This window comes from Macrotis lagotis, chromosome 5 (assembly GCF_037893015.1).
Source record: "Macrotis lagotis isolate mMagLag1 chromosome 5, bilby.v1.9.chrom.fasta, whole genome shotgun sequence".
NCBI lineage: Eukaryota > Metazoa > Chordata > Mammalia > Peramelemorphia > Peramelidae > Macrotis > Macrotis lagotis.
The window spans coordinates 143,602,748-143,674,836 of NC_133662.1; the positions used below are offsets into that span (position 1 = coordinate 143,602,748).

A 72,089-nucleotide genomic window follows, 5' to 3' on the forward strand; every position below is an offset into this window, starting at 1 on the left:
TGTAAGAACACTACCTTTTTAAATTAAACATCCCCAAACCCCACCCCCACAGAAAATTAACAAGAATGTATGAAGATAAACATGAATTCAGGAATTGGAATTGTCATTGCTGGAATGACTACCCTTATCCAAAGGATTGCTGATAAATAAAATCTGTAAGGGGAAAAGTAGATATGCAGCACGTTTTTAGTTTAATATGAATTATTGACATTTTCTTCATCATTGTCTTCAGTCCAGAAAATCATAGGTCCATATCTATGTGCATCATAGATCCACTGGGAAAATACAGTGTAGATGTATTTAATATAAAATGCACATTTTCTTACAAAATGGGTTGGACAAATAAGTCTCAGCTATGATTTCTCTTAAACTTACTATCTTACAAAAACAAACAGAAGTATAGATTGAATGAGGCAGTTTATTATTCTAAGGCAGCATCATAGATCATCTTACTAGGGCAGTGGTGGCTATTTCAACTAGCTAAAAGCTATTTCCACCCTCACAAATAATCAAAAAGTAGAAGAGCTTTTGGCATATGACTAAGGAAGTTGTGTGTTTCCCTGCTGACTTAACAGTCAGATAACATTTTTGAACTGTAAAAATATACATGTAATTATGTCTATTATCTGACATATTTATGGGATTGGACCAGGAAAAAGGGAAGAGCAGGTAGGCTTATTTTGGGAAAGGACTATGAGGGAGGCTCCCATACTTTCTCTCCCTGTTTCTCAAGGGAAATGGAAAACATATAAAAAGAGCAAGGAATAGGAAGATGAGATAAAGCAAAGAGGAAAAAGAAATCCTTTTCAATAATCAAATGTAAAGCCATTGCTTTGTGTTTCCTCATTTGTTATTACTATATATTCTAGTCTTCCATGACTTAACAAGTAAATCAATACAACCAGGGATAGGTGTGCTAAAGTTGGCCCCAACTTTATTATTAATTTTCACACCTCAGAAATCCACAAAAACTATAATTCTGTACTGGATATATTCTTTTGTTAACTTTATATGAATTTTAAAAAGTGATTACATTTAAAAGTGTGTCATTCAGTCTGTTGTATATTTAGCAGCACACTTCTGAAGATAGTCCATAGGTCCTTCCTCTGATCATCTTGAGGTACAGAGAGCAGGATAAGCAAGATTTTCTTGCATGGTACAGTAGGATAATGACATATAGTAGTTTAAAAATTTATAAAATACTTTACATACATCATCACACTGAGCACGTGAAAAATATGTTAAGTATTTTGCATGTTTTTCATATAAGGAAATTGATGATCAGTGAGATTAATGGGTCTGCCCATGGTCATTTATTGTTGTTAAATCTTTTTCATCCATATCTGATTCTTTGTGACCCCACTTGGGGTTTTCTTAGCAAAGATACTGAAATGGTTTATCATTTCCTTCTCCAATTCATTAGGATGACACAGATATAAAGTGTCTGAGGTCATATTTGACCTCAGGTCTGCCTGACTCCAGAACTGACATTCTATCCACTGTACCACCTAGATGATCCTTGGTCAGAGAGGCAGTAAATTTTAGACAGGACTTGATTCTAGATTATTGTAGTCTTCTCTCTATTGTTTATCCTTCATTGCGAAGAAGACCACAACATCAGGGAGGTGATGCCATGACAAGCACATAAATTGGATTTGAGTGGGGGGGGGTGTTATGCTAAGTCACCAGACTCACTTTCTCCTCCAGAGTCACCTGAGTCCAGTGGGAAAATAAAGATCAGGATGACTAGAGATGGTCCTGGATGAGAGGAAATCAAGGTTAAGTGATTTCCCCAAGGTCACACAGCTAGTAAGTGGCAAAGTGTGTCTGTGTGTGTGTGTGTGTGTGTGTGTGTGTGTGTGACTGATTTGAACTCCCATATTCCTGAATGGGGTCAGGGCTCAATCCACTATCTGCCTAGCAGAAATTTCAGAGACCATTTTGCCAAACTCATACTTGTACAAGAAGTGGCAACTTCAAGTTTCTGCTTAAAAATATGTAGGGAAAGGGAACTACTAACATCTCAAGGAAATTTGCCACATTTTGAGAGTCCTAATTGAAAGAAAGTTTCTCCTTCAAGCTTTAATTTACCTCTTTCCAACTATTCCACATCACTTCTACTTGTTCCAGTGAATATGTTTCCTCTTCCTTTCCCTCAATGTGGATAAGAATCTCCATCTGAATAAGTACTTTCTACATCTCCGGTTCCTTCGAATGATCTTCATATGACATGACTATAAGACCCTTACCATTCTTACTACTGTCCTCTGGACATCTTCCTCCAAATTTGAGATCCAGAACTGAACAATATTTCTAAGTAGAGTGACACTATTAATTTGATATTCCTGAATGAAATACTACTTTTGAAATCTAAAATGATATCAACTTTGAAATAAACAACTATATTATACTGTTAGCACATATTGAGTTTTCTGTCTTCTAAAATTCCCAGGACTTTTCTAGAGGACTGCTCTTCTCTATCCTGTGCTAGCTTGATGTATTCTTTTGAAATCAAATTTTATATTTAACTCTATAAAATTCTATTTTATTTAATTCAGCTATTGCTCTACTCTCTGAGGATTTGTGTCAGCTGCAAACTTGATGCATTTTCCATTTATGCCCTTATCTGAGTCAATGACACAACTATTAAATAGCACAATTCCAAACATAGATCTCTGGGGTGCTCCACCAGTGGCTTCTTTCCAAATAAATATAAATTTATTTAGGTGAGACCATTCAAACAAATCTGAATCTGCCTAATTCTACTACTGTCAAAACCACATCTTTTCCACAAAAACAGCAGCTGTTCCACAAAAGAAAGAATGACTCAGTCAAATACTTTGTTTATATATAAATAAATAATATCTATAGAATTCCTTTGCTTCATCTGGCTAATAAATCTATCATCATCAACAAGTTAATAAATAACAAAAATTAAAACAATAGCTAATATTTATATAGTGTTTTAAGTTTTGAAAATTGCTTTATACACATCTGGATATGCATACATATAACATTTAATCAAAACATTTTCTCTGTTAACTTATTCTGGCCACGAGTTGAGATACCATCTTTCCTCTTTACCTCATTCAAAATACATTTAATATTTATTGGTGGTAAAGTATTAACAACATTAATAATATTTAATGAAAGGCCATAGGATAGCTGGTACTTCATTAAACAAGATGAAGTCTTCTAAAATTTAAGGGTAGGCATAATGCTTTTGTCTATCATACTTATTCCTTCTTAAAATTATTTTGCATTGGGGGTGGAGCCAAGATGGCGATAAGAAGGGATCCAGTCTTAAGAGCTCTCTGATAAAATTCATCAGCTAAGGACTCTAACTAAACTTTCGAGAGACAGAACCCACAAAGGGACCCAATGAGGCAGTTCTCCTACTCAAGGTAACCTGGAAAAGAGCAGAAAGGCTCTGCTCCCCAGGGTCGGAGGGGTGGCCCGCCAGAGCCAAAGAACTTCAGCCTCCCAGAGGCAGCCCCAGGGTGCTGGGAGTCTGAGCTCAAAGCAGTGGGGGAGTCTCCTGAGCTGCACCCCGAGGAGCACCAAGCACAAAGTGGGGGAACCTCTGCCAGAGCAAGCACGTGGAGCCCAGCCCTCAGGGCACACAGCAAGCAGCTTGGTCTTTCAGCAGCCCAGATCCAGGAACAGAAGCAGGCAGAGCCAGTAAGCGGGAGCCCCCAAGGCATGAGCCCATTGAGCTGAGGGAGGGGAGTGGAGAGAGAGAGACTGCAGAGTTCTGTCCTCTGCCCCTGAAACAGGACTCTGGGGCTCTGACCACATTCAGATCCTGATCGCAGTCTAGGCCCCGCCATAGAATAGCAGGGCCCCCCGACCTCAGCAACCTTGGCAGAGGGGGGCGCTTATGGGCATTCACAGACCAGGAAGGAGGACAGAGCCTCACACACTGAGACCCTTGTGGGAGTGTCCCAAAAGCTCAAGAAACACCCCAAACCAGGCCCAGGCTGGGAAAATGAGCAAGCAGAGAAACAAAAAAAAGACTATTGAGAAATATTTTGCAAATGAGCCCAAGAAGGACCAAAATACTCAGTCTGAAGATGAGGAAGCACAAGCTCCTGCATCTAAAGACTCCAAGCAAAACAGAAATTGGGCTCAGGCTATGATAGAGCTCAAAAAAGACTTTGAAAATCAAATGAGGGAGTTGGAAGAAAAACTGGGAAAAGAAAGGAGAGAGATGCAGGAAAAACATGAAAATGAAGTCAGCAGCTTAGTCAAGGAAATCCAAAAAAATGCTGAAGAAAATAGCATGCTAAAAACCAGCTTAGGTCAAATGGATAAAACAGTTCAAAAAGTTATTGAGGAGAAGAATGCTTTAAAAAGCAAAATTAGCCAGATGGAAAAAAGAGATAAGAAAACTCTCTGAGGAGAACAAATCCTTCAGACAAAGAATAGAATTCAGGGAGATTGATGAATTTAACAGAAATCAGGAATCAATACTTCAAAACAAAAAAAATGAAAAATTAGAAGAAAATGTGAAACATCTCATTGGAAAAAACAACTGATATGGAAAACAGACTTAGGAAAGATAATTTAAAAATTATTGGAATACCCAAAAGTCATGATCAGGAAAAGAGCCTTGACATCATTTTCAAAGAATTACTACAGGAAAATTGCCCTGATATTCTAGAAGCAGAGGGCAAAATAGAAATGGAGAGAATCCACCGATCCCCCCGAGAAAGAGATCCCAAAAAACCAACCCCTAGGAATATTATAGCCAAGTCCCAGAACTCCCAAGTCAAAGAGAAAATATTACAAGCAGCCAGAAGGACACAATTCAAATATCGTGGAGCTGCAGTCAGGATCACACAGGACTTAGAAGCAGCTACATTGGAAGCTCATAGGGCTTGGAATACAATACACCGGAAGGAAAGAGAGCTTAGAATGCAGCCAAGAATGAACTACCCAGCGAGGCTGAATGTCCTCTTCCAAGGAAAAAGATGGACTTTCAATGAACCAGGGGAATTTCAAAGGTTCCTTTTGGAATGGCCAGAGCTGAACAGAAGGTTTGACCTTCAGATACAGGACTCAGGTGAAGCATGGAGATTGGAGGATGGGGGGAAATATGAGGGACTTAATGAGGATGAACTGCAGGTATTCCTGAATAGAAAAATGACACTGATAATACTCATATGAACCTTCTCAGTTAATGGAGCAGGTAGAGAGAGCTTTTATAGTTGAAGCACAGGAGAAAGCTGAATTTGAAGATAAAATAAGGTGTAAAAATAGAGTCAATAGAAAAAAAGGGAAATGGAATGGGAGAAAGAAAAAGGAGAAGGGGAATAGTCCAAGATATTTCACATAAGATTTTTTTTATTACAATGAGCTATTGCAATGATATGGAAGGGGGGAGGCAAGGGGCAATGAGGGAAACTTTGCTCTCATCAGAGATGGCTAGGAGAGGAAACAGCAAATATACTCAATGGGGTATAGACATCTGGAGTAAGAAGGAGGGGGGAGCAGGGGAAAGGGGTGGGGATGTGAATAAAGGAGGAGAGGATGGACCATGCCGGGAGAGTGGCCAGATATAACACATTTTCTTTCTTACTTCTTGCAAGGGGCTGGGATTGGAAGGCCTGCCCAGGACCACAGGGCCAGGTGGATTCTGGGCCTAAGGGGTGGTATGGGGGCTTAGGGCTTCTTGGCCCCAGGACCAGGGATCTGTCTGCTGCGCCACTCAGCGACCCTACAGCAGAGTCATAGTGAAAGGAGAGAGAAAATATAGTACATGGTAGTGGAGAAATAAGAAAGGAGGGAGTTGCAATCAGCAATGGCAAAGGTGGAAAAATATGGAAATAACTTTTGTGATGGACTTATCATAAAGAATGAGATCCACCCATGACAGAGTTGTTGGTGTTGGAACAAAGACTCAAGCACACTTTTTGTTATGATTATTTGGGGGAGGGTGCAGGGCAAGTAGGGCTGGATGGCCTGCCTAGGGCCACATAGCAGGGTGATCTTTGGGTGCCTGGGGCAGGATTTGGACCCAGGTGCTCCTGGATCAAGGGCCAATGCTCTGTCTGCCACCCAGCCACCCCTACTATTATTACTATTTTATTTTATTTTGGGTCTTTTTTTTCTTTCTTTCTTTTTTTTTTTTGGTTTTTGCAGGGCAGTGGGGATCGGGTGGCTTGCATGTCTCACGGCTGGGTGATTGTTGGGTTTACGAGGCTGGATGTGGACTCGGGTGCTCGTGGCTCCAAGGGCTGTTGCTTCGTCCATTGTGCCACCTGGCCATACCTACAATTATTACTATTATAATTTTTTATTTTAATTTTTTCCTCTACCCTTTACTTTTTTCGCCCAAACAAGTCTATCTATATTCATGGGAGGAGGAGGAGGGGTATTTTGTTTACTTGTAAACAAGAATATTTTATTAATGTAAAAAAAATCATTTGTACAAAATGAGAATAAAAAAATAAATTTAAAAGAAAATAAAACTTTTCCTTTGAAATGAAATTCTCATATTCTCATTCTTTCTATTTCTATCCCACCTTGATAGAGTGAGCTTGGGAACAGGCTATAGGTAAAAGAGGAAGAAAAAATAGAAGCAATTGCATAAAATAGAGCTGCATGCAAGAAGGAATCCAAACACATTTGCAACCCAGCTCTTTAAGTGAACTGGCTGTTAATTCTATTAACCAGACTTTAAGATGATAGCCAGATAAGGTCAGAGAACTTCTCAAAAGCAATTTTCTGAGTTTGTATTCATACAGGATTCTCCAAACTACCCACCCTGTTTAGTTCTTATTCATATCTGATCTCTAGATCCATCTCCTTTGGTGAGCAAATTCAAATGTCAAGAGTTCAACTGTCTGAACCTGATAAAAATCTGATCTCATTGCAATTCTTTAAGTTTGCGCAAATTCATATTTTTATACATAAATTGGTTTTTGTTCAGAATCTACTAAAGTCCTACTCCTATGCTGCTTTTCATGGAGAGCCTAGAAGGTTTTCAAGTGAAACACAGAGTTCTGACTTATTCTACCAAGGTAGGAAGTGTTGGAAGAAAGGTCAAGAGATGGTAAGCCTATTCATCTTCTGAGGGTCAGCAGATCTTGTTTCTCCACAAAATTCATTATATGGTGTTTACTTTTTTGGCTTGTCTTTGGGCACCACAATTCTCAAAGACCGTCAAGGACTATGCCCTATTTGAGGTTGTCCTGACCACTCCTCAACAGTTGTTAGTGCACCATTCCATTACTTTGTTTTTATTTTTTATACATTTTTATTTTGCTTTTTTTGTGCGTGTGTTGTTTTCCCTGAGCATAGTTTTTGAGTGTAGACACAATTAATTTTTGTCTTTGTATTTTTAGTGTATAGAGTAGTTCTTGGTACAAAATAGGCACTTAATGTCTGTTTATTTGATTTATTAGCTATCCTATCAAATTGGGATTTAGGAGGGTGCATGGAGTGTTGGGGGGAGCTTTTGGAGGGGTGTGTGGATTGAGATTGGGGGAAGAGATGGGGAGAGTCTTAGAAAGGTAGGTGAAATGAAAGATGGAAAGGTAGGGAAGAAGATAAGGTAATAGGGATATGATAAAAAGAGAGGGTGAGAAAGAAAATAGAGGGCAAAAACAAGATGGCAGGAAATTCACAAATTGTAATTCTAATTTTGAATGGGAATGGGAAGTTTGTAATAGCTCTTTGTGATGGCAAAGAATGGAAATTACATGGATCCCTATCAACTGGGGAATGACTGAACAAGTTGTGGCATTTGGTTGTGATGGAATACTACTATGCTATAAGAAATATTGAGCTTAATGTTCTTAGAAGAGCTTGGAAAGACTTACATGAAACGATGAAGAACAAATGAGCAGAACCAAGAGAACAGTGTATATAGTAACAGCCATATTGTTTTAAGAACAACTTTCTTTTATTTTTATAAATACACAAATTAAAGATAAAAGACATATGAAGAAAGATACTATCTGTATCCAGAGGAAAAATTAATAAATTGAATTATATATAGAATAATTTTACACACACACATACACAAACACACACAGAAACACACACACACACACACACACACACACACACACACACACACCTATTTGTGCCTAATGGTAACCAGTTCTGGAGTGTGTCTGGGGGGGAGGAGGAAGGAGAGAAATTTACATAACTTTTTTGTATATTTGGAGGGAATAGCAATTTGTACATGATAGATTTGTAGTTTCATGTACAATCATGCCTTTTATTATGCATTGTTTTGAAAATGCTTGTTTTGGTCCAGGAATTAAAAATAAAATAAATTTGTAATACTAAAAAAAAAAAGATTGAATACCATATAGTTGTAGAAATCTACCTCAATAGAAAGGTGTACCCAATTTGTTGAAATCATTCATTCCCCAGAAAAAGTTTTGGATTCATTAAAGTAAAATGCATAATTAAATCCACAGGTTATACTCTTCATTTCTTATAAATTTTATATTTTTGATTTTTTCTTCCAAAATCTAACATCACATCAATCCAAGTGTATACATTCCTTAATAAATTGTTATTTGTCATATCTTATGTATATTCAAGTATATAATTGAAGTTTATATGAGTTCAAATTAGTCATAGGTTTGATGCCTCATTTCACTACTCCTGGGGTGTGGAGTTGGCTCATACCCAGCTCTCTCTAGAGTTTAACTTTTAAATTTTCAATGTAAGCATTTTATATGTCAGAAATCAGCAAATGCTACAAATCAGGGCTTGACATATTGGTTTGTTGATTGTTTAGACTTAAAATGATGAGGAAAATGTTAATAAAACAAATTCTAAAGTGTGTCATATGTACATATTCATATTTTCTGAATAACTGACAAACATTTGCTAACACACCATCTCCATGGTTAGATATAGTCATTTGCTGTTCCTACAAATTATTAAAAACACTGAATTGCTTTGAAGTTTGTTTTACCATTAGCCTATTTACCTAGTAATTTAGCATTTTATGTTTGTGTTGAATGAAAAGCAAAGATGGTTAGTACTCACCTTGATAAGCATAGAAAAGGTCCTAGTGGCCTTTATAATGCATATATGGTTATGGCATTGCCATCCATTCTGTGGCCTCTAACCATGTTTTTAGGGCAGCTAGGTGGTACAGTGCATAAAGCACCAACCCTGGAATCAGGAAGACCTGAGTTCAAATCCAGTTCCAGACACTTGGCAATTACCAGCTGAGTGAAGTCACTTAACCTCAATTGCTTGGCATTCAGGGTCATCTCCAGTCCCCTGCTTCATATCTGGCCACTGGATCCAGATAGCTCTAGAGAAGAAAGAGAGACCGGTGACTTAACACAACACTGTCAAACCCATTAAGGTGCATATCAAGACATCACCTCCCCAAAGTTATGATCTTCTTCATGAACAAATGACAAAAACAGCAACATTTATGCCAAATAATTATGAAAACTGACAGTCTTGTACTTTAGATCCACCCTAAGATTTACAAAACCTTTTCCCTTCTAGCACTTCTATAGAGCAAGCACTGCAAATAAAATTTTCTTTATTTTTATAAACAAGAAGCTGACAGAAATGGCTATTTTGCATTTGCTATTTTGTAGTCCACTTTGTTGTGGAAATTTCAGTAACATACAGCTCTCTCTGACCTCATTTGGGGAATTCTTGGCAAAGATATTAGAGTAGTTTTCCATTTTTCTCTCCAGCTCATTTTATAGAAGAGGAAACTGAGGCATATATAGTTAAGTGACTTGCCCAAGATCAAAAAAGCTAGTAAGTGTCTGAGGATAGTTTTAGACTCAGGTCTTCTGACCCTAGGCCTGGCACTTTACCCACTGCATTACCTAGCAGTCCTATCTGGTCCATTACTCTACCATATTTCTCTCCAGTCATAATGGAAATACACAGAACTTCCTAGAACTTGAAGAACCAAAATGAATAGTATGGCAGCAATCATGCCTAGTCAATTCTCCATATTATGGGTCAACCTAAATCTTGGTTCATATTTTTAACATTTTCTCAGTTCATATCTTTTTTTTATTAGTAAGAGGAACAAAATATGATGACAATGGACTTTCTTAAAATAGTAGAATTTTAAAAATTAATCAGCAAGAACTTACCTATATTCCATCAGGATCAGGAAACTGGAATGTGTAGAAGAAAAAACCTTCCTATTCTTAAGGAACTTATATTCTATATAAAGACAAAACATAAATTTATATTTTATACAGAGTAAATATATATATATATATATATATAAAATACAAAATGAACACAAGATTGGCAAATACAACATAAAAACATATTTGAGGTGTTAACGAATGATATCAGATTTCACTTGGTTCTAAAACTTTATCTTGAAGAAAATAAAGGGTTTTGTGACACAGAGGTAAGTAAGGGTTATTTTTCCAGGCCCAAGATAAGAGTTAATTTGCTAACAAGGAAGTTTGATGTGAGGAATACAAAGAAAACCAGTTTGCCTACCCCATGCAGTGTGTGAAAAGAAGGCTGGAATAATAAAACTGGAAAGATAGCTCAGAGACAGATTGTAAAAGAATTCAAAAGCCAAAAAAGAAGTGATTGCAATCTATTTCTAGGCAATAGAGAGCACCTGGAATTTAAATAGGGGATATGGCCAGACCTACCCTTAAATATAATTGCTTTTGTTGTTATATGGAAGGACTGATGAGGGGATCGACTTCAGGCAGAGCTCACATAGGAGCTCAATGCAATAGTCCAGGTTAATAGTTGCAATTTCCCTGCCCTTAAAATGGTCAAAATAATGTTAATAGATACATACATGGTTTGTTTTGATTTTTATTAAGGCATAGATCTAAAAAATTCAGACACTAACTTTCTAATTCTTTAAAATAAACATTAATTTTCTCCTGCTCAAGTACATAATATATATCTAAACCATGTTATGGAATTAACTAAATACTAAATCTAAACCATATTATGGACTTGGTTAATTTTGTGCTTCTCATTTTTCAGTAGATCTATTTCTTCCAAAGTGTCTTCTTTCACTATCATTTCTTTCCCATTCCCCCTTACAAAATTCCTTTCTTACAATCTTTAACTATTCTTAAAATATGAATTCAATGTGCTTTTGGCTATCCTTATCTTTTCTTTGTTCTATATGAACAGTAGATTTTCCTTTGAGTCTATCCTTTAAGAAACTATTAGATAATCCTGATTGTTAGCATTCTTCCTTTCCAGAGGGATTGCTATGTTTTTAATGCTTAAATCACTGCTTTCCACAAAGCCTAGGATTTTCCTAACTTCTTAAACATGCTTCAATTTTAATACTTCCTCGAAAAAGGCAACATGGATTTTGTGTGTGTGTGTATATATATATATATATATATATATGTACATATGTACATGCTAATCTATAGATGCCTGTGAAATGAAATTCCTATGTTATCAACCTAAAATAACTTTTCCTTACATTTACTACCAAGAACAATTCTTTCACAGAAAAATAAAGAAATATCTTAGTGTGGATGAAATTATGAATTATTTTCACTTGTTAGCTACTTCAGCCATGAAAATTGTTTTTTCTTAAGTAGGCCAAATTTTATTTCTTCCCAAGGAAAACTTTCACCAAAAAAGGGAAATAAATAAATAAATATATATATATATATATATGTATATATATATATATATATATATAAAATTACATTTCCAATTACATATAAAGGTAATATTCCACATTCATTTTAATTTTTAATTTTTCTTCCTCCCTCCTCTCCTCTCCAAACCAGAGTTCTGATATACATTATTCATGTGCAATCATGTCCTGATTGCATGCAAAATGTTTTCAATATTTCTACAGAAAAATGTAATTCTTTTAAGAAAAGAATCCTTTAAATGAATTTTAAGCGATGAGAACATATCTACTTGATTATGAAGTCTCTCTACTTTCTTGCTGAAAGACTAAACCTAAGATCCATGTTAGCCCAGCTATCTTTTTAATCCTAGCTATAGCTAGCTATAAGGGATTAGTATGTAAAATAAAAATTATTTTATCAGAGAAAGTAATATAACGAGTAGTCACATTTTCTGATAAATAGAATGCTATTATGGATAACATGCATGGATTTTCAGGGAGAATTTTTAATAGAAAAAACAAGGATACATTTATCATTTTAACTGAATTAAAACTCTTAGATAAATCAAAAAAAAAATTATCGTCGAGTCCCTCAGGGTTCTCATGTATATTATTTCCATTACGTCAGTAAAACACAAAAGTGAACCACTAGTTTAATGACCCTCTCTTATCAAACATGACGATGTATTTTAAATGTGTGTGTGTGTGTGTGTGTGTGTGTGTGTGTGTGTGTGTGTGGTTTTATCATTCTGTTCTTTGTAGTATCTCTGATCATTTTTAAGTTCTTATGAACTAGAGGTCTTGCTTCCTTTATAATTCTCTCTTATGACTAGTAGAACAATAGGAGGCATTTGTAGTTGAGGGACAAGCAGGAAATTAGGTTGTAATATTTGTGACTTTCTATAAATCTCTTCTGACAGCTTCAGTTTCTTCATCTGTAAAATGGGGATTAAAAATACAGTATTTATGTAAGGGGACTGGTGTATGTTCAGAGTCTATCCATTTATTTGTCTAATACAAATTCCTCATAAGAGTTACTAGAATATGGAATAGAATTATGTAATACATATAGATATTCAGTAGTCATTGAACCTCCCAAGCTTGCCATTTGGCCCTCTAAAAATTTACCAAGATTCTGTACTTGCTTGAACATTTAATCTTTTGTTTTAACTAAAAGAACAATGTCTTAATATCCAAGCAACTAGTTGTTTGTTTATTTTTGTCATTCAGTTAAACACTATGGGGATCAAGAGATATATAACCTTTAGGAGTTACCTTCCAAGTGACCAGTCCAAGATATCTGGATGAGGATTCAACTGGAAGTCATGCCGCTTTTGGACTTGACCTCAATGGGACCCATGTTAAGCAGGAGTTGTGCTAAATGAAACTTCTCTCCCTCGGTGGTACAAGGGAGAGTCTGCTCCTAGCAAAATGTCTTTCCTTTTCTTTCTATATTTTGGAAGTAAATATCCCTTTAAAAAATCTAATAAATAAAATTAAAAATGAATGAAAATGATAAAAAAGCTAATAAATGTGAAATGTGTCTGTTAAATGGAATCTATTTTATGTGTCTGTTTTATGTGTCTGTTAAATGGAATCTATCATGGATGGTTTGTAGGGAGGCAAAAAAATAGATGTATCTCTAGGGTCTCCCTCTCCCACTCTTCTCCAAGGGAAACTAATTCCTGCCAAGAGGGGAAGCAAGATGTTGGGGCCTGAGAATGGGGCCATATGCTTCCCCAAAAAGAGTGGACTATTGGGCTAGAATTACATATCGTCCTTAAATAGCATTAGTCTAGAAGATATAATATTTAGGTCCAAGTTCAACTCCTGGTTGCTATTTTTAACAAGTTAAAAAGGAGTCCCAAAGCTCTATTACCAAGGCAACTCCCCATCAAATACCAGATTCACAACAAACATACATACATAGCAATTAACAAATAAACCCATTTATTCAAGTATATAGCAAAACAGAAATCAGAAACAATATACATATGCCAGACAACACAGAATGAAGGAGTCTTACTATTGGAAATGAGGTAACAGCAGGGAGAGAGGCCTGGATCTCATCCAAAGAGAAAATTGCCCGAAGTCTCTGTGGAGCAAACTGGGGATAAGGACATATTAGAACTTGCCAATTCTTTTCAGGTCAGCTTCTTCCTAGGGTTTTTTTCCCTTCCTTCATCAACTAGAAGAGGAATTGGCATTACCCATTTTCTCTCTCAAATCTGGAAGCCAGATGGACCTGGAAAGATGGAAGAGACCAGATCTCTTTTCTGTCATCAACTCTGCCTACAAACAAGACCAGGATATTGATCAATAGAGAGGCATCTCATACTAGTGGATTGGGGCTCCTTAAGTGGACCTAGGGATTGGTCAATCTCTGACTCCTAACAAGGAGGAGAGAGGAACATATCCCCTAGTAGAGACTCCAGGCAATAGCAACAGAGAGGAGACACACACACACAACGCCCTCAGCGTGCCCTAACTCTAAAGGACAGATATAACATTCTTGACTCTGGGAGCATGCTTCCTATCTTGCAGTACTTATGTCCCAGGTTTGCAATGAGATTTGATCTAGACAATGTGTATAAAAAAGTTTATATTATTTAAAAAATATCCTTTATAGTGACTGCTCAATAAATGAAATGGCTGCTAATTGTTTTGAACATCAAAAAAGTTTAATATGGAAAAAATAAAAATAAAAATCAGTATTATCCTTTGGAAAACATTTTCCTGTGAATAACTTCCCCTTCAGTAAGAAAGCCTTAGTCTTTGTCTGCCTTGCAGGGACGTTCTCGAGAGTTCTAATCCCAATTTTTTCTTGTGACAAAATAATTCTGGGTGGGCTGATGATTCACTTAATCCAGCTGAAAACAAATAATATATTTAAAGCTGAAAATGATCTTAGAGGACATCAACTCCAAAACTTTTATTTTGCAGATGTGGAAATTGAGGAAAAGAAAGGGTAAGTGATTTGTCCAGGTTCACACCTCAAGCAACTCTCCAAAGTAGGATTTGAAACTAGTTTCCCTGACTATAATTATGGTGCCCTTGAAGAAATAATTCAAATAACTGTAAGGAAAAATTTTAAGCATTTTGAAATGTTCAAGTGTCAAAAGTGGAACTAGAAAATTAAAGCAAAAAATGGAACTAGAAAAAGAGTCAAATGGTGTCCTTAAGGACATCTAGTTAATGCTTTTGGGATCACTGGGAATTTTCCATTCTGTGAAATAGGTCAGATAAGCTTATAGCACAGCCCTAAAGAGAAACAAAATGGAAATATTTGTCTACTCTAAAAAGCAACACTTCCTTGTAAGGAAATTAATCATTGGAAAAGGAGTTTAAGAGTCATCTAATAGGGTTTTGAGGTCTTAAAAATAACTTATTTAAAAGACTTTGTTTACTGTTGTTGAGACTTTTTTTTCTCTCTGGTTTTAAGGTCAGAATACACTGTTTGAATCCATCAGGAATATGTACATTTGTACTTTATGAGTCTGTATGTGTGAATATGTACTTGGAATATGTGTGTGAGTGTGTAAGAATGTATATGTCCATACAAATGAGTATGTATGTGTGAATGTGTGTATATCTGTAAGTAATTTCATGTCTTTTGTCCATAAACAGTTTTGTATATGGAATTCATTGCTCATAGCCACCTAATTTTTAGCAGTGACTAAGAAAGTTCAAATCGTTTTTTATTCAAATAATTGATTTTGTTTAAAAATTATCAAAAGGAGAATTGTCTAGGAAAATACTATTTTTATGGAGGAAGAAAATCTGTCCCCAAAACATCTCCTTCATAATTTAATTTCCTATTAGTAATTCATCCTTTTGGGTCAAATTAACTTTTTAGTTCACATTTTAAATGCTCCAGGCAAGCATAATAGGTCAATAGCACATCAACTGGATGAGTTGTTTGGGGCTGGTTTTTGTTTTTGTTTCGTTTTTTTGCAAAATCCCCCTTTTTTCCAGACTAAGGAGACCTCAGGGTTAGCAAGGGATGCCCCTTAAGACTTGGAACAGGAAGAGAGTGTGAGTAAAGAGAAGGTAGAGGGCACCAAAGGCAAGCTTTGCCTAGTGAATGATTTTTCCAAGGTCTTGCCCTGTTTCACACAATTTGGCTCTCATAAAGCTACCGCTGAATTTGGTCAAACAACTTCCTAACCTAGGCTTTTCAAGTTAAATAAAATCTCTAACTGCCCCACCACACACACACACACACACACACACACACACACACACACACACGGCCTGAAGTCAGGAATACTCATTTTCCTGATTTCAAATATGACCTCAGATACTTATGAGCTGAGTAACCCTGGGTGAATCATTTAACCCTTTTTGCCTCAGTTTCCTCACTGATAAAATAAGCTGGAGAAGGAGTGACAAACTATTCTAATATCTCTTCCAAGAAGACCCCAAATAGGGTTACAAGGTCAGTCATGAAAGGGAAGAGATAGTCCCACAATTTTCAGACAGAAATTTAAGTTAGTAATGAACTTGGATAAGTCACTTCTATCTGATTCAGTTTCCTGGTCTGTAAAATATGGATAATAATAGCATCATTTCCAAGGGTTGATTTGAAGATAATGTGAAGCAATATTTGTCAAAAATTACAAATTTTTCATTGTTATATGCTAGCTATTAAGATAATTAGCATAATTTAGCATAATTTATATTATGTATAATATATAAAGTTATATGTTAATATAAACAACCATTATTATTAATGGTCATTTATAATGGCAATAATATTAATAATCAATTTGACAGGAAAATTAATCAACCAGCATTTGTTAAATATCCCTTCTGTTCTAGGTACTGGAGATACAAAGACAAAAGAAATAATTTCAGTCTTAAAGAATTATTTTCAATTAGGAAAGGCAACATGTACAAATATATAAATATATATGCACAATATATGTATACACATAAACAAACATACATAAAAATACAAATATATACATATACCTAGAATTAATTTTTGTTATTAAAAGCAAGTTTAAAAAATTGAGATTTCATTAATTCACAGATCACCTGACGGATGAATAGAATACATTGGTACAAACAAGAAGGTAGTCTAAGAAAAAGAAATGACAAAGATCACAACTACAGTTTGAGAGAGACTATCAGTCTTTCAAAAAACATTAATTTAAAAATTATTTTTAAAATTATGAACTTAGAAAATATCACAAGGAATGAGAATTTCCCTCTATGTTATAAAAAAGGAGGTGAAGGCAATATATAAAATTGCCATTCTCTATTATGTAGAGTTTTCATTTCTTTTAATGAACTGAACATATAACTCTCAAAGGTGGCCCAACTAGCTTTATTAAAAAAAATGAATGGATAGATAAAATGGTTGAATGGATAGATAAATGGATTAAAAAATAGTGGATAGATGATAGATAGATAGATAGATAGATAGATAGATAGATAGATAGATAGATAGATATAGATAGATAAATAGATGAATAGAGGGAGGGATGGAAGAAGTCACAGGGGACAGAGTTTAAAATGTGAAGCACAACAGATGAGTACAAATCTTGCCTCTGACACTCACCAGCTGTGTGACCTTGCATAAGTCATTTAATATTCCTCAACCTCAACTTCCTTACCTTTAAAACAAGAGTTATAATATCTAGAACACCTATTTGATTGGGTGCTGTAAGGCAGAAAAGAGAGAGTAGATGTTAAAAAATAATAGGAAAAATAAATTGCCCAAATATTCTAAAAATTTCAAGACCTTGAGAAAAACAATCTAGGAAAATGAAATCTGGCTTTATGACAAATACCTTTGATTTGAGGAATAAACTATATAGGAAGTTTCAGAAAGGTCTTTCACCAAAATAGTTTATAGTCATTGTCCATTAGAATGTTTCAGACTTTAACACTCTAATGAAGCCTTGATTCTCCCACAGGACTGGCTTAAAGAAGCTCTCTCTGTGGCCTGTGGCCTGCTATAGAGTTCTTGGGAGGTTCTCCTGGGATGTGTACAGTGAAATAAATACCACCCAAGCTTCCCCTGAACTGTAAAGACAAGGGAGGGATGTGAAACAAGATCTGTTATTCTGTAATTAACAGAAGGTCAGGGGGCCTTGTTTGTTTGGAGGTCCAGAATTTAAACATATTCCACTAAGCATGAACCATCTTAGTACAGTGTAGAAGAAATGCTGGTCAGGGAGGATTAAACTAAAATAACTGAATGTAAAAATAACTGGGTTTTTTTTTGTTTTTTAAATAATAATTGAACTCAAATTTCTGTTTGAAAATTGTGGGAATATCTCTTCCCTTTGTTGTTCAGTCATGTCTGACTTTGTAACCCTATTTTGGGTCTTCTTGGAAGAGATATTGGAATAGATTGTCACTCTTCCAGTTTATTTTATAAGTGAAGAAACCGAGTCAAAAAGGGTTAAATGATTCACCCAGGATCACTCAGTTCATAAGTATCTGAGGTCATATCTGAACTTAGGAAAATGAGTCTTCCTGACTTCAGGCCCTTTGCCACTTGACTGCTTTTAACCCTTTCCACCCCAATTCTAGTGAGTATGAACTGAAAACATCACCAATGGATGGAATAGGAAGTTTAGAGTTACTATACTCTAACTATCTAGTAGAGAACCTGGTAAATTCACATTTTAATCATCTTTAACCCCACCCCAAACTACTCTTGAGTCAAGAAACTACACATGGAGATGGAAGTCTTGAACCTATAGGATCTAAAGCTAAAAGAGAATTTAGATCCAACCCCCTAATTTTACAGATGAAGAGACTCTGGCCCAGAGGAAAAAAGAGACAACCAAGATCACATGGTAAGTAGGGAGTGATAGATTCAAATCTTGCTCCACCGATTGGAAATCCAGTACATTTTCCAAAATTGGGATGAAGAAGGTCATGAATGAATTGAAAGAAGGTCAATGTGGAAGGGCAAGTGGGGAAACCTTCCCTGAGGATGGTATTACCTATATGAAGAGGAGAACTATAACTTTTCTATGCAGCTGAAGAATTGGCTGCTACTTTTTATAAAAGTAGCATTTTATAATGTACATAGAATTTAACAGAGTGTCCAGGTGCCAAAGGAGGATGCATACAGTCACAGAAAGTCATCATCAATGAATGAACAGTGAGGGAATAGAAAAAAAAAACTCTCTTGAAGTACGCACTTTCAACATGCTTCTATTGCCATCCTTTAAATTTCAGCATCATAGAAGAAAGCCTAGTTCTGCATGCTCTGGTTATAATTCCATCATGTTGGTAAGAATCTAAAAGATGGATCTTATTGCTTTAGAAATCACTGGAGTGTTTCTCTAATATATATATGAACTATAGACCTTTGGATTCATTTTTAGTTTGGAAGGAAATTTAGGGAACAGGAAGAAAGAGGGTTGTAATTATTTCTTTCATTCCAGCTAAAAGATCTATAAAAGGGCTTTTTAATACCAGATCCAAATTTTTTTATTAATCTCTGTAGATTTTTTCTTTTTAGATTTTGTAGTTTCATTTTTATAATGTACATAGAACTTAACTAGCAAGAATACTATTGAAATCAAAAAGCTTTACTATTTTGATTAATCTTTAAAATTATTCTTTTCATATATAATGCCCCCTAGATCTTGCTTCACTAAATATGCCTAATAGTTTTGGAAATTTTAGCAGCAACTCTGTGACCTTTGAGGTGTCAAGTCTCCTTGTGCCTCAATTTCCCCATCTATAAAGATGATGATGGTTCTACTTGCACTATTCACTTGGCATATTTATTCTGTTAGATAGATAATGTGTGTGAGAACAAGTGCTCTAATAACATGAGGTATTGAAAAGTCATTCTCCTTTCATGGATCATGAGTATCTCAGAGACTGACAATGCTAAAGATTTTATCACTATTATTCTTCTTTATCATTGTTATATGATTTCATCATTTCCTGTTACTTTATCTATACAAAGAAATTTCAAAAAAATAAGAAGAAAAACTTCAGTTATTTAGGCCAGAGCCATATGAAGTGACAAATTCCTCTTCTTTATCTAGTGCTATTGATAAATGATGAGTGAATAAACACAAACTATTTATATTTCTTTTTTAAAAATCTGCCCATAGTCAACTTTAAGATTCTTTTTTTAATTCTTTTTTCACATATGTCACTCTTGAAACCTCTTTACAGTAGAATTTGAATGTTTGGTGGCTGGCTACATTGTTCAAATGCCAAACATTTGTTTGCCTTAAAAGACTATTTTACAGAGAAATCACACAAGACAAGCACTCATATAAAGGTCAGAAGAAGCAATACAAGGACACTCTCATGTCCTCTCTGAGGAAGTTTGGAATCCATTGTGAGACATGGGAGACACTGGGACAGGACTGCCCAATATAGTGTGCCCACATCAAAGAAAGTGCTATGCTCTATGAGCAAAGCATAATTTGCAGGAGCTCAAAATAAATGCCATATATACATATTTAGAGATAGCTTTGCTCCAAATATTCACATAGACTTTTTGTGCCCAACCATTGGTAGAACTTTCTTAACTCATAGTCTGATTACTATAAGTCAATCACATTGTACACTGACCTGAACATAGTGATATCATTTTGGTCCTCTTCTGGAATGAACAAACATCAACTCTTGAAACCAAGTACAAGCCCAGGAATCTAGGACCTGACAAGATTTAGAAAAAAATATGAAATGGCTTTGTACAAGCAAGACAGACAGTTTTGGTTTTTAGGTGATGTGAACACAGATCTGAGCTGTTCATTTCTCCTGAAGTGATCAATTCAATTTCCACAAAAGGAAAGAACTCATTCTAGTGTAAACTTAGGCAATTAAATTCACAAATTGTTGTTTTGCAACAGGGATCATATTTTTGGTTTTGCTACTCATAGACATTTCATTTTGATAAACCTTGAACCATTTATTTATTCATTTAAAAGAACATTCACCTACCCTCATGCCAATGAAAAACCTGCTTTTGCCCATTGGGGTGACTTAAGAAATCTTATTGAGAATGGAATCCTTGCTATCTAAACAAATAGAGCTTCTAATGCATAATAAAGCAATTGCCCACAGGTCAGGATTTTCTCTTAATGCCTGGTTTTAGTGAGAGACCTTGTTAAAATTTTTCACTTCATTAAAGTTAATCCCTATTGTGTAATTCATGGAAGCTATTTGCTTTACTGACCCAATATGCCCTTGGTTTACTGACCATTATTTCTTATCTCTAATAGAGGAGGCATGAGCCCCAAAACACCTGTATAATTTTCTCTAGAGTTTTCAAATTACATTATTAATATGCTCGGATATTTGGATGCAAAATTCTAGCAGTAACAAATCACTTCATTTTAAATTTTGGATTGCATATTCACAGTAATCACTCTTCATTCTTCTTATTATAAATAATTTCCATTGCACAACAAATACTTGCAATTGAAATAGCAACATGAATACAAAATATCATTCTGATTGACTATAATATATTTACTATGGGAAACCTTGAATGATTCTTGTCTGTTCTGCTTTAGCTTTGATTTCATTATCTGTACTTGCTTGAATTGAATGTTCCATTTTAAATTCCATTCTCTAAAAGTGTTACTGTAATCTTGAAACCTGAGCCTTATTCCATCTGGTCTAGTCATTACTTCCCATCCATGTATTCCAAAACTCATCAAGAATTGGTATTGAAAACTTTTGGTGTTCAGATGGGCTTCTTCCTATCTTTCCATTCTTCTTTGACTTAACTTTCTCTATATATACTTTATGATCCAATGCCATTTCTTGTAGATGACATTCCTCCAGGCTCTGGTCCTTTGTTCTGGCTGCCCTCATGACTGGAATTCTGTCCCTCTTCATCTCCATCTCCTAGAATCCCCGGCTTTTTTAAAGACTCAACTCAAATATCATGTTCTAGAGGGGGCCTGCTAAAAAACAGCTGCTAAAAACCTTCTAGTCTATGATGACCTTTTATCTAAACTGTAAGCATTTGTACATACCCCGTTGTTTAAATGTTTTCTCCTCCATTCAAATCTAAGCACCTTGAGGGCAGGAATTATTTTTTGAAGTTTTTTGTAAGCAACGTTTTACTTGTGGGTGAAACAGGTACCCATTTGGTAGCTAGCCAACCATTACCACCATTCAGTTCAGTTCAATAGACATTTATTTATCATCTACTATGTGCTAAACAATGAATAATAAAACAAAGAAGAGAAGACAGCCCCTGTCCTTAAGGAATTTAAATTTTAATGGGGGAAAGACAATACACAAGAGAAAGTTGGAAAAGTGGGAGCAGGATGAACACCAGGGATCTTCCTGGTGCCGAGACTTCTTCTACTGCGGAATTGAAACCAAGACTAGAGCTCTAAAGCAGTGTGAGCTGGAAAGTTCAAAGACGCCTGTGAGAGAGGAAAGCTTTGAGTGGAGTTGAGGGCTCTACCCTCCAGCCCTCCAGTCCAAAGAGAGAGGAGTATGAGAAGTTGGGAAGGTGTGAAACACATCCAAAATTGAAATAAACATTATGGTGAAGTTTCTGATGATCATCTCCTTTTTTTTTTTGCAAGGAAAATGGGGTTAAGTGGCTTGCCCAAGGCCACACAGCTAGGTCATTATTAAGTGTCTGACATTGGATTTGAACCCAAGTCCTCCTGACTCCACAGCCGGTGCTTTATCCACTGTGCCACCTAGCCTCCCCTGACCATCTTCTCTTACAAGGGCCTGTTTGTTTCATGGAAATGACATCAAAACAGGACTGCAGTTGTCTCAGCTGACCTCCCATTCACCAACAGAGTAATGATGGAAAAAAAAAAAACAGGAGGGGGTAGTGATAATCACTTGAAACAGAGAAGTTTAAGACTGTTCCATGGAAAATTTTACAAATTTTTGTTAAAAATCTCTTAAAAGGTTGATTTAAATCTTTTCCTTGTTGAGTTTCAGGAAGATCCTTCAAGATCTAGAGATCAATTGTTCATCTATAGGTTGTTCTGTTGACATAATTTGAAATAACATTCTCTAACACATCCTTTCTCTTCCTTATCCTCCACACTTTATAGAAAAAGGTTAGCATGATGATATAGGTCTAGACCTAGAAGTCATCAATGATTTTTCCCTAGTGCGTATATCTCATTTCCCTTTTGCACCAGTCTTCTACTAGATTTCAGCTGCTACCGCTTTCCCAATATTATTATTTCTTTCTCTCCCAATCCCCTTTCTCTACTCTTTGAATCATTCACCAACCTCCTAGATATTTTCAAAGGATAATTGCTATAAGAGAAATGCACAATGAGATGGAATAGCAGTGAGAGAATACAACAACAAATAAAAAGGCTATGAAAACACATGTTTGGACAAAAATAAACAGATAGGATAAATATTTTATATTTACTTAGTGTAAATATCCTGCGGAAGGATCATCTTCCACAACATTCTATTCTGATGTCTCGTCGTGATATGGAGGAAACTTGAGATTCTCCAAGGCTATGTCAGCAGAGTGCAAGCTCGGGCAAGTTCTACCATGTTACATAGACTTTGAATCTGCTCTTACAATAGTTTGCTATCTAAGGGCCAACCTAGCTAAAATGAGCTAAAGGTCATCAAGAGTAGACTGATTGCTTGCTAATGAATTCTTTTGGTCACAGCAACCAATGAAATGAAGAAAAATTTAAAATGACTCCTAGTATCCCCTTTCCATTTTAAGAATGAATTGTGGGAAATAGGGCGACAAGAGTAAGTCACAAAGTATGAGATCATCTTAAACTTTAAAGCAACTTTTTTATTCTCAATATGGGATCCTTGTCCAGTGATCTACCAATAGATACAATACTTAAAGGAACAGAATTCTATCAATTGACTCCAGTGCACTGCTAATTACAAATAAAATAAAAGAAAAAAGACTTGACAAAACCATCATAATAAACTATGTCCCCTGGCAAAGGCAATGGAATCACAGTACTTAGACCTTAATATCAAAAGCATAGATGTGTTTATAGGAAAGGTAAAAAATTGCGCTGCAGACAGAAAACAAAAACAGAAAAAGTAGCTAGAATGGACAGAATATTTATAGAAGCCATAAAAAACTAGAGGTAACATAATTTTGAGGGATATATAATTGGAATAAGGGGAAGACAAAAGTGTGAAAAAATGTTGCAGACTGAAAGAGGCAGATAATTTTAATAATTTCTCATCATTGGCCAACTCTTCATCTAGTCAAAGTTTTTAAAAGAATTATCTGCTAATAAATCAAGTGCATCCATGATGCATGTATTAATAGTAAATAAGCCAGATTTAATAAATATTATTCAACAATACACTATTTCTTTACCTTTTTTACAGTTAAATTACTTCTTTACCATTTTATAGATGTGAAGAATATAGTATCTCCCTATACTTGATTGGTTGTTGATTATAAAAAGCATTTGATTCAGTAGAGTGAAATAATTTTACAAACTTCTTTTACAAGTTGTTTACAATCCATGCATCACGTCATTCAAACTTTCTTAAAAGATGTACTGATATAAATAATTCTATTAGATGACTCTGAATACACACAAAGCCAAGCATTTAACAGGGAGATTATGTTTGCCAAAAAGGGCTTGCCACTGCAACGGAGGAGAGCCAGCACAGAGTCCAAACTGAAGAGGTTATCCTCTATGGATAGTGAAATCCTACAGATGCTCCTGTTTATAATTAATATTGTGAATTGCATCAAATCCTAGAACATTGTGGAACCTCCTGGAAGAGATTCAAAGAATTTTGGCTTGGAATGACCAAGTAAATCTATATTCTATAATATAATCTATATTCTAGATTACAGTGTGCTTTGGAATGAACACCCTATAACTCTTGTTCTTCAATGTGTATTTCTGGGACAGACAGTATAAATGAACAACAGGCTGGGCACAAAGTTGAAAAGGAGGATAATGAATGTTATTCCCTTTAGAAAAATACAAATTTTTTTTAATGACTTTGATTGCTCCCATGGAAGTAAAAATCCATCTTAAAAATGGCAACATTCTACCAATGTTGCCATATCATAGTGAAACATAGAATGAAATAGTCTCTGAAGAATTGACAATTAATATCAACCACAGTCAAGCTGCACTATATAACCAAAACATAGCTCTTAAGAAAAACAGGAGTAAAAGAAACTCTATTATATCTCAGAATAGAAGATGGACTAATTACATGGTGAGAATCCTCACCATGAGAGGTGAGCAGGCATTTCAGAATGTTAGAAGAAAGTTATAAAGTCATCTGCCATGCAGAATAAACTGCCTGTGAAGAATTTTTAGGAAGACATGGACAAAAGTCACATAGGTTGGGTAGGCATGGATGGGTTGCACATCACTAGAGAGAATGGTCAGATCAATGATACTATAGAACTATTTAAATGAATTTCTATACACCTGTTATCCCTTCCTTGCCCCCCCCCATCCACCAGGGACTTAACATTTAATTTTTGTCTTTGTAGCCCCAGTACTTAGCACAATGCTCCATATCTAGCTGTATTTAATAAATTCTTATTGTACTGAATTGAATTGAATTTATCATTAAATTTTCTATTCTACCTATAACATAAAATCTTGTGGTTTTACTGTCTCTGACTACCTTATTATATAGTGTCTTTTTTATATTTATTTACTCTCAAGAACTGAGCTTTTATTCCCCTGTAGCCTCACCTTTCTTTCTCATTAGGTTAGTAGACCTGAAATCATAATCCAGATTCAATTTCCCCCCTGTACTATGTACGGTGAATCAATTGCTTCCCTAGCTTAAGGTGCTAAGTGATTGATTCAGGTTTGGACATCTCTCCCTGGCGTGCATCCCCAAGACAACATGTTTTGACAAAGTTTAAATGAAAACTGCATGGATAGTCAGCCTTACTAAAACATTGTCTGTTCTTTCTCTGATCTCCTTACCACCACTAACACACACACACACACACACACACACACACACACACACACACACACACACGATACAGTTAGCCTTTAGTGCTCAATCTGCGCTCCATTCCTCCCTCTCCACAATATTGCCATGCTGCTTTCCATCAAATTTCCAAATAATTCACTATAGCACCTCCTCTCTGGAGACTAAGTAGTGTTAGCTTTTGAAAAGATTCCTTTTCTGTCTTTTCCACTCAAAACCTATCAGTCCTTTGCCCTATTTATCTCTTTATGGCTCTTCTAGTGGAGTGAACAACTAATTTCAGAAATTAACCATAATTAAGGACTTAATCATTAGGATGACAATTTATAATAAAAATAGGAGTCATCAGTGACTTAGTCCAATGAAGTAAGCAATAAAGCAGTTTAAGACTTTTGATGAAGCACCTTTTAAATAACATCAGGCAGGCAGTTTCCTAGTTTTCTTCCCACATAGGCCAACATTGCTTTCATGTCTTTGTAAAGGGGGACAAAAATCTAATTCACTGGAAACTTGGGATCATGAACTATGAATCATACAAGACCCAAATGCCAGAAATTGATGAATTAGAATCCTTGACTTCAAATTGCCCAAAGTGCAGATGTACAATTGATTAGTGTCTGCTACTGCTTTTGTTGTGGTTCAAACACATGATTTCCAAAAAAATTTGCTATTGTAGAATACCATATTGGGGCCCAAAATGGTGTCTGCATAAGCTAAGTCATGGATAATATAGAAAATGATTATTTTTCCAGGAATTTTTCATGTGAGTTTTCCACTATTTTCCAGGGTTTGGCTATTCTAATGAAAAAAGAATATTTTCTTATAAAAATATTTCATTTACAGAAAAAAGTTGCATTTCACTCTTTAGTTTGTAAATATTTATGCATATTTCCAAAGAATATATGGGCTAAACTGCATTTTTTCCTGATTACTTATACACCTAATGCATCATGTTGGAATTATCAATGACAATTCATTCTGTGCTCCTGTTCCACGTAAACCATCTGGAATTAGGGCTCAGGTTAAAATGCCATAAGTGTGTTAACAGTTGAGTGGATTATCTAAGAAAGCTTCCTTGATGATCATTTGACATGGTAAATAAAATGAAAGGAGAATTAATAAGGAAATGATAGATATTACAAATGCCAAAGTTAGTCTAAACTATAATCAGAGGAACATGAGTTTGAAAGGAAAAGTGTTGGGGGGAATAGTAGGTAGAAGGGGCTACTTCAGACTGCAATGCTCATCATAGGCTTAGATAAACCCAGTAAAGAAAGTTGAGGAATATGGGACAACTAGGTGGCACTAGTCCTGGAGACAGGAAGACCCGAGTTCAAAAATAGCCTTGGGTAAGATACTTAATCCCATGGCCTTGCAAAAATAAAAAAAAAATGAGAAACGAATATATAAACTTCGAGAATTCGAATCTGGCAATAATACAAAGAAAGGATGTAGCTCACCTATTAGGTGCACCCATTGTTGGACTTTTAAGGTGTCATTTGTACAAGGAGTCAACAAACTCTAGATCAAGGGTCAAATCCAGCCCATCAACTGTTTTTGTAACAGAAAAACTAATAATGTTGATATTATTTTGTAGTTTTTTAAATAAATGAAAACTTTACTCTAAAATGTAAAAAATAATTCTTAGCTCACCCTAAAAAAAAAGCAGATGGAGAGCAAATTTTGAACCCACGCCATGGTTGCTGATTCTTAATTTGGAAAATTATTGCTCCCCTAATCATTTGGAAAATGATTTGGATGTGATATTCAGCTATCTAAAATGATCTCCATTGCCAATAATAAAATGGCTCCTATCCTGACTTACTTTACCAGTTTTATAAGCTCCCAAAGGACAGGTACATTTTGCTTCACAGTTCTGAAACACGTCGTGGGAACTCTCATATTAGATCATAAATACAGAGCTAAAAGGAACCTCAGATCATATTTATTTCTTTATGATGAAATTGATTCCCTCAGAGAAAGATGCCCAAAACTTTGACCAATGTCATCTGGATAGTAGGTAGTACAGCCAGGTTTCAAAACCCAGTTAGTCGCTCCAAACCCAAATACAATCAGCATTCCATTGCATTCCTCATTCTTTTCTAATGTACTGAAATATCAGTCAGACTCTTTCATTCAAAGCATTATTCATTTTGCTTTTGTTTCTGTTTCTTACCACTATTCACATTTTCCTCATAAGGGACAATATGATATAGGGGGGAAAGTGCTAAACTTAAAGCCAAGAAACTTAGGCTTAAATTCTGACTGATTTTTATTAGCTGTATAACTGTGAGCCAAGCATAATTTTTTCAGGTCTTTCTTTCAGCTATAGAAAGGTGTGATAAAAGTTGATCCAACTATCTCTTGGAGACTTTTCTATGAAGAAAGTGCTTTATCAGCTTGAAGATTCTATAGCAATGTATCATTCTCTTCCCTCATTTTCCTTTATTAACACTGACCATCTTTCAAAGTCAAAAGGGGTCCCTAAGAAATTTTTTTCTTTTTTCTAATCCATGATTAGACCTAAATTTTATTTCAAGTAAATGTCAGCTTCAATTCAATTCAATTCAATGGAACATTAAGTGCCAAATATTTTAGTTTCTCCTCCTTTTTTTTCAATAGACCTTGCTATATGAGCTAGCAGTCAGACTGAGCTCATTTTTTGTTTTTAGTACTTGACTGTCAGAAGGTCTCTCTCTGTTTTTTGCAGGCTGTTTGTAGGATGTTTGCAAGGACCCCAGGGAGAGGTTCTGCTAATGAGTTGCAGACTGTCTAATCTATCCAGTTCTTTGACTATCTGTCCAATCTTTCTAAGTTCTTAACCTCATGCTTCCTCTTTCCTCCTGCTAGTTGTCCTTGTGGGAGACACTGGATACTGGAGATGAAACATTCTAATCCCAGCACCTACAGCCATGTCAATATGGACAACTCTGGAGCCTGTTGTTTTGTTTATCTCTCCATTTGTCCTGTGGGAGGCTTGGCATAGTAGGAAGACTTCATAATTGTGACTCTTGGACAAATATCTGAACACATCCCCTTTTTCTTTCATTTCAGTCAAGTCAAGAGTACAAAATATAAAACTTGGACTGTTATACTTAAAAGTGAAGTCATAAATTTTGAAAATAGAGATTTAATATACTTGATTGAGAGGGCAAATATTTTTTACACTTTGATCTCATTGTAAAATAATTAGCCTTCTTTTGACTATTATTTATCCTTTCATAGTCTGAAATGGTTCCCAAATGAAAAATAAAAAATTTGGAACTTGGATGGATTTCTTTAATTGTGATGTAGAATTGCCTAGATTTGACCTTTGGTCAAGCCATGATTTGTTTTTGACAAAATGAAACAGATTGAAGGAAATGGTATTTGAAAACATCATTTTGATGCATGCCTTCCGTCTTTGAGTTGGACTTTCATTTAAAGTAAGAGTTTCAGCAAATAGATAATACCCAGCATCTATTAAGTCTAAGTTTATATATAAGAACTGATCAATTCATAGAATAATAGACTTAAAGAAGGAAGAGATCTTAGAGATCGAGATCATAGGAACATAGATTTAACAACAGAAAGGAAATTAAATATCATCTAGTTAAACCCTTTCATTTTGCAAATGAAGACACTGAAATACAGAAAAGTTAAATAATTTACCCAAGGCTGTACAGACACTAAGTGAAAAAGGTGGGATTTGATCCCCCAGATTCTGCTCTTTTCAAATTCATTACTTTTTCTACTCTATCTGCAGTATGCTAAAAATATTCTATGGAAGCAAATCCTAGGCATTATGCATAATGAGAGTTAGAATAATTCTTCACCCTTGGTATAGTACCATCTTTTCTTTGAACACAGAGTTCCTTTTTTCTTCAAAGGGGTTCCATGTATGGAGGAGGTATAGAGCCAAGTCAAGGGATGTGAACTGGGTGGAAAAATTCTCGTCTCAGTGGAGCTGTTCTTCAGAGTTGAACTTTTGTGAGTGTTGGAATGAGGTATGTGTTAGAGGCAGGGAGTTTGTGAACTTCAAAGAATATAGGACATAGCATGTGATATCTTACATCACTTTTAAAAATCTGTACAAAAACAGATTTATCTCTGATTAAGGCATAAGTCCTCCAAAGTTCAATAGTGCAATGTAGTTCACATTATATGGAAGGATCAAAAGCCACCAATAAATATTTTTTATTTCTCATTCATAGTCATTTGTTTCAATCTTCAATTTTCTTGCTCTGTCATATGCATAACCATCAGAGTTTTTGGTTTGTGTTCTTGAAGTACCTTTCCTTCACTCACATATTTCCTCTGACCAATATACTGGCTGGGCAATTTCACCTCAAATACTTGTCAGTCTGAACCCCAAGTCTTACAAAGAAAGTCTTGTTAAATGAAAAATCAGCACATATTAGTGAAACAAAGGAATTTACTTGATCTCTATAGGTTTAGAATTTTAAAAGGAACTGGAGTTTTCTGTTGTCTGAATTTCAAGTAGAAGCTAAAAATAAATAAAGAAAATGGTGTTTCTGTTGAATGCTATACATTTAAAACACCATTCAATTCAATAGATTTATTGAGCATGAAACCTTTGCTTTGGCCTCAACATCTGTCTGCCTTATTTTCCCTGGTTGTAAAATGGGAATAAGAATGGCATCTACTTTCACAGGTTGTTGTGAGAATCAAATAAGAAAATTTAAAACACTCAGAATAGAGTCCAGCACATAGCAGGCACATAATAATGTCTTATTCTCTTTCCTTCCTTGGCTTATTGCTCTTGTAAAGGGTTCACTCTCATTTCTAACCTAAAAAATAATTTGTTTGCAGTAATAAGTCAAAATGTAATAGACTAAATTGTTCAAGAAATTCATTTGGGGATAGGGCACATCTTATCATATTGTTTTATATTCATATAATATTTTTCAACTGATTTATCAAGCACTCTACTCATGAGATCTGAATTTTTAGAAGTGTGGATTTGGCAAATACTGAAAGCTTTTTGGAAAAACAATTCCACTGCCATGAATTTCTATAACATTAGAGAATGTTTTTGTTAAAGGAGAAGGGGGGGGAGAGAAAGAGAGAGAGAGAGAGAGAGAGAGAGAGAGAGAGAGAGAGAGAGAGAGAGAGGTGTTTGTGGGGTTTTTTATATGAATTACAAATAGCTAGTTGCATGGGAGGAGAAATGTAAACATTGTCTCCCCTTGATCATGTATTTTTGTTTTTCTTTCCCTAATAGTGGCTTCCATGTAGTAGGAGCTTAATAAATACTACTGGGTTGATTGACAATGAGAACAGCATTGCAAATCAGAATACAGGAATCTAGTATTATTATCTATTGCTAGTGTTACACTTCATCTCTCTTGGCCTGAGTTTACTTATTTTAAAATAAGAGAGTTGGATTTTTAAGATACCTTTCAATTCTAACTTGATGGTTTTATGAACTTCAGCCAATGCTTCCTTTGAGAGAAACAGAAAGAGATAAAGAGAAAGACAGGACAGACACAGACATGGACAGAGGTGATGATGATTATGTTTATCCTTCACTATCAAAGAAGACCATGGCATCAGGGAGGTGATACCATCACAAATATATGAATTAGATTTGAGCATGGGGGTGCTGTACTAAGTCACCAGTCTCACTTTCTCCTCCAGAGTCATCTGGGTCCAGTGCCCAGATATGAATCAGGATAATTGGAGATGACTCTGGATGTGAGGTAATCAGGCTTAAGTTACTTGTCCAAGTTAGAGCTAGTAAATGCCAAGTGTCTGAGGTGGATTCAAACTCAAGTCCTCCTTAATCCAAGACTAATGCTCTAGGCACTGCAGTACCTAGCTGCACCTCACAATGGAAAGTGGCTTAAATGATAGGACCTCAAAACATTTTCAGTTCTAACATGCTATAATTTCAAAGTTTAACTGTGAGAGTTACAGCAAAGATGTCCCAATTCATTCCAATACTTCCATTTTTTTTCCAGTGTCACTGCCAAGAATGTCATCAAAGCAACTTTACTCTACATCAACTGTAGATTGGGTTGTGATCAGAAAATTTTTACTTAATTGTAGGCAGTCTAGAATCCCTGCAAATCATTGGATTCTCACCATTTCTGTGACATGCTGGATTAAAGTGCTCTTCCTGGGCTATGACTTCTCCTTGGGTATTGTCTGCCTGTCTCTATCCCTCTTAGAAGGTAAGTTCTTTGAAGACAAGGGTTACTTTTGATTTTGTATTCCCAAGATTTACAAAGTTCTTGGCATTGGTTGTTGTTCAATCATTTCCATCATTTCTGACTCTTCATGACCCCCATTTGGGGTTTCCTTGGCAAAGATACTGGAATAGTTTGGCAGTTTCTTCTCCAACTCATTTTATAGATGAAAAGATTGAGGCAGAATTAAGAAACTTGCCCAGGATCACACTGCTAGGGTCTGGGATCAAATTTGAGTTCATAAAGATGAGTTTTCCTGAATGCAGATCTGATAGTCTTAACTATTTCACCATCTAACTGACTTAAAAGGGAGTCTGCTGGCAGTTAGGTGGTGCAGTAGATAGAACAGCAGTCCTGGAGTCAGGAGGAACTGAGTTCAAATGAAGTCTCAGACACTTAATACTTACTTAGCTGCATGACTTTAGCCAAATAACTTAACTTTATTACATAAATAAATAAGGGAGTCTAGCATGTAATTAAATAATAAATAAAATTAAGTAACAAAATATTTCTGAATGACCATTGCCCTCTTTATAGGAAAGACCTGATAAAATAAGGTAAATATTAGGTAGAGCCCTACTTTTATTTAGTAAATAGCATATTTCATTGACTATGACATGAAATAGTCTAAATTAATTATAAAATTTTAATTTTAAATTTTTCTCCCCCCATTAGTAAGGTTACTTAAAACTACTGGTTTTCTGGAAAGACTTACTTAAATCGATGCTAAATGAAATGAAAAGAACTAGGAGAATATTGTACACCATAACAGCAGATATCGCATGATTGAATGAATCACTTAGTTATTCTCAGCAATACAATGATCCAAGACAATTCCAAAATGCTATTCACCACTAGAAAAAGAACTGATAGAATATGAATGCAGATCAAAACATTCTCTTTTCACTGTATTTCGTGTGTGTGTGTGTTTTTCTTTCTTTTGTTCTATTTCTTATTTCACAACATGATGAATATGGAAATGTTTTACATGAATGAATATACATAACCTATATCAAATTATTTACTGTCTTAGGGAAGGGAGAACTGAGATAAGGAAGGAGAAAATGTGGAACTCAACATTTCTTTAAAATTAAAGATTATCTTTACACCTAATTGGATAAAATATTATTTTAAAAAGAGAACAAAAGAAAAGAAAATGACTGGTTTTGATCAATAATTTGTAATTTGACTTATGTAAACTGACATAGAGGTAAATTGACAGAGAAAAACCTCTCTACTTAAGCAGATTGATATTTGTTCTATAGAAGATTTTTCTGATAAACTGTGAAGTTTAAGAACTGGAATAGGCTTAAGAGGCAAGGCTTTAGTTCCTATCCTGATTTGCAGACTAGCTTCCTGTCCATTATACCAACTTGTTTCCATTAAAAAACTAACAAAGGGGCAGCTCAGTAGCTCAGTGAATAGAGCAAAGGCCCTGGGTTCAGGAGGATCTGAGTTCAATTCCAGCCTAGATGCTTACTAGCTGTGCAACCCTGAACAAGTCACTTAACACTGACTACCTTGATAAAATTGAATAGAAAAGAATAAAACTTAGGAATACAAAAATGGGAAGGATATGGAAAATTATGATAGGATATAGACTCTAAAGTTTTATAGCTGTTACTATACAAAGTTTCAAATCTCTTCATCAATTAGATATTTTCAATATATAATATAAATAAATAGGTTCAACCATTGATATTTAGTTCCTCTTGATTGCAATTGTATATTAACTAAATAAAATTGAATATTTGTACTCATAGTAATCGTTCTCATTAATAACAAGTCTTTAGACCAAATTACCTAGGAAGAGAAAATATTTGGATTCAAATGTATTATAGGTGTTAAAAAGACAAACTTATGTAGACAAGAATCTTGTAATAATAAGGGTTTCTTTAACTCCAACAGAAAAAAATTGCAATCTCCTGGGAGCAGTGGGCTTTGAAACAGATTGAAAGATACCAAGAGTCAGGATTCAGTTTATCCCCACTCACTATTAGTGACCAGATGGCCATCCATTAGAAGTGAAAAGAGAAGGCAATTAGAGACAGGAAATCTGCATGTATTTTGAAAGATGAGTTCTCTTGATCAAGAGAATATGAAAGCAGTGCAAGGCCATAGATGGCAAGCCTTCAAGCTTTCTGCCTTCTGGGAAGCTTTAAGACAAGGATATCCCACTTGATTTAAAACTTAAAATAGCAAGAAATACTTTCAATCAGTTGAGTTATAATGGTTAATAATAACTAACAAATAGAAAGATTGTTTGCAAAGAACTATTTCGACCTCTTTCACATTAGTCTATGAGGTAGAGATCTAACACACAGTAAATACATGCTCCTTATTTGATTATAATCATTTTACAAATGAGTAAACTGAGTCTCAGTAAATTTAAATGATATTTCCAGTTGATTGGTCTGGTAAAGTCAGAATTCTCCTCCCTACAAATTATTCTCTAGTCTGCTAACATCTCCTCACAAATCATATTACCCCTTCAAATTTATTTTTCCCCTCCCTAACCCCAAGATCTGGAATCATAAACCATGATCAAATCAACTCTGACATTACCCCTGAAGTCATTCAATCTACCACATTATGGCCCCACTCACTCTCAGTATCTGTTTTTTTCCTAAACTAAAGTACCTGGACCATGACTCCCCTTCGTGTGTTTTCTCCACCCCTCTAAGAATTGAAGATCTCTGAAAAGAGTAATTACTCTTGAATTTATTATGCTCCAGATTCACAAAGTGTTTGGTCAAGTATATAAAGCTTAATTTTTTAAAAATTATTCATGCATTCATTATTACAAATGTTGTGATTTTAAAGTTGAAATTTGCTTTGACTTTCTAAGACCCCCCCCCAAAAAAATATTCCATTAAAGACAAGAAAGAATAAGAGCAGAGCAAAGGACAATTGTTTATTTGGGGCAATGAGATGCTTCACAGTCACATGTATTTTTTCAAAATATTTTCCAGGGCAAAGGACACAGAACACCCAGAGACCCTGCACTAGGTCAGTGATTTAGAACATATATGGAGTTATACTCCTTTCTCTGGCATGTCTATACAAGCTTCTGAACCTTTAATGTAATTTAAAGCAATTGTCCCCATGGGGAGGTCTGAAAATGTGACCAGATGCATTAAAATATTTAAACTACCCAAGAAAACTAACGGGGTTAGAAAAATTCAAGAGTCAATTTCTTGACATACTTTCTGGCCAACAGTCATTTCCAGAATTTATATTTATTAATATTGTTGCATTTTGGTCAGACTCCCACAGGAAATCCTGAGGAGTGTACATCTCTGGCATGTTTTATCTAAGATAGTTCCATCCCTTCAGGCTTGCACACTGAAGTAAGTACCTTTGAAAAGCTCTGGTCTTTAATGGAAGCTGAGGATGACAACAAGCAGGAACTTCAACACTCTGGGAAGACAATCTCCCTACTTTCTCTAGTTATCATTAAAATGTCTTTCAGACATAGGTCATAACTGGAAACCTATAAATGATGTCTCTGTATTAGGCACTTCCCACAGAACTGGAGTCCCAAGTGATTAAAATTTATCACATTGTTCTTCTGGTTACAAATACTGCTGATACATGTCATTACTTAGAGAGTGCTGTTCATAACATTTTGATTTTCGTCCAAAGATTTTTTTTTTTGGTTGTTGTTATTCTAGGATTCCCATAAAACCTTCTTGATCTTTGTTTGAGAGAGAGAGAGAGAGAGAGAGAGAGAGAGAGAAAGATCTAATATATTTTTTCTTTGAAAGAATAATGAAATGGGTTGATTTTTTTCTAGTTTTAAATTGTGTTTGTTATGATATATTGCCTGGGAGGATGCTTCTAATTTTCCACTGATTTCTTTAGGGACATATTTAAGAGAGATCTGAGTCTTAGGGTCTAAGGCAATTAGGCAGGCAATTTCAAAGCACACTACCATATTGGGGGGAAATATTTAATCTGGTCCTAAAGAAGGATTGAGAAAATACACCTTTTTCCCTTCAGTGTAAATGTAAGGGACAATGGATGTAGAATGTTGTATACATTATCAGATGAAGTCAAGGACTTAGCTTTTGGTGTTGAGTTGTTTCAATCATGTCCATCTCTTTGTGACCCTATTTGGGGTTTTCTTGGCAGAGGTAATAGAGTAGTTTTACCATTTCTTCTCCAGCTCATTTTGTTAATGAGGAAAGTGAAACAAATAGGTTAAGTGACTTGACCAGGGTCACACAGCTAGTAAATGTCTGAAGCCAGATTTGAGCTTAAGTTCTTTTAATGGCTTAAATTGTTTTAACTCTTTCTTTCCTTCTTTCTTTCTTAATCCTTTAAAATAAAGAAAGGGTAAGGGATTTATTCAGAAATCTATGTAGCATAAAAACAAAAGGTATTTTAAAAGAGGCCAGAGGAAGAAATAAAAAGTTGTGTTGTAGCAGAGATAAGTGCTACAACTGTGATTTATCATAATGCCTTCCATTTATCTAATGTTTTATGTTCACCTCCACCCTTTGAATCCCTCACTTCCTTCAAAGCCTGCTCAGGGGCTCCTCCTACATTAGACCTCTCCTGATCCCCCCAGATGTTAGTAGTCACTGCCTCTCAAAATCACTTTGTATTCTCATGATTATATTTATGCCCTACAGTACTTAAAACAATGTCTTGAATCATAGATGTTTAATAAATATTTGTAGATTAATTTTTTTTTCTTCAACAAGGTTCCCCCTTCTCCCCTTGAATGTACAAATTAGCTTCCAAAGTATCTGTCCTGGAAAAGAGTGAAAAATGGTGCCCAATAAGGTAGTGGTCACTTGTCCAATCAGGAGTCTCAAAGATTAGTCTCAATTCACTGGATAACTAAGAAGAAAAAACTAATTGAAATAATAATTCACATTTACATAATATTTTTGCTATTTTAAAAGTTTCTTCCTCATAGGGTAAAAGGGATCACTGTAGAATCATAGTAATAAGTACTGGAAAGAATAAGAGAGTGTTAGTTCTCATTTTAAAGATGAGAAAAAGTCCACAGAAGTTAAGATTCTTGGCCAGAGTTATACTTGTGTACCCTCCTGATGTCTCTGGTCCTCTTCAAGAAGAAGGGATAAGCAACAACAACAAGCTACTAAGGATTGAAGACAGTATTCAAGCTTAGGTCTTCTGACATCAGGTCTAAGAGTCTCTTTACAAACAAGTCAATTGTGATCTTTAAGAGTCCAGGTTCTCTCTGTGTAAGTTTTCTGGGAAGCAGAAACTTTAAATTTTTTATCTTCAATTTCTAGAAGAGAAAACTAGCTCAGAGAAATTATTGCTTGTTGGAGGTCACCCAGGTTAGTAAATTGCAAAGTGAGGTCTTGTTCTTCCAGTTCCACATTCATTTGGTCTAAATACATTAACACTTCCTACAGCGTTAACTGGTTAGTTGGCTGATTGTTTGGGTGTTGTAGAAGAGAATTAAAATACCATCACTACAATAGAGTCAAGGTACAGTGTGTCCATCTGTTGTTGATCAGAACAAAATGAGCTCAGAATACGCTTCCACAGGTCAGGGTCAAATAGGCCAAATGGACATTGGATTGAATTCTCTAAATTTGTTCATCTCATGGGTAAAGAATAGACTTTTAGATCCTATTGAATTTCTTAAACAGGGGAACAGTAGTCTGGAGTTATTGATTATGAGTTCAGTACTAAGTAGGAAAAACATTATGTGGACCACTTTTCTTTCTATCTGGTGACTGAAAGGTAACTTGAGATGATCCCTAGATTTGAGCAATTTTAACTTATTTTTGCTATTGATTTCTGAATTCTCATTCAATGAACAAATGGCATCTAGTTATCAGGAAATTAATTAACAATATGCTAAAGGAGTTTGGTATTTTGAATTTGGACTTTTAAGACTGAGGAGGATTCTATCCCCAGAAAATTGATGATGAGATGAATTTTTTCAAACACAGCAGTTCACAATGACCATCCCTAAAGTGGGGAAGAGTTTAAGTCTGTGGTAGTGAAAGAAGCCTTTATATAAATGAAATTTCTGAATCTTTGAAATAAAAAATATTGTATGTTTAGTTACTTCTAGCTATGAAAAGTATATTCAAACACAGAAATCTTCCATTCATTTCAACTAATACACACACACAAGAAGATAAGTTTTGCTAAATTGCTTTCACTAAACCACAAATTATGGCATGACAGTGTAACCATCAGCTATAGTTTGAAAGGAATGATATTTAAAGAAGCCCAGGAACTGCCAATCATGTTAGGAAAAAAAAGTAAAAATGATCATTTTTTTCTTCTCACTTGAAATTCAGGTGTCAAAAATGTCTTGGGCATTAGGTAGCCAATATAAATGGCCAGATGGGAAATTTTTCAGGACAAAATGTACTAACTCTTTCCATTTCTAACATTGTTAGCTCAGCATAACTTTTGGAGTAAGTCCCTTTTTCAATAATATCTTTGCAGTACCATAGTCATTTTTGTGCTAGGAAAAAAAAGTCAGCTGGTAGCTAAGAGAAATAGAGACCTATTATGGGGGGGGGTACAGAACTGTTATCTAAGCCAAATATTATTATTACAAATACTCCAAGAGTTTAATCTACTTGTTTTGTTCTACAGAGATATTGTAATAAAATCTTATGCTGAACTGAAAACAGGTATAGAGATTACACAGTCTAATAGATGACAAAGTTGAGACCCAGAGAATTTAAGAGATTGATAATCAGTAAGGTCACACAGTGGGTCAATGACTAAGTCAGTGCAAAAACTCTTGGTTTTGTACACATCAGCCCTCTTATTTGCTTTTGTTTATCCTTCATTCTTGAAGAAGACCATGACATCAAGGAGGTGATGCCATGACATACAAATGAATTGGATTTAAATGAGGGAGGGTTTTGCAAAAAACAGCCTCACTCTCTCTTCTGGAGTTATCTGAGTCCAGTGCTCAGTTGGATCAAGTCCCTGGATGCAGTGGGAGATCTTGATCTTTTTCAAGCTAAAGTCTTTAACTAATCTCAATCTGACTGTGTGACTACAACATTCTGGTCTCTCAAAAATCAGTGATGGAATTCATGGATGTTGGCTGTGATGAACAGAAATGGAAAATCACAGAATCACAGAATTGAAAGTTGGCAGCAAGTCCAATTCACACATTAAAGGAATACCTACAGTAACATAATTGAAAACCCATGCTAACTCTAATCATAACCTTTGAACTATGTCCAAGCAAATATCATCAAGATGATGTTAATACTGTCATTTAATTCCATACTTGATTCAGTTTTCCTGAAATTGTGTTCCATTGAGGAGATTTATAGTATCTTTTCTGCACTCAGATGGTTTTTTTCTTGTCCTGGTAAAGCTAGAAATCAATGAAGTTCTAACACAATGTAAATAAACATTGTATAAAAATATTAGAATTAATAATAGAAGATATAGATTCAAGTCTCAATTTGACTACTTATCAGTCACATACTATTAGACCAGACATTTTAGCTTTCTCAGCCTTGGATCATCATTTGTAAACTGAGGCTAATAGTATTTGCACAGGGCATTCAAATGACACAGAGCAGAGAGCTGCATGCCCTAGAATCAGGAAGACTTATCTTCCTGGGTACAAATTTGACCTCAGATATTTACTAGATATGTAATCAAAGTCACTTAACCTGTTTGTCTCAATTTCTTCAACTGTGAAATGAGTTGCAAAAGTAAATGGCAAACCATTGTAGTATCTTTGCCAAGAAAACTCCAAAAGGGGTCAGAAAGAGTCAGAAAAAATGACTAAAATAAAAAATAATCTTATTATCTACCTCATAGGACTCCACCTATGGGCATACTGGTATTTGATAAATGTGAAGCACATTCTAAGGGTGAACTGTTGCTATTGGGAAGCAAATGACATTTCTTTAACCTGAGTTTTGTAAAGGTCTTGGTCAATTATGTTTTGCACCAAAACAAGTAATTATTTAATCTGTCTTTAGGAGAAAAAAAATAGATATATAAGTTACCCCAAAATGCAGATATATTCATGGAATAGTCAATAGTCTCTCAAATGTCAGTGGCAGAGCAGTCTCTATATTTACACAATAATTTGTTTAGTCATTTTATTGCCAGAGCAGCCTTTGTATTATAAATGCTGATTTAATCCTAGACTTATTTTATAACTAGCTGATTTTCAAATTGACTATATAAAAACGGACAAACCCTGCTCCCATAAAGCATATGGTCTGTTGAGTGGGAAGAGAGAGAGAATTTCTAAAAATTACTTCTGCCTCCTCTCTCTGACTTACATTTATCTAAAAATAAAAGGGAAGCTGGGGAAAATAAATGCAAAAGGAATAACTTGCAATCCCTTGCCTCTAAAGAGAGAACAAGCTAATTTTTCTTTATGACCTACATTTAGTTTTACTTTTCAAAATAATCTTTCAACCCTTCCAATCCTATCACTAGAATATAAACCAATTAATGAAAACTCTCTCTCTTCCTTTTTTCCCATATCAATCTCAACATGCTACTAGAATGTTCTTCATATAGATGTGCTCTATAACTATTAAAAAGAAAAAAATGGAAACAGTTACTCCAGTTGGAAAAGCAGAACATGGACAAAAAGCTATGAATTCTGAATTTTCAGCAGCCACTGTTTTTGTGTGAGGTCCAGGAAAGTAACCAAGCTGTTACAAATCAGTTTTTGTTTTTTTGTTTCATTTTTTTAAATCTGAATAATTGGTAGAAGAACCTTTCACTCTTAAGAGAGGATAAACAACTGAGTGTAATTTATCTTAGAAGCCTAAATTTTAATTTCTTACATGAATTCAAGTTTATGAAAAAGAAAGAATAACTGAACAATTACTAAGACAGAAGACTTAGCATATAGAGAAAAAGAGAAGAAAATTTAACTAATTTGTGAACAGGACTACAAAGCAAACTGACAGAAGTCTTAAAGACTTTTTTTTCCTAGAAATTCATAGTAATTTTGGAAAACTCTAATACAGTACTCCAACACAATGGATAAAGTGCCATGCCTTGGAGTCAGGAAGACTCATTTTCTTGAGTTCAAATCGAACCTCAGATATTTGTAGCTGTGTGATCCTAAGCAAGTCGCTTAATCCTGTCTGCCTCAGTTCCCTTATTTGTTAAATGACCTGGAGAAAGAAATGGCAAACCACTCCATTATCTTTGCCACGAAATTCCTACATGAGATCATGAAGAACTGAACATGACTGAAGCAACTTAACAATAGCAAAAGAGATTCAGAGATTCATTCAAAAAATAAATATTCACTGAGAACCTACTGAGTATAGGATATTGTGACAATTGTTATTATAGGTACAAATATGTAAAAAAATACAATGGAGATTTGTGAGCTGGGTACTGATATGATCAAAATAATATTTTAGAAATGTAGCCTACAATCTAATGGGGGATGAAGATACATGAAGAAATGTTATAAAAAATACTAAAAAGAAATATGTAATAAGTGCCATATAAATCATATTGTTCAACCTAGTCCAGCCTTAGTTTCCTCATCTGTAAAAAAAGAGAGATTAAATTTGCACTGTTCTCAAAGGATTGATATTAGGAGGAAACAAAATAACTTGTAAAACATTTTGCAAACTTTAAAGTGCTACATACATGCTAATTGTTAGTGTTATTGTTGCTGAGATATTGAAGTGGGGAGGGGTCACTTTACACTAAGGAAGAAGGTATGCTGGAAAGTAACATTTGGACCTTGAACAATGAGCAAAATATTATTAAAAAAACTTGACAGAAATGACCAACCAGGCAAAAGGATAGGCATGAACAAAGGTATCGTGTATTTAGGAATTGCAGAATTGTTAAGATTACCTAAATATGAAATTTTTATGGAAAAGTAGTAATAATAAATTTGAAAAGGTACCCCAGATTCTAATGTGGAGAGCCTTGAAAGTCTTCTGAAGGAATTTGGACTTTAATTAGTAGCCAGTGGGAAAACACCAACGATTTGGCAAGGAAGATGGAGAAATAGGAGATGGGGATAATATTTATAAAGTTATTGCAATAGTAAGAATTGACAAGGCTATTCATTCTAGGAAGTTCATTCTAGAAATCATAGAATCATGCATTTAAAGGTGATATTAGCAATCAAAAAATTCACCTGGGTCTTTGGCAAAAAAAATTTTTTTTTAAAAATAAAACTAAAAGCATTATTTGCTTCACTTTGCTGGTATCAAAAATTGATTGCCATCAGAGCAACATTCAAATTTGATCCTCCACTATAGTCTTCAGCCTTTGCTTCATGGGCATGGAGGTGGCTCTGGTATCCCAAAGGTTGTAGCAGAGATTGTAGCAGAGGAGTTTTAGCATATCCTACAAAGCAGGAAAGGCTTCATCTGCAGGCTTAGGGAAGGTCATCATGTCTCTTGTCCAAAAACCAAAGTCCAAAGGTCTAAGAAATCCATCATCTAGTTGGCTAGGTGGTGATGGATTTTTTTTAGCCACATTCACCTTCAAAGGTAGCCTACTAGATAATAAAGGGGTTGCAGTCTGCATTGTTAGAGGAAAATTCACATGGAAAAATTATCAATTCCTAGAGTTTTGAATGAAAAATAAGCAGTACTATTACCTATTGTTTGGTAATAATGAATAAGTATTCTAAACAAGTATATTTCTGGAGATTTAAAATAGACCAATAGTAGTCAGTATTACTATATACCTTGTTTTTGGTATAGCCTTTTATAATGTTAAAGCACTTTCACAAATATTGTCTCATTTTATCTTAAATTGTATGTTTCCATCTTCCAATCATTTACCATGATAAGGTCAAAATGGATATTGGACCTTGATATAAGAAGAGATTAAAAAAGGAAATTTTGCTGAACATGTAACCTATTACATATCAGACTTATAGAAAGAAGAATTTATGAATAAACAAAATATAAAGAGCACAGTGAAGTACAAAATGATCATTTCAATTACATTAAATTAAACTTGTTTTTTTTTATAAAAATTAAACCAATGTAGGCAAGATTAGAAGCTAAACAGGAAACTGAGAAAAATATTTTGTAGACAGTTCCTTAAATAAAGGTCTCATAAGTCAACTATAAAAAAAACTTTATATATATATATATATATATATATATATATATATATATATATATATATATATATACACATAAATGTGAGTCACTCCCTATTTGATAAAACATCAAAGGATATGGAAAGTTTTTCAATTAAAAAATAAAAACTACATCTAGTCATATTTTTTAAAAATGTTCTGGTGCAGTAGATAGAACCCTGCCCATGGATTCAAGAGGACCTGAATTCAAATATGACTTCAGACACTTAATAATTAGTTAACTGTGTGACCTTGGACAGGTCACTTAACCCTTTTACCTTGCCAAAAAAAATTCTAAATATTTATTGATTAGAAAAATTCAAATTAAAACAATTATATGCACAACTTTATAATGATAAAAGGGAGAATTAAAACAATTAATTAAATTAAAACAATTTTTAGATACCATCATTTACCTCTCATTATCATAATAATGATAAAAGAGAAAACAACTAATGTTGGAGGGGAATGTGGAAAACTGAAACACTAATTCATTGTCAGTAATGAATCACAAAAATGATGATTCAACCATTTTGGAGAGAAAAAAGTTATAAAACTATGTGTGTGTGTGTGTGTGTGTGTGTGTGTGTGTGTACCCTTTGACGCAGCAATACCACTCATAAGTATGTTTCCCAAGGGGCTATGGAAAAAAGAAAAGAACTTACATATTTTAAAATATTTATGGTTGCTCTCTTTGTGGCAACAAAGAATTTGAAATTGAGGGCTGCTCATGGGATTGACTGAGAAAGTTGTCTATGATTGTGATGGAATACTACTAATGTGCTACAAAAAAATGATGAGCTGGTAGATTTTTCGAAAAACATAGAAAGACTTGCATGAAACAATGAAGAGTTAAATGATCAGAACCAGAAGACCATTGTACAACAGTATTGTTCTATAAACTACTTTCAACAACTAATTCGTTTTGAATATTATAAATATTCAAATCAGCTACAAAGATCTATGAAGAATTGCAATATCCACATCCAGAGAAATGATGAATAGATGTACATATAGACTGGTTTTACACATATACATACACACATATATACATATTAGTATTTAATGGTAGCCTTCTCTAGTGCAGAGTGGGGAAGAAAAGGGAAAAAAGAAAAAACATAACAGAAAAGAACACATGGAAATTGAGAAGGAATCCCAGAAAAGCAGAGTAGCTTTGAAAACAACATCTAGTATTTCATACATATTTTTTCAAAAACATAAGCAATGTGAAACGAAAATTTATTTAAAATGAATTTTCTTTTTATGTTGTGCTGTGCACATGGAAAATTTTCATCTTTGTATTTAAGTTCAAAATGGATAGTTTTTTTTAAATTGTATGATTCCTCATGGCAGAGCAGATATTTAAAAATTGAATGATTTATGATTTGGATACTATCACAATGAATATCAAAAAAAGCTACCTCCTCTATGCTATTTTATTCCATGCAATTTTTTGCCCATTTTCCCCTTAACTTTTACACAAAAGAATAACCTATGTACTAGAGACCTTTTGTCTTTTTATTTCAGTCTCTCTGGGATACATACACAATATAGGCTATCCATCTAGTGTCTCATGTTTTCGATACATGACCAGTCCCTCTCGAGTTACCATAACAATATATATACATATATATATGTATATATATATATATATACAGCATGCAAATAATATAAAGCATGAAAATAATATTTAGTAAACATTCTCTGACTTCACACAACCAAAATGGAATATATCCCTCAGGGTTCTAGGGATACTTCTGAGGGGTTGGAATATCAAAAGCCATTAGCTTGAGTCCCCATTCTAGGTGTGTGCTCCCTTCACCGTTAGCAGCAATTAACTAAAACACCAGTTCCACTTAACCAATTAATATCAATTAACTTTTTCAGAGGGATAATTCATGTAAAATAAAGTCTGAATATTTCTCAGAAAACCTTAGGAACACATTATTCCCTATACCATAAGTCTCTAAAAAGAATAGACTCAGACTTAAAGCAATTTCTATTTATTTCTTGTTTCACCAAATTCACATTCAAATGAGATGTCATTGCCAGATGAGATCCCATCTTAGCTACTACTCACTTGGGTTCCAAAGGTTTTTCCTTATTCTACACTAAATCGGTACTAGACTTGGAAATCCAGAATAGACTTGACTAACAGATTCCTGGAATCTCAAACACCCAGAAGGTTCTTTACTCCTGACTTTTCAAGATTTAAAAAACAATAACCTCCAATCCCTTAACCTAAAGTATCAATTCAAGCAAATAACTTACACCTATTTTCATTCATGGACCTTGATGGGGAAAAGATATAGGGTGTCTCCTCCCACAACATTTTCTCTTACAAGACATCAGCTAAAAAAGAATTCAGCCTAAACAGGTAGTTTTCAATAGAAGAGATCAAAGTTATCATAAATCACATTAACAACATTCTAAATCACTAGTGATTGAAGAAATGGCAAATTAAAACTACTTCTGGGGTACTACCTTACACCTATTAGATTGGATAACATAACAGAAAAGAAAAATGAAATACTAGAGACGATGTAGAAAAATCGGTTGGTTACTAAACCTTTGGTGGAGTTGTGAATTAGTTCAGTCATCCTGAAAAACAATTTGAATCTAAGCTCAAAGGACTATAAAATTGTGCATAACTTTTGACCCAGCAATATTACTCCCATATCTGTACACTCAAAGGAAAAAGAAAAGAATGAATATGCACTAAAATATTTATAGCAATTTTCTTTGTTAGTAAAAACTGGAAACAGGATGCCCATCAATTGAGAAATAGCTGAAAAAGGTATGATATATAATTGTTGACAGAATATTATTGTGCTGTAAGAAATGATGAAAGGGATGGGTTTCAGAAAAACCTGGGAAGAGTCAGATGAACTAATGCAAAGTAGAGTGAGCAGAACTAGAGTAATGTTGTACATAGTAATAGCAATATTGCAATAAAAATCAATTGTGAAAAACAATTCCTTTGATCAACTCCATGATCCTTGATATCTCTAAAGGACTCATGATGAAATGGTACGTACCTCCAAAGGTAGAAATGATGAATTCTGAATGTAAATTGATGTATTTTTTCTTTTACTTAATTTATCTCACTTTTTTCTACATGTTTAATATGGTAATATGTTTTGCAGGATTTCATATGTACTATATAGGTATTATATTTCTTGAGGAGGTAAAGAAAATTTTAAGGAAAGAGGTCAAAACCAAGGTTGAATGATAACTTTTGAAGATTCCTCTAGTTTCACTTCCATAATTGCAGCTAATCAAAGAGGCTGATAGTTAATAGATGATTAGCAGACTATTGCCAATTATAGAATGTCTACATATGTTTTGGCAGACAACCCATTTCATCTATATAAATTGTACCAATGACACCTTACTCATGGAATAAGCATATTGGCTAGTTTCTTATTACATGAGATTTTCTCTTATATACAGAATTGATGAACCAAACCTATCTACTATATTCAGCATATCTTTATTCTCTTATATATGGAATTTATATATTCATAATAATGCAAGATAGGGACAAAGGGCCCTAGTAGTTGAGCTGAAGGGATTAAGAAGGGTTTTGTGAAGAAGGTGGTTCTTGAGTCAAATTCTGAAGGAAGTAAAAAATTCTATGATATAAGGGTGAGGAGGGAATTCATTCAAGTAATGGTGGATGGTTGATGCAAATGTACAAAGATAAAAGAAAGAGTAGCCTATATGAGAATATGTTTGGATTGTAGAGTTTGGGAAAGGGAACAATGTACAAAGATTTTGTAAAAACAGATTGGGGCCAGTTGGTGAAGCTCTTTAAAAAAAATCTTTACTTATATTCTTGCTAATGATTTTCATGCTCCTTCAAATACATACCAGCTTTCTTGTAACCCATCAGGCATCTTTTTTTTAGGTTTTTGCAAGGCAAACGGGGTTAAGTGGCTTGCCCAAGGCCACACAGCTAGGTAATTATTAAGTGTCTGAGATCAGATTTGAACCCAGGTACTCATGACTCCAGGGCCTGTGCTTTATCCACTATGCCACCTAGCTGCCCCTCCCATCAAGCATCTTTTCATTTCTTTTTGGATTATAAGTCATTTTAATTCTTCTGACATTGTGATTTCCCATGACTTTCAGTGATATAGTGTCACCAAGAGTATATCAGTGCTAAATGAATAAGTTCTTGCATTGCCAGGAAACTTGTGATCCTAAAAAACACTCTAAAATTTCCAAATGTAGTCTGTCATAATTTAATTTCTATTCTGAGCCCATTCTCTCTCTCTCTCTCTCTCTCTCTCTCTCAGGGGGGTGCGGTTCGCAAGGCAGTGAGGTTGTGACTTGCCCAAGGTCATATAGCTAGATAATTATTAAATGTCTGAGGTCAAATTTGAACTCAGGTCCTCCTGACACAAGACTGGTGCTCTATCCACTGTGCCACCTAGCTGCTCCTGAGCCCATTCTTGTGTAATAGGTGAGGACACTAAAACTCAAGGAGGTAAATGGTGTGCCCCAGGTTCATATGACCAATAAGTGACAAATCTGAAATTAGAACTTAGGTCTTCCAGTCCAGTACTTTTTCAAAACAGTGGGTTGAAATGACATTCAAGATAGTTTACTACAACAAGATCTGACTTCCATAGCTCTAAACTCTAAACTTCAAACTCTGTTTAAGGCAACTTGTTTAAGTGGTGAGGGAATAAGGGCAAAAAAACGAAAGTACACGACAGTGTTAACAAATGAGGCTGCTTCTGAAGGAAGTTACAAAACAAAGGAATTGGCCTTTGACAAGTGTATTTTCTTTTCTTCCTTCTTTCTTTTTCCAGATCCCCACCTTTTCTTGTAACCCTAGACCTTATTTAGGGTCAAAGAGAAACATTTGAATTAAACTATGAAAGATCTTAGAGATCACACTTAATTTCTGTTGCCCAGAGCCTCCAGAGTTTTAGAATATTCCCTCCCTTCGACCTGCATTAAAACTTTCCTATATTCTAATACCCTGGAAGCCTGACCTTCCAAGGGCTATTCTTATAAATTAATGTAAGCTAAAGTGTTAGTGTCTAATAATGGCTTTCTGAAGACTCTCAACATTTGAATTTTAGCAGCCAAAGGCTTCAGTGATCTAAGGTCCTGTAGCAAGATGAATCTTAGAGATTTAAAGGTAGAAATTCCCATTAAGTCACATGACAAGGCAACCATCTTTGGGAAAAGTCAATTATGATCCCAACTTTCTCTCTCTCTCTCTCAGAGAGAGATATACATATATAGATATATAGATATATACAAGTCTATATGTGTATTGTGTCAAGCTCTTAATAGTAAGTATTCCTATAATATATGGGGCTCTAAAGTCTTAGTAAGAAATTCAAATATAACACATATCTAAGCTCAAGAAGGTGTGGAAAGATATGGGAAGAGGGATACATTCAGCATATTCAGATACATGGGAGAGGAGAATGAAAAAAAGTAGAATTAAAATAGATTACTATGAGTATTGCATATACTGTTCAGCTTCACAGATGTTTTGAATGGTTTGGCAAAACTGTTTTCTCCCTTTTTTTATATTTTTCATTATGAAGCATGGCTTGTTAAATAGAGAATGCGTGAGAAAGATGTTAGAAACGAAAGTGATGTACAACCAAAATATATCAACATAATGTATCAACAATGATCCACTGGTGTTGAATTCCATGTAAAGATATCATCAAAAGCTCCAAAGAAGTTCAAAGTCCTAAAATTATGTCCTATAAAAGGTGACTTGAGAAAATATAACTAAATGATCTGCTCTCTAAAAATCTATACGATAGGTCAAAGATTGGCCTGGCTTATCTGTTCAACCAAAACAAATATTACTAAACATCTGCTATGTGCATGACCCTCCCATGTGTTCATGCCTCCACCTCCTCCCAATAGTTGAGTGATATGAGTGGAAAATCAAAATAGAATAAAGACACAAAAATATCATCATGATGATACTTGCTTAGGTGTAATACATAGGACTGAGAAAGCATCAATAGTGCTTTCTGATTCTAAAGCTGTTACAAGGGTACTCTGAAAATTCTGCTTTTCTAAATTACTTTGACTCTTCCCTCTTGCTTATTTTTCCATCTATCTGATTGCAAAGTTTTGTTGATTCTTCCTGCAAAAATAATCTATCTGACTGTCCATCAGTCTCTGTCTGTCTGTCTCTCCTCTCTCCATTCTCCTCTTGCCTCTCTCCTCTCTCCTCCCCCCACCACTCATGTTTACAACCCTGTAAGGTAGGTAGTTTTATTACCATCATTTTATAGATGAGGAAATTAAGGCAAACAATAGTTAAATGATTTGCCCATTGTCACACAGCTAGAAAGTAGCTGAGGACAAGGACTGTCTCATCTCTTTGTATTCTTAATATGTAGCTTTTAAGCATGGAAAAATATTTAACTGAATCAGCTTGAATACTCTGTCTTCAAATCCAAACCAATAAATTAGATTTAAATGTAGACAACGTTTGCCTGGGTATAAGCATATGAAGGACTTTAGAACCCAGCTTGATCACAGCTCAAAACAAAATGGAGAAATGGAAAGAAAAAAGCTGATTTTAGACAGGGTAAAGTAAAAAATGCAGCACTAGGCAGGGACATGAGAATTAGGGGGTTAGCTCTTTCCATTGAGCCTGAGAAGAAATTAACAGAGGGCCAAGGAATGTTGAGATAGCTGAAAGTAAGTTTTGCATCAGGATCTCCAGCCTCTACCTAATCATGTCCTCAAAAGATCACCTTAAAAACTAGTCAGATGTCTGGTTCAAATGGATCTAATTGAACCTCCTGATATAGACTAGAAAACTAATTCTGGATCTAAGAAGGAACCTCTCTGTTGCCAAGGTCCAAGACTTTATGGTCAGCATCTATCCCCTTAAACCTAGGTAGATACTACGAGAAAGAAGAGATTGGTTTAACAAGAGAATTCACCTATTTACAAACCAAGGAATACTTAGAGAAGGCAAGAAGGGAAAGAATTTGAGTTAGAAGATCTAAAAATATTTTTAAAAGAATAGTTATTGTCCAGAAGTCAAGATGGCAGAATAAACATATTCACCTCTAACTCCCCCATATTCACTTCTAAACAATCATAAAATAGTACCCAAAACAAATCCTGGAATAGCAGAACCAGAAATAAAATAGAGTGAAACAATCTTTCAATCCAAGAAACTTGGAAGGTCAGTAAGAAAAGTCTGCTTCACTTGGTTAGAAAGTGAGTGTAGTCCAGGATAGGAAGTTCCAAGTAAACAGTCCCCACCTTAGCAAATTGGTGGGAAATCCTGAGCCCTAGTGCAGTGAAGCAGGCAGATGCCAAACAATCCCCTCTAGTCCCATGTCATGAGTCTCAGCATAGCCAAGGAACAGGTCATTTCCAACTTATATAACCAGCACAGGCTTCAGCATAATCCTGGGCAACCAGGCAATACCACTGATCAGATGACCATCACATGCTTCAGTATAGTCCTAGGGAAATGCATCAGCCTCAACACAAGCCAGACAACTGTACTAGGGCCCTGGCCCAGCACCAAGTAAATACCTGAACGCTAGGACCTTCAGCAGCACCAGTGACTTCCCCCCAGCCCATACCCTCAGTGCAGCACCAGGCTCCAAGGACCTCAGGGCATCATCTACAACCTGCAGGTCCTGGCACAAGAAATCTGAGATGATGCTCCTTCTACCCTAAGAGCAGAACTCAAATTTCAAAGAAAGGAAAAAGATTAACAAACAATAAGAAAGAAGAATTTAACAATAGAAAGTTATTAAAATGACAATGAAGATCAAGACACAAATTCAGAAGAGGAGAACAGTATTAAAATATCTACAGGTAAAACCCCAAAGAAAAATGAGAAGTTGGGGTGGCTAGGTGGCTCAGTGGATAGAGCACCAGCCCTGGAGTCAGGAGTACCTGAGTTCAAATCTGGTCTCATACACTTAATAATTACCTAGCCGTGTGACCTTGGGAAAGCCACTTAACCCCATTGCCTTGCAAAAAACTAAAAAAAAATGGGAAGTGATCTTAAGCCCAGAAAGAAGTTGACTGGTTGGTTGCTTGGTTGGTTGATTCTTATCCTTCATTATCAAAGAAGACCAAAATTGCATCTCGATTTTTGAGAAAAAAAGTGGGAAAAGAAATGAGAGTGATGTAAGAGAATTATGAAAAAAACCAATAGCTTGAAAAAAGAAAACAACTGCTTAATGTTATTTAATGGAACTTAAATGGAAAATGGAAAAGGAAGTACAAAAGCAAACTAGGGAAAACAACTCCTTAAAAGTTAGAACTGGGCAAATAAAAGCTAATAATTTTTGAGACATCAAGAATCAATCAAAATAATTCAAAATAATGAAAAAATAGAAGAAAATATAAACTACTTCATTGGAAAAACAAGTGATCTGAAAAATAGATCCAGGAAAGATACTGTCAGAATTGTTGGCCTAATTGAAAGCCATAATCTAAAGGAAGATCTGAACAGCATCACTTATCAAGGAAAACTGCCCTTTTATCAGGGATCCAGAGGGCAAATTAGGTATTAAAAAAAATTTACCAATCACTGCAGGAAAGAGATCCCAAAATAAAATCTTAAAGGAACCTTATAACCAAATTACAGCACTATCAAGTCAAAGGGAAAAAAATACTGCAAGAAAGAAACAATTCAAATGTCAAGAAACCACAATCAGGATTGCACAAGATTTAGCAGCTGCAACATTAAAGGATCAGAGGTCATGGAATAACCAAGAATACAACCAAGAATCACCTACTCAGCAACAGTAAGCAAAATACTTCAAGGGGGAAAATGACCATTTAATGAAATAGAAGAATTTCAAGATTTTATAAGGAGATCAAAACTGACCAAAAAAGGGCATCAAGGTGGTACAGTGGATAGAGCACCCCTGGGGTCAGGAAAACCTGAGTTCAAACCCTACCTCAGACACATAATAATTGCCTGTGTGACCTTGTGCAAGTCACTTAATTCCATTGCCTTAAATAAATAAAAAAATTGACCAAAATAAATTGATCTTCTATATCAAAATGTCTCTTTTTTTTAAAATTTTGCAAGGCAATGGAGTTAAGTAGCTTGCCCAAGGCCACACAGCTAGGTAATTATTAAGTGTCTGGGGCTAGATTTGAACTCAGGTACTCCTGACTCCAGAACCTATGCTCTATCCACTGTACCACCTAGCCACCCCTCCTATATCAAAATCTAAGAGAAACCTAAAGGGAAAAGAAAACGTAAGGAATTCACTGGAACTAAACTGTTTTCATCCCCACATGAAAAGAGAATGCTTGCAATTCTTTTTTAAAAAATGTAGCTCTGGGGTCAGGTGGGTGGCTCAGTAGATCAAGCACTAGCCCTGGAGTCAAGAGGACTTGAGTTCGAATTTGACCTCAGATATTAATAATTACCTAGCTGTGTGACTTGTGCATCATTTAACCCCATTACCTTAAGTAAAATTTTAAAAAAACGTAGCTCTAATAGTACAACTAGGAAGAGAATACATAGACAGAGGGTATAGAGATGAAATAAATTTGAAGGACTGACATAAAAAATAATTAAGGAATGAGAAACAGTAATACCCTGGATGTAGAAGGGAGAGGTAGGATTGAGTAAATTATTTCACATAAAGAAACAAGGAAAACCTATTACGGTGGAGAAAAAAAATGGGAGGATGGGTTATAAACATTGCTTGAACCTTACTCTCATCACTGTTGGCTTTCAAAAGGAAATAATATGCATTTTCAACTGAATATAAAAAACAGCAAAATAGGGGAGGAGACTAAGTAAAGGGGGTTCAGGAGAGGGAGAGAACTGACTGAAGAGAAGGCAGACTAGGAGAGATAGTAGACAGAAGCAAAACACTATCAAGGATGGAAACGGTGAAACAATAGAGTGGACAAACAGGAAAAATAGGATGGAGGAAAATACAGGGTAATTGTAATGGTGAATGTGAATGGGATGAATTCTTCCATAAAACAGAAACAGATAATAGAGTGTAGCAAAATCCAGAATCCTACAATATGTTGTCTGCAAGAAACACACTTGAAGCAGAGAGACACACACACAGTGGCTGGATAAGGAGCTGGATCAGTATCTATTATGTTTCAGATGAATTATATTAAAAAAAATAAAAAACAAGGGTGGCAATCCTGATCTCAGACAAAACAAAAGCAAAAATAGATCCAATTAAAAGGCAAAAGGAAAGAAACTACATCTAGCTAAAAAAGTACCATAGTAAACAAAGTAATATCAATACTAAATATATATATATATATATATATATATATATATATATATATATGCACCAAGTAGAATAGCATCCAAATTCTTAAAAGAGTTGAGTTACAGTTTCATGACCAAACAAGAAAAAGAAAGTATTATGAAATATAAAATTGATAGTTTTAATTATATTAAATTAAAAAAAAACTTTTTCACAAACAAAACCAATCCAACCAAGATTAGAAGGAAAGCAGAAAGTAGGACACAATTTTTACATCAAATATCTCTCATAAAGACTTTATTTCCTAAATATTCAAAAACTGAATCAAATTTCTAAGAATAGAAGTTATTCCCCAATTGATAAATGGTCAGAGGATATGAATAGGCAATTTTCAAATGAAGAAATCAAACTATAGGCATAGAAAAAAGTGCTACTCTAAGTCACTTAGAAAAAATGCAAATTAAAACAATTGAGATACCACCTCCGAAATATCAGGTTGGCTAATGTGACAAAAAAAAGGCAAATAACAAATGTTGGAGAGGTTTTGGGAAAAATGGGACATTAACGCACCTCTGGCAAAGTTGTGAACTGGTCCACTCATTCTGGAGAGTTATATAGATAGATCAAAAGGCCATCAAACTGTGCACACCCTTTGATCCAGCAGTAACAAACTACCAGGTCTATGTCCCAAAATGATCATATATATAAAAGGAAAGGACCTACATGTGTAAACATATAGCAGTGCTTTTTGTGGTGGTAAAATATTGGAATTTGAGGGAATTCCTATCATTAGGAAATAACTGAATAACTGTAGTATAGGAATTTAATTGAATATTATTGTGCAATAAGAAATGGGGAACAGATGATTTCAGAAAAACTTGGAAAGATTTGTACAAATTGATGCAAAGTGAAATGAGCAGAATCAGGAAAACATTTAACACAGTATCAGCAAGATTATGTGTTGATCAACTGTGAATGCTTGAGCCCTTCTCAGCAACACAATGTCCAAGACAAATTACAAAGGACTCAGAAAGGGAAAGGTTATTCACATTCACATAAAGAACTGAAATCTCTGAATGCAGATCAAAGCATATTTTTTCACCTAGTTCATTCTTTTTGGGGTTTTTTTCATTGTTATGTTTCTTCTTTCATAACTGTGACTAATATGGAGATATATTTTACATTATAGCACATGTATAACATGTATCAAATTGCCTACCATTTTAGGAAGAAGGGAAGGAAGGAAGGGAGGGGAAAAATTTGAAATTCAAAATCTTGTAAAAATGAATGCTAAAAATAAAATACCATAAAATTCAAAAAATGAGACTAAAAAAATAGTCCTTTTTTCAAACAAGCACTTAGGAGAAATCTGAAATCTCCAACACCTTCTTTAACACCATAATAAATGACAGCCATGACTCATACCATAATAACCAAATACCTCCATGTAGGACATGGGAGGCTGATTTTATAATCTCTAGTAGTTAAATTGTCTTTTTTTTTGTCTACTCCGTCTTTGTGTCTCCTTTTTTTTTAGGTCTTTCTGTCTCAAAATCTTTACTGACGCTCATCAGGGTGGGGAGCCAAGGTGGGGGCTGGGTTGACTTGGATAAAGTGGCTGGCAGAGCCAAGTGAACTACAAGGCCCCACATGTGGCTAAAGAAAATGAAAATAAATATCTGGATGTCTAGAAAGGTCAGAGGGGAGGAGAGGAAGTGACAAGAGATAGGGAGAAAGGAATGGTGTATTGAGATCCTTTCAGTTGTGTATATTATACTTATTGTTTTAGATCTCTATCTATACTGTACAGTTGCTGTTGGGTCTCTGCTGTGAGCTCTGTCTAGTGGTAGGAAAAGTTCATCATTATCTGGATCTTAAATTTTTTAAGCCTGATAATGCCAATAATTTAAGCTTTTCTAAACTTTCGGAGGGAATGAAGGCACACTTAATCATCATGCAAGAAATCTGGAAAACAGCCAGACTGTAGGGCAATCAAAGGCCTTTCCACACACCCCCATCCTTTAAAGGACACAGTTAAATTACCTCTGTTACGGATAAGTGGTAGTGGGAGAAGTACATGGGATCCTGATTCTGGAAATCTTCAAAATATCTGAGCAAAAGCAGAGATTCTCTAATCTTTCCCAATAAAAATAGAAGTCCTAGCAAAGGAGAACTTACAATTCTGAAAATGCTTCTTTAGAGGGTAAATAAATGAGAGGCATTGATCAATTTCTTAAAGACTGGTTATGGGGAAAGAGAATTTTGAAAATTTAGAAGCAAAATCTTTTCACAGCATTTATGTAATAAAATGCATTTCTAGGAGTGTTGAATTCTTTGCCTGTTGATGATGCTATTCAGTTGTGTCCAACTCTCTAGGACTCCATTTGGGGTTTTCTTGGAAAAGATATGGGAGTGGTTTGCCATTTCTTTCTCCAGCTCACTTTGCAGATGAGGAAACTGAGACTTGCCCAGGGCCATTCAGCTAGCAAGTATCTGAGGTTACATTAAAACTCCAGAAAATTAATCTTCTTGACTCTACAACTGGCATTCTTTCCACCACATCACCTGGTTGCCCCTTGATTTCTTTACCTAATGAGCAGCAAAAATATTTGCTACAGTGACTAAAAAATCAAGTTATAATTAATCCTGTGACAAGCACATTGTTTCTATGTATAGTTTCTTTCTAAATTATGACCCTTATCATCACTCATTTTAGGGGTCTACACAGTGCCTCAGAGCACATTTAGTACATTTGCAAGGATCAAACAGTACAGTGTCATTTGCTAAGGGACTGCCACTGGAGAACTTGTCAGGGTTGTCATTTCAGTTACTCAAAAAAGGTTTATCCAGGAAACCAAATTATAAAATGAGCACCCTAATGTAAAGTAAAACAATCTTGGGAGGTAGCAAAAGCAGGGGAGGGGGGAATCCCAGAGCTCAATTTTTTAAAATGAATGTTAAAAATTGTTCTTATGTATAATTGAGAAAATAATATTTTTTTTAAAAATTAAGGGAAAAGGTAGTAGAACTCTGCTCATTTCAGTGAGTAAATGTAACTTCAGAGGGCTAACAAAGAATTATGCCTATATTTTGACAGAGATGGTTGGCTAAAGGTGCAGAATGAAACACCTTGCCAGACATGGCCGATATATTTTCTTTTGCTTAATTGTATTGTGCTACAAGGGAGAGTGCTACTGGGGATCTGGTATCACAAGTATGTGACTTCCATAGTTTTTAAAAGAATATTGATTGAACATTTTTTAAATGAATTGATACTCCTTGAACATTCCACATTAGTTCCACATGACCAGTGGCTACTAATTTCACTTTCCTGAAACATAGCAGTGACTTTGTCACTTAAAACCCTTTAGTGATTTCCCACTATCTGCTAAATCAAGTTCAAACTCCTTAGTCTGGCATAAGCTCCTTTAGCACTAGGATTCAATTTACTATCTCAGCCTTATCCCCATGACTCCTTTATATATACCAAACAAATCTCCTCTGCTCTCTGAAGGACACTGAGCAATATTATGCTTGCCATCCATCTGGATCTTTACAATCCACTTGATTAACAGTATCAACATAAAGGATAGGTCCTGCCTTTTCCTCAGTGCCCTGCAATGCCAATGCTTCTTTCCCTTTTGAGCTATACTGATGGTATAATCGATGTGAGTCTCTCTCTCCAGGTCGGAAAAAGGCTGAGCATCTCTGTCTCATCTTCAACTTCATTTCATAGAGATTTCAAATACTTTCCCTCTTTCTCATAGAGAATCCACCTCTATTCCTCCATCTCCACTGACACCAATTATAATTCTATATAATTCCCTAGAGAAACTAAATAAGATACACACAAAGCCTCTCTTTCTGTGTAGCCTCTGTGTGTCCCTTCTGTCTTTTCCTTGGGTGACCACGTATCCTTTTAAAAACAAATTATGTACCATAAAAGAAAGAATAAAAGAAAAAAGTTTCATGCACAGAATAGTTTGGTAATAGGTAAAAGAGAATACCCACTTTTTTCAGAAGATAGTGCATGGGAAAGAAGTTCTGGGTGCATGTCTGGAAATATTCACTATACTTATAGTCATCTGTAATTGAATTTACATGCATACACACATAACCCACTGAGTAAGGGATTAAGCCCATGGATCCTGTCTACCAAGATAGCCTAGGAATGAGAGAAGGAACCAGAGAAAATCAAACCAAATCTGGAGAGATTGAACTGTGAAAATGGTACCAGGTAAAAAGGAGGTTTCATGTTTTTCCTTTCCAGCTTCTGAGAACTAGGCATTTTGTGCCTTAAAGAGAAAAAAATTATTTTTTTCATACTTATCTTACACTTGTTGATTTGAAAGGGATCAGAGGTGAAATTAAAAGAGTCCACAAAAAAAATGGCATGGAATCCACATGAGAAAACCCATGATACTTGAACCAGGCTGTGGGCAGAGTCAAGTCCAAGTCACCTTGAGAGAGAGATAGACAACAACAGAAGAACCTCAAATTCTTGAGCCATCTCCATTAACTGGTGGCAAGTCCTGAGCTTGCTAGTTTGAAGCTTACTTACAGAAAGTGAGGTTGAGGATGGCTGTATAGGCTAGAAGGACATAGGTGGTACTGATGCAAAAGTTGTGATTTTTTTTATTACTTACCTATAATATTTTGATTAAAGAACTCTATATAGATTTTTTAAAACTATACTTAATATTTCATTAAAATTCCTAATGAGAAACTCCCTCCCAAAGGCATCCAAAGAGTATGGAGTAAAGCCCAGGTCTTCCTAACTCCAATATGTCATACTGCTTCTTTACAATTATACCTTTGTAAATTACTTTTGATGTGCAGCATAAACAGGTAGAGAGGAAGATTAAGTAGGATAGAAGTCAAGTTCTGATGTGAATGGGCAAGTGGACCAGAGACCTCTAGAGAAATCTGATGAATATTGACATCTAAAAATATTCCTTCTAGATCTAAGCCAATACTCATAAGTACTATTGAAAACTGTAAACCACTTTTTTAAGATAACGATAATGCAAATTATCATTACCATAAACTTCTTGAAGGCTGTGATTAGATCTTGTTTATTGTCTCTGTATTCTCCCCAGCAGTTAGCACAATGTTTCGTACATAAATGTTTCTTAACATAAAGTATGATGCAAAAGTATTAATGTGCTTTTAAGATTTAATAAACTAAAATGTTAATAAGTTTTTAACTTTACCAAACATAAAACTACACAGTCTATATGGAATAACTTTGGAAATAATAACAGTAATCATTTATAAATGATTACTGTTATTATTTCCAGAATATTCCAACAATATAGGTACATGAGTCCATCCCAAATTAAATCAAAATAGTTATAATAATTTTATTAGTTCTACCAAAGAAACCATTGCAAATTTGTAACAAAATTAGCATATGTTTTCTACGCCAGTTTTAAGGTTCCCACTGTCTGATGAAACTTTTCAAAGGACAACCTCTGGATTTAATATGTATTTAGTATGGATAGATAACTATTTATGGAGCATTCAAATTTTTTTTTCCCAGCAAGAGAAACAAGAAAGCGCATTCTTGTGATCAAGCTGCTTATCTTTGAAATGCACACATAAAGTGATTGTTTACTGCCCAACCACAAAAATGTTCCAATGACCTTCTTGTGGAGCTGAGCCACAGCTGCCAAAGCTGGCATTATGGCTCCACATTTTCCAGTGGTCCAGTGGACTTAGGAAAGAGATAGGAAAGACCACAAGTCCAAGGGGAAAGATAACATTCTGAAAAATTGTTTTTGTCACAAGATACCCCTCAATGAGTTTCTGTTTTCTTTCACTAGAGTGCTGAGTCTAATGTTTTACAGTCAGGGCTTTCAGCAAGGCTTTTCATGGCTCAAAGCGAAGGCAGCTTGTTGAGGTGGCTGTGTTGGGGCTAGCTGATAGAAGCATCCAACAAATGTGGGCATTATTAAATTCACCAGCATAACCAATGAACATTAGTTAGTGAGAGCAATCAGAAAGATGCTTCCTCCTGGAAAGAACACCAAATTTGGAGTCAAAAGACCTGGGTTCAGATTTTAATTGAAACGTATGAGCTAGGTGACCATGGACTAAGTTATTTAATCTTTCTTCTTCTTCCTCACGCACATATGTGGTTTTTGTAAGTGCTTTTTAAATATACTCTATTATTTTTATTATTATCCAGTTAAGAATAAATAACAACTTTGGCATAATGGATTTCAGTATTTGGAACTATGGTGAAGTATGAGTCAATTCAATAGACTTCTTATTAAGTGACTACTCTATACACAAAGAGGTGGCACAAAGAGAGTTGATCTCAAAGTTCATGACTAGAGAGGTACAGACTTGCATTGGTAAAGGGAGTTTACTAACATGGTGGTTCATCAGATTAAGTCTAGTTCCCAACTTCTACTTCATACACAACATGTTTTATGTACTGTTCATATTCTGATGGCTCTCTGATCTCATCTATGTGGGCACTTCTTTCAATGGTATAAGACTTAAAAATGTTAATGAGTATTGCACCCACAGTCTAGAGACTTAGAGATTATCCCAGAGCAGTAACTTGGCATAGATCCCTGTTAAAACTCTTATTCCATCATCGTCAGAATATATTGAAAAATGCCCAGAAAAAAGCATCGAGTCGGGATTGTCCATAGATGAGGGCAGTCAGTTTCCAATCAATTCATAGAATTGAACCTTTACCATTTATTAAATATCATTACTTTTTTCTGACATTCATTGCTTCTGAGTTGAATCAACATATCTTCTTTAAACAAGGAGATGGTATTATTCATATTGATTTAGAGTAAGGTTGTCATTGGGGGCGGCTAGGTGGCACAGTGGATAGAGCACCAGCCTTGGAGCCTGGAGTACCTGAGTTCAAATCCGGCCTCAAGCACTTAATAATTACCTAGCTGTGTGGCCTTGGGCAAGCCACTTAACCCCATTGCCTTGAAAAATCTAAAAAAAAAGTGCCTATATATAGAGTAAGGTTGTCCAATGTAGCAGCTTTAGTAAATGAAGCCCATGAAAAAAAATCAAAATATAGTCTACTTTTTTAAAGTAAGGTTGGGCAGCCCTGACTTAGAGGAAAGCAGGGAAGAAGATGAAGGTAGAATGGATGATTCTAAGCCAAAATACATATAACTTCATCTTCTATTACATATCTGGAGTTCATAATTACAAGTGTATGACCAATAGATTTGAGGTTCAGAGGAAACAGAAGATTTAGCAATCCAAGTAAAGTCAATACACTTTCTGTGGTTCCTGAAAGAAAAATGTGTTTCTGGGACACAAGGAGAAATGGATTCAGTTATTCAGAGTTCAAGAAAAAAGGAAAGCTATTCAAGGTTCAGCACTTACAGAAAATATAAAATTTCAGTTTTACTTTCCATTACTCATGGTAGAAAATCTTGACTTCCAAGGACATAGTAGAGGGATTCTAAGAATTAGGCAGTAATGGGCCTGGTTTCCTAGGACTCAGTTTCTATGGATAAACCAAATTTCCAAAATCAGCCACATTTGAAATGATATATTATTAATAGAATTAGCAGATTCTCAAAGCCTAAATAACATAGTATTAGGCTTTCCAAGATTTATTCCAGCCATATTGCCTTCAAGATAAGGAAAGGGGACCCCTAGAAAAGTGAGTAAACAAGCACTGTAAATAAGTTCTTTGATCACAGAACTTACCTTCATCAATTAAAATGTTACCTAGATCTACAATGCCTTAAAGGACAAAAATGTAATGAGGGTTATAGATACATTGAGAATGGAACTTATGAAATACCATGATCAGGACCTGATTCTTGGCTGTTATTTATATCAGCTGTGACATGCAATAGTGAACATAGGAAACAAAACTATAAACCAGGATTATGAGAATCAAAACAAAGACAATGAGTTAGTTGTAGGAGGAAGTCTAGGACTGGTAGTCAGCTACCAGAGAGTAATCAGAAGAAGCAGAAGTCCATATAGACAATGAATAAAAGTCTAACTTATCTTGAAAATGAAGAAAAGTGTTCTTAGATATCAATCTTGTTTATTTTTGCTGTAAAAAAAATCCTAGGAGGGCACCTGCTATAGCAATCTAATCAGTAACCTACCCAAAAGGTGTTTGATCGATCAGAGGCCATGGGTGAGTAACAAGCCCTGGAAAATTTCAACAAAAGCCTGAAGCACATATTTTACAGGGAGTTTTATAAATTTAGATTTGAAAGAGAACTGATGTTCCATCTAGTCTAACCCCTTCATTTTACAGATGAGAAAACTAAGGCCTATGGTTACATAGGTAACAAAAAGAAAACCTGGGATATAAATTTAGGGCCTCTGACTGTAAACAAAGCATTCTTTCCACATATTATCTCTCTTTTTTTTTTTAGGTTTTTTTTTTTTGCAAGGCAAACGGGGTTAAGTGGCTTGCCCAAGGCCACACAGCTAGGTAATTATTAAGTGTCTGAGACCAGATTTGAACCCAGGTACTCCTGACTCCAGGGCCAGTGCTTTATCCACTATGCCACCTAGCCACCCCCACATATTATCTCTTAACTGAGACAAGAAAGCACAATTATTTTTAAAGTGTCTCATTCGTGTTTAAAATTTGTAACAACAACATATAATAGTATAACTATAGTAATATATTATATATCTATAATAATAATAGCTATAACATGTAATGTTTTTGCTTAACAAATAAAGGTTTTCCTTTACTTTAGAAATAAAAGGAATCCTTTGCCACTTTTATCATACAAATAAAACAGGTCAGCACTGGAATCAATAATGGCATTGAATATTGTAAAAATGGGGTCAATGGGTGAAAAGGAAATATACTGGGAGAAAGGGAAAGGAGAGGTAGAATAAGCTGAGATATTTTATATAAAAGAGTCAAGAAATAGCTTTTGAAATTGTATGGAAGGGGGGAAGGTGAGGGGGGGATGAGTGAGGCTTCATTCTCATCAGAAGTGACTCAGAGAGGAAACAACACACATACTAGGGTATAAAAAATCTAGAAGAAAAAGAAGGGAAAGGGGAGGGGGGAGGGGGGGAATATAAGTGATTTTTGCAAGGTGGTGGGATTGAATTGTATGACCAGGACCATGGGGCTGAGTGGATGCTGGGTCTCTGGAGTGGGATGTAGGCTTGGGGCCTCCTGGTCCCAGGGCTGGTGCTCTGTACACTGTACTACTAGACTGTCCCACAGCACATTTTTGAAGAGGGACAGAGTGAAAGGAGAGAGAAAAAAAATAATAAATGGTAGCGAGGAGGAATGTCTGGAGGGAATTACAATCAGCCACAGCAACTGTGGAAAAATATAGAAGTAACTTCTCTTATGTACTTATGATAAAGAATGTGATCCACCTGAGAGACAGGACTGATGGTGGTCTGAACACAGATTGAAACATCTTTTTTCCCCTCTTTCTTTTACTTTATTTCTTGTGAGATTTTTAAAATTTTTGTGGGGGATAGAAGGGATTATGCTTACTCTTATAACAAGATTATTTTAGTGATGTGTAAATAAAAATATTAATTAAAAATTGAAAAAATTGGCATTGAGATCTTATATTATCTCCATATCTCCCATCTGTGCTGTTTTCATTCATATAGAATATAAGTTCCTTGAAGTCCAGAACTATTTTCATAGCTAGTGCAGTGTCAGATACATGGTATATATTTAAGAAATGCTTTTTAAACTGAATTCAAAGCTTACTTATTTCTATTATTCAAACAATAGGAAGTAAAATATAAGGAATTGAAGTCATTTTAAATTGCAGTAACAAAACAACAATATAGTTATCATAATGTCTAGTATTTATATAACTTTTCAGCTTTCAAAACATTTTTTTCATATATTATGTCATTCAACCCTAAAACTTAAATATATGTGACTAAGAAGAAAAATGTTCAACTGACCAGTATTTTAAACTTTTAATCTTAAATGCAAGGTATCATTATAGACAATACATTTAAGTTGTCTATGTAGGTACATATTATTAAATGTTATAAGTTTTTCACAAATATTTATTTGTAGACTAAATATAATATTTTATTATTGAATTATTAAAATATTGACAGTGAAAATGAAGTCTCATTTTGACTGACTTTTCACTTTTGAATTCAGGAATGGTTCATAGATTAGATGTTCCTTCCAAGGTAGACACTTCTCATTTAATATTGAAATGGTTTTAAAATAATAAAAGCTTCCAAGGAAAAGTATATTTTCCAGGGAAAGTGACAAAAATTGCCAGGCCTTTTTTTGGCCTTAAATTTCAGCACAGTAGCATATCAATAAAATTAATCATCAAGTGAACTTGAAGTTTTAACCAAAGGAGATAATATGATCTCTTGTGAATCACCAGGGCTTAGAGAAGTATGATTCATGATTTGAATACGATTACAGAATGACAAAACAACACATTTGATAGAAGGAACAGCAGATTAATTCTACATACAAAAAGAAAACCCATGAATCTATGGAGAAAACACCATAAAAAGAAAACTCATGAATCTATGGAGAAAAATAATATAATTAATATCTGGAGGAAGATGAAATAAGAGAAAATCAGATTGTAGATTATATTTAAAATTCCAGGTCAGATTCTTCATGACCCTATTTGGAATTTTCTTAACAGAAATGAGATCCTGGAGTGGTTTGTCATTTTCTTTTCTAGCTCATTTTATATAAAAGGAACTAAGACAAACAGTATTATAGGACTTGCCCAGCTAATAAGCGTGTTAGGCCAAATTTGAACTAAGGAACATGAAACTTCCTGACTTTAGGCCCAACACTATCTATAACATCACCTACCTATCCAGCTTTCTGGTAGAGATCACAAAACTTTCACAGATGCAATATATAGATATCTATTAAAAATCTCATTTAACTAAAAACGGGACTTGTGATAAATAATTTCCTTATCAAATTCATATCTCAGAATAAACAACAAAAAGAATTGCTGAGACAAATTCTGAACAATAAAAAATAAACAGTAAAAATGATCAGTGATTATGTCAACAGAGAGTTCACAATAGCAAACACTACAGAGCACATGGCAAAGTTCTAGGGATGTAGGTGTGGAAAGAGACACAGTACACCACCATTAAAAAAGGGATTTGGCCTTATGACTTAAAGTAGAATGGGAATTTTGGATTTCCTCTGGGCAGAGTTGAGTATAAAGATTCTGGATGTCCATCCAAGAAAGGAAAGGGGAAGGAAAGAATCCTGGAGGTGGATTCCAGGCAGTCTGGATTGAATAGACTCACAATAATCAATCAATCAACCATGTGCTAGTTTCTTTTAAAGCACAAGGGATACAAAAAAAAAAAGAAAAAAGCAGTTCCTAATTTCAAGGAGTATATATTCTAATTGAGGAGAGACAATGTATAAATAATTACATACCTGCAAGATTTATACAGAGTTGATGGAAGGTAAGCATAGAGAGGAAGGTTTTAGCAGTTTACAGGCCTGAGAAAGTCATCAAGATTATAATACTTGTCAGTCCTATATTTTAAATGCAAGGTCTAGTAGATAAAGCAATAAACTCTAAGCCAGAAAAACCTAGATTCAAGTCCCGGGTCTTGCATTTACTAGGACTTTGAAATTAGGTTACTTACTTAACCTCTTAAATCACTTAAGCCAGTAGTTCTTGATGGGGAAACAGGGAAGCAAGAAGTGGCTGGGAGCTAGGAATTCTGGCCAATGGTGATGGCGTAATGTTGATAGATAACAGAGACAAAGCAAAACTCCTCAGCTTCTAATTTATTTATTTTCTATTAAGGATAATGATCTTGAAACTGGGACAAGTTTGTTTTGTTTTATTTTAATAGCTTAGAAACCCAAAATAGATGAAGAGATAATAAGAGAGCTCAGATCTCCAAACTCAGATAAATTATGTGCCAGAGTGCAGTAAGAATGTGCAGGTATGATTTAAAGAATTTGAGAAATTATGGATAATAGAATGAGTATCAGAATATGGAAAGAAGAGAGCAAGAACAGATGGAAGGAAGGAAGGAAGGAAAGAAGGAAGGAGAAAATAGGAAGCAAAAAGAAAGAAGGAAGGAATTATACATAGTGACATTGATGTCAATTATTAGTAAAAATTGAAACAAAATAATAAATGTTTGATTTATAACTATTTTAAAAGAGAAATAATGATCATCAAAATTTGGCATAGGTTTAACAAGATGACATAAGAAATATTTCTTAAGAAAAAAAAAACAAAAAAGGTCTTCTCACTCCTCATGGCATCAGTCAGCAATACCAAGAACTCCCATCCTGGATTCAGACTTCCAGATTCCTATGATTTGCTGTCCCATAATCAGAGCTTCAGAATAAGACAATGAATGGAAATGTCAAGAATAGACACCCATTTGTCAGGTCTATATGGCCTCAGAGGGGAACAGGGCACTAAGAACTTTCTCTTTACCATATAATCTCTCATCGGATGCCTCAAGTGGAGACATCTCTGATACATCCCCCAACTCCCAGAAACAAATGAAGCAGACAGAAGAGAGATAATCTAGATAATGCTAGTGTTTCCTGCTATGCAGAATCCAGAAAAGGTACTTTCTAATCACAAGATTATCCAATAGGATCCATTCTGTTAATTACAGAATGGTTAACACATGGTCCTGAGTGTGCCTTGATACACCATCATTGTTCTGTTGGAAGAAGCATCCAAGCATCTTCCATGTGGAGAGAGGTCATCTGAGACTATTTCTGCATATGAGTCAGACCTCTAGCACATTCATCAAAAGAAAAGAAAAGAAAAGGAAAGGAAAGGAAAGGAAAGGAAAGGAAAGGAAAGGAAAGGAAAGGAAAGGAAAGGAAAGGAAAGGAAAGGAAAGAAAAGAAAAGAAAAGAAAAGAAAAGAAAAGAAAAGAAAAGAAAAGAAAAGAAAAGAAAAGAAAAGAAAAGAAAAGAAAAGAAAAGAAAAGAAAAGATACTAAGTAGCCTGAAAGTTCAATATAAGTAAACAGGGTGGCCTATCTATATAGTAAAGACAAATAACATCAAAAGAATTGCAAAGGAAAAAAAGAGACAATAGAACTATTGCACTCTGTACTTGTTAGTACAAATCTGGAAAAGTATGCTCAGTTCTTACAATTTTGAGAGGAACTATAATAAACTGGAGAAAATCCAAAGATGCTAATCATATCATTTGATAAATACATGAAGAAACAAAAGATGTTTAACTTAGAGGACACTTGGGAGGACACAACAGTCATCTTCAAATATCTAAATATCTTTCATGTGAAAAATCAATTAGATTTATGGCAACTATGCGAGAAAGAATCCTGGTCTTGGAACCAAGGAGACTTGCCTTCCAATTCCAACTCAAACATTTACAAACCCCACAACTCCAGGCAAATCACTTAACTTCTCTCAGCTTCTGTTCCTTAGCTATCAAATGTGATAATAATAGTCTCAAAAAATGTTGTGAATATCAAATGAGATATGTATGTATAGAATTTTACAAACCTAAAAGTATTATGTGTGATAACTATTATTATTATGAGTTTGTTATGAGTTGTTTGTTGTTTGTTATGAGTTTGCTTAGCTCCAGAAGAAAAAAATTTAGTCCAATGGGAAGATTGTATTGTATTGTAATATGTAACAATATTTTGATTCAATATTAAAAAGAAATTTCTGAGAACTGGAATACTCCCCAAAATGACCTATCTTGAGATATAATGAGGTTCCCATCATTAAGGTGATGCTATATATGGAGTTAGGAAGACCTGAGTTCAGATCTGATTTCAATCACTTCCTAGTGTGTGACCTTGAGCAAGTCACTTAATTTCTATTTGCCTCAGTCTCCTTCAGTAAAATAAAAAAAAATAGCCTCTTTATACCAGAATCAATGTAAGAACCATAAGAGATAACATTTGTAAAGCACTTAGAGTATCTGGCACATAATAGGTATTTCCTTTCATCCCGGAAAGTGTAAATTGAAGGCTTAAAAATAAATGTTTTAGAGTAAATCCCTGTCTAGGAAAGGAGGTTGAATGAGCTGACTTCTAATGTCCTTCCTTTACTAAGGCATTATTATCTTCCATGCATTTAAAATACCAGAAACTAGAATAGAATGAACTCTATAAAGAACTTCAACTATAGCATTCCAAAGAGTCTGGTGTTTGCTGTAATTTCATCCATGTATTTATACAGTTAAGTGTTTAAACATCGCCACTTAAACTCAGTCATAAAAACAATGTCTTGGTTCCTGGCACGATTGCTCCATAGCTTCAGTGCTAAAATAGAACAGAATTACAGCTCTTATTTTCACTGGGTTTTCCCCAGTTAATTAAATACCTTTAGATGCATGCATGTGTGTGATTTTGAAGGATTTAATTGTGATCAATTTGATCTCTATGACTAAATTTATTTTCTGTACTAACAGTGGTAACTTAGTATTTCATGGTTTTTATTAGTTGAATTATTATATTAAATAATAATTATAATATAAATTATAAACATAATTAATTACATGTATATATAATTAATATTAATGATAAATTATTATAATTTTAAGTTGATAAAATTTAAACCAAAGACAATTGTAGGGTTTTGCTTGATACAATAGGAGGATTGGACTTGGAACTAGAGACCTTGATTCAATTCCTGGCTCTACTCCTTCCTTTCTCTCTGATTAAGACAGGTGACTTAACCACACAAGCCTGAATGTCCTCCTCTCCCTCAGAAAAAAAGCATTTATTAAGGGTCTTCTGTAAGAAAGCATCCTACTAAGTTCTAGAGATACAAAACAAAGAAAACAAACAAAAAACAAAAGCAACAAAGAAGCAGACATTATCCCCAAGAAGCTCACATTCTAACTATGGATAGAGCATGTAAATGACTATATACAGATGAGAGAGAGAGAGAGAGAGTCAAAGAGACAGAGAAACAGAGACAGAGACAGAGAGAAAGAGAAAGACAGAAAAAGAGAGATATAGAGACTGAGAGAGAGAAATAAGGAGACAGTGACAGAGACAGAGACAGAGACAGAGACAGAAAAAATTAGTTAGTGTTCTCACTTGTAAAATAAGTGAGTTGTAAATGGTGAACCCCCAAGATCCCTTCCAGGTTTAAGTCCTATGATCTTGAATATCTAGATGTTTAAAAACTTGCATTATCAATCAATTTACAATTATCAAATACCTGCTATGGACCAGGCACAAAATTGGATGCTGAGGACACAAGTACAAAGAACAAAACAACCCTGACTCAAAATGAGCTTATCTTCTAATAGTGGAAACAAATACAAATCATAAATAGACATAGAAACAGACACAGATATAAACATAGACATAGATATAGAAATCTTTCGAAGTAGATATGTATAAGTACCCATAATAGCATAAATCTAAAAATGAACAAATACATATAAAGTAGATAGAAAGTAATTTGCAAAAGAAGATACAAGCATAGCAGTCTAAATGCTAGACACCAGGGGAAAAAACCATATAGAAGCTCAAGCCATGTAATGTTTTACTGGAGTACAGAAAGAAAACAATATCTAGGGAGGAGGCTGGGAAAAAAATAGGTTGGGGGAAAATTGTTTAAGACTTTTGATGAAAGGGGCAGCTAGGTAGTGCAGTGAATAGAGCACCTGCCCTGGAGTCAGGAGAACCTGAGTTCAAATCCGACCTTAGACACTTACTAATTACCTAGCTGTGTGACCTTGAGCAAGTCACTTAACCTTATTAACTTGCAAAACCCTAAAAAAAGGATTTTGATGATGATGGTGATGTCTGTCCTTTGTTCTCAAAGAAGTGAAGTGATGCTATGACATTCTCATGAATTGGATTTGAGTGAGGAGAGGGATTGGAGAGAGTGAGGAGGCTCTGCTTGTAACAAGCCTCACTTTCTCCTCCAAAGTCATCTGGGGCAAGTGGCCAGATATGAATCAGAAATCCTGGAGATAATACTGGAAGCAAGACAATCACGATCAAATGGGTTGCCCAAGGTCACACAACTAGTCTAAGGTCGGATTTGAAATCAGGTTCTTTTGACTGCAGGACCAATCTATCCACTGGAACTGGTTGTGTAGGGAAGTTATATGGTCATATCTATACATAAGGAAATTTACTTTGGTATAAATGTTTAAAAATAAGAAAAGTTTTGAGGTAGAGAGAGCAGTTAAAAGTTTTGCAATAATTTAGGCAAAGAGGTAACAAGACCTGAATATGATATTAATTGTGAGATTATGAAAGAAATGTTATCAAGATAGAAAAGGCAAGACTTTACAACTGATTAAATATGTAGGGTGTTGTAAAATAAAAATTCTTAAATACTGGAAATAAATGAAGCATTAAATGCAGCTGAAAAAAGAGAATATAAAAAATACTGATGGTAACCTTTCCAATAAGCCAGAGCTAGTTTATAGGATATTGTATAATAATATTAATTTAGTGTCCAAACATTTTATTAATATAGAGCAGACAAATAATTGTTTGTGATTATGAATATTTTAGTATTCCCCATGATGTTTATCAGAAACCATCAATCTACAATTATTTATTGAGTAGCATTTGCATAAAATCACTATTGGAGCTGGGGGGGTATTTTTACAAAAGTTAAGACAGAGTTTCTGGATTTTAATAGTTTGCAATCTTCTTGAGGAAACAAACAAGCCATATACATAGGAATTTAACAAATAACAAAGGTTCACACATATGGTCCTTTAAGGCTTACAAAATGCTTTACTCATAATCTGTGATAAGTATATTATGAATGGAATATATTAAGATGGGATCGCAGGAGGTAGCTACTCTAGTCTGTAACAAGAATATCCAATACAACCTCTTCATCACATGACCAGATAAGCTTTGCTTGAGGAGCTCCAGGGAAGGTGAACCAATATCTCCCCAATAAACTGATCCCACTTTAATATAGTACTAATTCTTGGGAAGGATTTCATAATATCAAATCCAAACCCACTTCTCTGTACCTTCCACTCATCTAACTTATGAGAAGAAACAAGAAATCTAATCTGTCCTCCCCATGATAGCCTTTAAACTATTCAAAAACTACGATCATGTGCCCCATAAGTCTTCTGGCTTCCAGACTAAACATGCCCAGCTCCTTCAATCAATGATCATTTGACATCATCATGCATTCTTTTATCATACTGGTCACCTCGGATGGATGCTGCCCAGTTTAGTGATGTTCTTCCTGAACTATAGTATCTAGAATTAAAGACAAAATTTCAGATGTTCTTCTATAGCATCCAGAACTGAAGGTAATATTCCAGATGGTTTTCTGTAGTATCCAGAACTGAAGACACTATTTCAGATGGTCTTCTTTAGTATCTAGAATTGAAGATATTATTTCAGACAGTCTTCTGTAATATTCAGGACTGATAGGGTCTTACAATGACAGAGTCCTGTGAGATTATCCCCTTCCTGATGCCTCTCAATACAACCCATGAGAAGATTGGCTACTTTGAGTGCAAGGTCATATCGAAGAACTGTTGACCAGAAGGACACTGAAAGATCCAGCAGCAGGATTGCCCATTTTTCATATTTATGGCCTCTAGATACTGCTTAATCTAATAGATCGGTTCAATGACTTGTTTAAAGATAAACCAGGCTACACATGCCAGGATGGGTTGTGAAAAGTCATTTGGCCCAATATGTACAAATTATTTCTTTGCCTGTAACTTCTAAAATGAAAAATGCTGCTGTCATGTTACACCTCAATATTCTCCTAGTAAGGTCAAAATCAACCTGAAACGAGTTTTTGAAATTTATATATGGGCAAAGAAGATCATTATTTACAGTGACTTATGAAGACATAGTGTCTTGTGAGTGGTTCACTTTTACAAAAATAAAATTGCACCTCAAAGCTGCTTCAAGGCCAAGGCTGTTGTCATTGAAGGCCTAAGAGGTTATCCTTGGTTTGATTGTTCTGCTACACTAACAAATGACATGGGGAAATTTTCAAGGCCCTGAGTATTGCCATGACTGCCTTTTTTTCCCTGCATGGACTGTGGGAAAGGTCTTTGGTTCTGAGGAAATTAATTTTTATGAGAGAACTAATGTATACACTTTTATTTCAAGTCAAGTTAAAGACTCCTTTTAAGGACTCTGAATTCATTCCTTCTATCCCTAAGAATGTGGATGCATTTCTGGTTGTGTAAAACACCATTTAGAAGATTTGAAATTTATCATGGTGATCAATGTGTTTTCTGTCTGGTTGTCTGGTTTACCATTTTCTTTAAGTAATTAAACCCTACAATGAGCAGAGTAAAACCTAGGAATTAGGCCCTGATATTGGTTCATCTAAAATGAGACTGTTCTGTTTTTTTCTTTTAAAAAAAACTTATCCAACAATTTTAGTAAAGACATATTCATATGACATTCCCTGGAATTTAATTTCAGGTGCCTGAATTTGGCATTACTGAAACAATTTTTAGGGACCCATTTTAACATTTTGGAGATGGTTATTTTGAGGATTTTCATTTTTCTATCCTATAGCTGATTTAACTAAAATGAAAAAACCTGGATTTTCCCCAAGGCTCTTAACATGGAAGTAAACATTTTCTACTGGCTTTCCCCTGGCCCTAGGTAACCACTTCCACTAACCACAGGATTCTGTCACCATGGTATCCCTTCTCAGGAGTCACCTTCTCCACTGCCAACCCAATATTCTTATGTCTAAAAAGAACTGGGGAGGGTTGGAGGAAGAGCAGACAACCAGGTTCAATAAGTGTAAATATCATACCTGCTTGAGAAGCTGATATTTAGGATTGATAACTTACCCATTTGGCTTGTTTTATAAATCCCCACCCTAATTCCCAGTAAATTTCCCTTTTGGTGTCTCATTGTGGATTTTGGATTCCCAGAATGTCAAGAAAGCACAAGCTCCAGTAGGTGATATCAAACTTAAAAACACTTCAGGCATGAGCTAAAGGGTTGATCAACAATATTGGCCACAACTCAGGAAACCATTGCCAAAGTAGATAACTAATGTCATCCTTAATTTCTCATTTTCTCCTTCATATATTCACTGAGATGCCAAATGCTGTCTCTTGTACCTCCATATCACGTTTTGCATCCATTCACAGACATGATTCAAGTCC

General features: G+C 35.0%; 1 long non-coding RNA gene and 1 other non-coding gene across 2 annotated transcripts; one reads left to right on the plus strand and one right to left on the minus strand.

Annotated features, from left to right (window-relative positions):
- Positions 1 to 8,980: 8,980 nt before the first annotated feature.
- On the plus strand, positions 8,981 to 9,109 carry LOC141490348 (U6atac minor spliceosomal RNA). Its single transcript, XR_012469185.1, has one exon. It is a non-coding gene; the product is annotated as a U6atac minor spliceosomal RNA (small nuclear RNA).
- Positions 9,110 to 20,171: 11,062 nt separating this feature from the next.
- Positions 20,172 to 40,324, minus strand: LOC141489923 (uncharacterized). The gene is made up of 3 exons (XR_012469022.1): positions 40,257 to 40,324; positions 39,687 to 39,751; positions 20,172 to 20,248 (listed from the first exon to the last, which is right to left on the minus strand). It is a non-coding gene; the product is annotated as an uncharacterized LOC141489923 (long non-coding RNA).
- Positions 40,325 to 72,089: the final 31,765 nt, after the last annotated feature.